Below are 66,341 nucleotides of genomic sequence, written 5' to 3'. Positions count from 1 at the left end.
TATTTATCTGTTAAACTGTTTGTTTGTTTTGTTGTGAACTTGAATGTCATCTTCTGTGAAGAAGACTGCAGTTACAAAAGAGAAACTAGATCGCAGGTTATTTGCTTAAGTTTCCAATTGACTGAAGATATAAGTTATTGTTACATTATGTTCTTAATAAATGTTTGAAATTTGACAATGTAGTGTGGTACACTGCGAACAAAGGTCAGATATTATGCATAAAAGTTTGGTCTAAAAATGGCATAACCTGTGCTAAAAAAAAAAAAAAAAGTAAAAACCGAGAATCGAATCGAACTGTGACCTTAGAATCGAAAATTTAATCGAATCGAGGATTTGGAGATTCGTGACACCCCTATTAATTACGAAACGTTGATGTGGTTGAACAGGAACACAGTCACAAATTCCTCTGGAACTCAAGCATTAAACTTCAAAACAAAGTTCGTGCAGTTGCACAACTATTTACACAAATATATCCTTCTCAGTCAGTCGGCTACGAGTTATGAATGAAGAGAACAGCATCGAGAGTTGATGTTTCAGCGCGTCCTCTGATTGAAGTGTTGTGACTGAAATAGCGCGCGCGGGAGCACATGCGCAAAACAGTTTTGTAAAATGATATATGATCAAATAAAAATGATTGATATATAATTTTACAAAACTGTTTTGTGCATGTGCTCCCGTGCGCTATTCTGTCTATACTTTCTGTCGTGCCCTGGAGAATATGTCTGCTGCATTACTCCAAAACCAATCACTTAATGTATGGATCTCAACCCAGCCATGGCTATGGTTCTCAATTGTTTGACGGGCGTAGTAACAATAACTAAGGGGCGTGGCTTTTGCGAACGGTCAATTGAAACAAATTGAAAATTTTATATGGCTTTGTGCCCTTATCAAAAAGCAAAAGACTGCAATAAATAAGTAAGGCTGACCCCTAATAGTTTACTAAACGTTAGTCGACAAGGAAGAGGCTTATGGCGCTTTTCCACTGCATGGTACAGTACGGCTCTCTTGTGGCACGTTTCCACTGCATGGTACGGTACGGCTCGCTTTAAATGGTACCACCTCTGTTGAGGTTCCAAGCGTACCGTACCGATACTTAAATGTGACGTGAAAACACTGCAGATCGCTGATTGGTCAGACAGAATCGTCACTACCAGCGTCATTGTATTTGCACGACACGAGACACCAAACCTGCTAGATTTAAATATAGCCAGTAACAGCCACCGCTGTAGCACCTGTTTTTAAACTACTTGCTTGACTTGCTTGAAGAAAAAAAGAAAAAACCTTCCAAAAAAAATGGCTGAATCAGTGGACGAAGTGCAGACGTTCCACTCGTTGGTTGCAGAGGAGTGGATAAACTATAACGATCAGTCTATAATCCCACCCACTTTGAAGCGGTACTAACTGCAGTGGAAAAGCAAACCGAGCTAAAGTGAACCAAGCCGTGCCGAGTCGTACCACGTAGTAGAAAAGCGAAGTGAAGCTTTTATTTGTCGGTTAGTCACAGAAGAAAAAAATCTCCACAATGATCCATCAACATCTAATATGGCTTATTTGAAACATGTAAGTAGTGGCAACTTTACATGGCTGCTCGTGCTAACGTTAACCTACATAAATGTACAATATTGTTAGCTGCATATCCAAGTGTTTATGAGGAGTGTGGAAGCTAAAGTATAGCGCGCTTCTGCAAGACATGGAGGCGCCGGCGCATCACTTGCATTTTTTCCTAATAACAACGGAATCAACTTAAAATACTCTGTCGTTTGTCGGTCTTAAAGACAAGAGTAATACATCATTTGAAACAATTTAAAGGGTTTAATTGTAAAGTGTAAACTCATAATAACAACAAAACGTAATTTGGTAACAAAGAAAACAAACAAAATGTGCTTTCTGCCGTCTCGGTCTCCGTGAACTGGAGCGTGTCACAAAAATTATCCAAACTCAGCGTATAGGCTGCTTACCTCATAGAAATTGGAAATATAGAAAGCTTGAAATGTCTTCTTTTGGACAAACCAATTCAAATCGCAAACAAATACTTTCTGATTACGTGATCTATATTAAAGGTGCATTTCTCTCTATAGCGCGTTCACTAGGCTACTGCAGAGAAGGCGAGTCAACATCGTCAACGTCATCTTTGCAGCGACACTGTATCAGAAAACACTAGTTTATTAATGAATAAATTTGTGTCCTTGCTATTTTTTTCCGACACATTCATAATCATTACTTTTCCCAGGTGCGTTATGCGTGAGCTTAAAGGGATAGTTCACTTTGAAATTAAATTTTGGTATGTTTTAGCTTACCTGAAGTGCATCCAAGATGTAGGTGTCTTTGTCTCCGCAGTAGTTTCAATTTTGATATTTTTAGGTCAAACCGTTCTTGTCTGTCAGTCATATAATGCAGGTATATAGGTACTGTCTCCAAAAGCATGCAGAGATGTCTCTAATAGCATGCAGAGAAAAGTCCAAATAAAAAAAAATTCCCCATCGCAAGTGCACATTGATGGCCTAAGACACGAAACAAGCGGTTTGTGTGATAAAACGAGCAGTATTTATATAGTTTTTATCTCTTTTACACAACCACGTCCATCTGATCTGTTTACGTCGCTTGCGCAAGCGCCGTAGAGCGCAGCAAGGCTCCGGAAGTGATCTCTCGCGCGTGTACGTCACTCATTGTTTACACCAGAACCTATGCACAGAACAGAGATTGTAGGTAGGACGGCTAATAGAAATGGTACTAGTTTGCGCTTATCCGGGATGTTTACACCGATGTAAAAAAATACATTTACGTAAGCTCGCGCAAACTCATCCGGGAGACCACTTCCGGGGCATTCTGCCGCTTTATGTCTGCGCAAGCGACGTAAACAGATCAGATGGACGTGGTTGTGTAAAAGAGATAAAAACTATATAAATACTGCTCGTTTTATCACACAAACCGCTTGTTTCGTGTCTTAGGCCATCAATGTGCACTTACGATGGGGAATTTTTTTATTTGGACTTTTCTCTGCATGCTATTAGAGACATCTCTGCATGCTTTTGGAGACAGTGCCTATATACCTGCATTATATGACTGACAGACAAGAATGGTTTGACCTAACAATATCAAAATTGAAACTACTGCGGAGACAAAGACACCTACATCTTGGATGCACTTCAGGTAAGCTAAAACATACCAAAATTTAATTTCAAAGTGAACTATCCCTTTAAGGCTGAAATTGGATATATATTATGCCTATATTAAAGGCTCATTGCAGATTAGTTCACAGTGAAAGAATTGAATGTGCTGCGAGTTTAGCATGCATTGAGGAACGTAGTTGGCCCCAGTTGTGCTTTATTTTCACATCTGCATAATTAAAAAAACAAATCTAGGAAGATACAGCATTTCACTAGATTTGTAACAAGACATGTTTGTAAACCCAGTTTCATGTTTTATCTCTTGCAAGTGTGGAAATTAGGACAAAAGTATTGTAATTTTCCACTGTAGGTAAAATTATATACTTATGAAATATTCATTTTTGTTTATTTTACAATATATGGCTATTTCTGTCCAACGCATTCTCATCCTAGTGCGTCATATACTGACACTTGTGAAAAATCGTCTACATCCAACGCACATGGCACCCTTTAGCGTCAATATGACACGCACAGTTATGGTTGGGTTTAGGTCTGGGGTAGGGTTAGGGTTAGACCGCTAGGAGGCGCCTTCTGGCCCATTTCTATCTGCGTCTCATATTAACGCTAAAGGGTGCCATGTGCGTTGGATGTAGACAATTTGTCAAAGTGTCAGTATATGACGCCTTGGGATGAGATCGGGCTGTACTGTCTGTGGCAAGGGGGTGTGGTTCAGCGAGGTCTGTGACGGGAGAGAGGCATAAGTGGATCAAGTGCAAATGACAAACACCTGTGTCTTGTTTCAGTAATTGGTGAAAGAGAACGTATAAAGCAACCTGGGAGATGAGAAGCGGCAGAGAGGGGCAGACTAAGGCTATGTGTACATGGAAATGATCTGAAGAGAAAACGCAAAAGTGGCGTTGGTTGCGTTATCACTTTTTATTCTGTGTTCAGACAAGCGTTATGGGGGGTAAATCTGCGTGCATATGGAGACGCAAAAGTGTGTGAAATTCGATATAGTATGCACTCCAGGCGGCTAGGTGGCAATGTGAAGCACTGCCACACAACAACACAAAATCCGCGCGCCTGCGTACAAACTTCCTTCTACTTCTCTCCCTAGTAGACTTTTGCGTTTTTACCCTTTAGACGGGAACGCGACGGTGGAGCGTTTTTAAGATTTCCACTCTGGAGGGTGGTTTCACTTTTTTGCGTTTATAAGCCCCAAAAACACCATCACCGTGTAAACGAAAGGCACATCTGATAAAATATTTGTACGTTTTCACCAGCGATCATTCTCGTGTAAACAGGGCCTGAGACTCGTGAGCAGCCAGGACTGAGAAAGCTCTTGAGAGCACTGGTGGACTGAGTTATTGGAAGCGCCCGCAGCGCAGATTTGTTTTTGTGTGAACTCCTAATTTGTGAAATAAAGACACAAGTCTCAATCAAGCCGACCTAATCTTCTTCCTTCCAACATTATTTTTAACGCGTTACACTGTCATAGGAATAATAATGAACATTTATTATTATATTCTAATAGTTTGGCTTCCTAAAACACCAGTGTGACTAATGTAGACTGAAGCTCATAAAAACACTGTTCAAAACAGTAAAATGGTAAACTTATAATAATTTTAATGATTCAGTTTCATGACATTCATCTTTGCATGATGGCGTCACGTCCATAAACACAAAGCTTTTCAGAGATGGCAACAACTCAGAGATTTAAATTGTAATAGATACAATATACAGCAATTGTTATATCAAATGTCACCATTGATTTTTGGAAGATTATTTATTTTAAATTTGTTTTCAATGAGTCAAAAAAAAAAAACACACATAGAAAAACAACATTATGTCTTGTCTGTTTTGGAGGAGCAAGTTCCACAGGAGCAAACTTACACCTAAAACCATCATAGGTTTTCACACTAAATACCTGAGCCTCAACTCAATCACAAAAACAATGTTCCACTGTAACTTGCAACTTCATGCTATTTCTGTACTGTAGCTATATGTGGTTTTAAATCAAATACATATCCGATATCTGGACATCCGACCTACGTCAAAACGCGCATACCCGATTCCCCTTTGAATTCCAAGCCACCACAAGGCAAGGACAACACGTTTATTCACAAATATATTTTTTTAATGTTGTATTATGAGGCAGACGTATGCGCTCGCTCACAGCTTCTTATTGAGGTGGGAACTTTATATTTGTCTTTGTAAAAAAAAGAAATTGCACGAACACAGAAACATTCAGGACCTGGTTTTTAACCACCGACTGTGACTTTTATAAATAAAACAGCTTCACTTGTGAAAGCTACATTATATTTCTCAGCAATGAGGTGATAACTTTGCTTTAAGTAATTAAACCAACAAGCTTCACTATTGGGTCACTCACTCGCGCGCACTCTCTCACTCAAACACTCTCTCTCTCTCTCTTTCTGGCTCTCGTTAATTCATGAAAAAACTAACTTTATTTCACTTCAGAATTCTAGATCTGAGCTGTAGATAAACTAAAATTATTTCCGGACTATATATCTGGTCCGTCAGATTTTGCGCTGCAAAACATTCATGAGTCATGACAGCTGTTATCTTATAATAATAAGATCTAATAATCATGACCACCCGACATGAATTATAAAAAATAATTTTAATAGCACGGCCATTCAAAACCAGGGGCTACCATGTGCATGTATATATAATTATAGTGAATATAAACAGGCGGGCCAAAAAATTGGATATGGTCAAAAGATCGGATCTGTGCAGTAAGTCATGCAGTGTAAATGCAGCCTAGATGACTTGAATAGCTCTATTTGGAACAAAAATTATAATTTTAGAATGATTGAGGTGATTTTGTAGGGGAGTGAATCTGTAGAGCAAATAATAAACAAGCATAGATAAATACAATAGAACAAAGATACAAATGAAATAAACAGTGCTTTATGTTTTTCAGGTAATTCTAACAGTATTCAGATACAGAATGAATAATCAATTGTGAAATAGGCTAGCACTGCATAGTCTTTACTGTATAAATTAAATATAATGAATCTTTGTTAAAGCTAAAAAAGTGATTTTCTCTTTGTTTTTGTTTTTTTTGTTTGATTAACATTAATGAAACAGACAGCAGCAATATTATGGTTGCTGTCACTTTAAGACAGAATGCACGGATTCAATATAATGACACGCCTCCGTTTTTTTTTCTCCATTATTAAAGTTCACGTAAGCCATTGTGCTTACGAGGATACTCACAGGGCATTTTTTTGTGCATGTGTCCGTTCAAACACAGATAGCGGAATATAATGGAATTTGGTGTCCGCGTGCAGTCTGTGCTGCTCTGAGTGTGTGCATCTTCTTTTGCGTCTTCTTGTGCTCGAATAGTTGAAAATTGCTTGAATGTTTTAACTGACAGGACCTAAAACACGTGCAAGTGCTAAACTTTCGCTCTATGATCGTTAAACTTAGCAATTATTACGAAAATCATGTGCGAACTTTGATGCCTGGTCCATACAGATCATACAATGCCATCCCAAATGAAATGGCAGATCCTGTGATCGCGACTAATCCCACATCGCAACATCAATGCTAAAAATCCTTACTAAATTTGCTTGTATATATGGAACAGTCTGCCAAAGATGATGATGTTTGAACAAAGAACCAAATACCATGTTAACCTATGAACCTGTAGAACTGACGTCAACCGATTACCCATCGACCTATACGTACTTGTGTTTCTGTATTTTAAGTGAGTTCTCCTTTTACTCATTTTCTACGGCCAATGGAAGTGTGGAGAACTTTGTCTTCTGTAAACTGTTCACTTATTGAACTACAACTTTGAATAATGGTCTTCATTGAGCAGATAGGTCTCTTTATGGGGTATGACTGTGAATTCCCTAACACTAAGTTATTATAACTATGCAGTGCGAAAGCCCCTTTAACTATGATATTTCACCGCTCTTATGACTTTTCTAACTGCACTAAATCTTTTTAAAACTAGTGGGGACCAGTCATTCCACGCAGTCGCTCCCAGGCTGTGGAATGCTTTGCCTCTTGTTTTACGTTGCGCAAACTCAGCTGATTCTTTTAAAAAACAACTGAAGACTGCTCTTCAAGCAGGCTTTTGGTTAGTCGAGGGGTTGTTATGGTTGTTTGTTGTATTTGTTGTTTGTTTTTTGGGGAATGTATTTAAATTGTTCTTGTATTACATTTTACTGTGAAGCACTTTGTGATGTTTATCTGTGAAAAGTGCTGTATAAATAAATTTTACTTACTTACTAAATCTGATGAACTGCTTGAGGTTTTATAACCTTATTGAAGAACCAAGAATAAACACCAACCTATTTGTTCGTCTGTGTATTCCTGCTTTATTCTGCAGGGTTCTGGATCACCTCTTCGTTCTTCTGTATCTTCCCATTTTATTCTGCAGGGTTCTGGGTCACCTCTTCGTTCTTCTGTATCTTCCCATTTTATTCTGCAGGGTTCTGGATCACCTCTTCGTTCTTCTGTATCTTCCCATTTTATTCTGCAGGGTTCTGGGTCACCTCTTCGTTCTTCTGTATCTTCCCATTTTATTCTGCAGGGTTCTGGATCACCTCTTCGTTCTTCTGTATCTTCCCATTTTATTCTGCAGGGTTCTGGGTCACCTCTTCGTTCTTCTGTATCTTCCCGCTTTATTCTGCAGGGTTCTGGGTCACCTCTTTGTTCTTCTGTATCTTCCCATTTTATTCTGCAGGGTTCAGGATCACCTCTTTGTTCTTCTGTATCTTCCCATTTTATTCTGCAGGGTTCTGGGTCACCTCTTCGTTCTTCTGTATCTTCCCGCTTTATTCTGCAGGGTTCTGGATCACCTCTTCGTTCTTCTGTATCTTCCCATTTTATTCTGCAGGGTTCTGGATCACCTCTTCGTTCTTCTGTATCTTCCCATTTTATTCTGCAGGGTTCTGGATCACCTCTTTGTTCTTCTGTATCTTCCTGCTTTATTCTGCAGGGTTCTGGATCACCTCTTCGTTCTTCTGTATCTTCCCGCTTTATTCTGCAGGGTTCTGGATCACCTCTTTGTTCGTCTGTATCTTCCCGCTTTATTCTGCAGGGTTCTGGATCACCTCTTTGTTCTTCTGTATCTTCCCGTTTTATTCTGCAGGGTTCTGGATCACCTCTTTGTTCTTCTGTATCTTCCCGTTTTATTCTGCAGGGTTCTGGATCACCTCTTTGTTCTTCTGTATCTTCCCGTTTTATTCTGCAGGGTTCTGGATCACCTCTTTGATCTTCGGTATCTTCCAGCTTTATTCTGCAGGGTTCTGGATCATTCATGTTTTCAATGTTCATTTGCAAACTCTATCTTTCTTTAAAGAAGATAACCAGCATTTACTGGTTTAATCGCTGTGGACAAAGCTGCACTGAAGGTGAGGAGCAGAACTGCCAAAAACAAACATAAATTAGTTATCAAATTAATGTTTTCATTCAATCACAAACTTTAAACATGTTGTTTGTCTTTATTTATCCAACTATCAAAATGTAAAGTTATTTAATTTGTTTGTAAAACAAATTCACATATTCTACATATACATTTTGTCTGTTGGTCGATCTATTATTATTATTTACAAGAAGAGGCAATTGTTTATTGTGACACTCTCACTTATTTAAGTCTTATCAGTGAGATTATTTAATTAACCACAGTTATAATAACTACCATACAGCATCATATGTAATGTCCATATGAACCTAAATATAGTTCAATTTAAAACACATTTTTACATTTACAGTCATGTAAAATGTGATAATAAACTTGTTGCTGTAAACTGTAAAAGCATACTCGACCAAACAATATTTCAATGTTTACATGACCAAATTATTTGTCAGCTTATTAATATTTATGCACCTCTTGTGATGGATTTAAAAGGTCCTGAGTGGTGAATATCGTCATTCTCGATATCGATTCTCATTAATTACCAACACAGGTAACGTTATACTTTTAACTTTTTTTCTTTCGTTTTCTTTTTTTGGGGATCAAGTAACAGGAGTGACAAAACCCTCACTGCTCCAAACATCGACATAAATACAGACTAACATAATAAAAAAACAGATTAATGAAAGTATTTAACTTTAGTTCCTCATTTCCTGCTAGGCTAACTTAACGTTACATGTTTATTTAAGTCAGCAGACGCAAGAGGAAAAAAACGCAGAAATAGCTCTGTACCAGATGAAAACAATACAGAAATTACGCTGTAAAATGTTGCGTTGACATACTTTTTTTATAATTGTATAAATATACGAAGAACTGTGAACTGCTTACCTCACATCAGAAGAGAATCGGCGCAGTGATGGCGTTAGCGGTGACGTCATCAATGCGAGGCGAAAATCATGAAAACACGACTAATGGCTGTGCCTGGAATGGCACACTAACTTACTGCTTACTACATGATACACAGTGCATACTGCCTACTATTCTTAAGAATAGTGTGTGAAATAGTATTTACATACAGTCACATGACATGACAATCATTGAACACTCAGCATATCCGTTCAGGTTAGCCTACCTTACGAATAAATGTGGTAACTATTCTTTTTTTTTTTTTTTTATGTGCAAACCTGAGTGAAACCTTTCGACTCCTCACCAACGGGCTTGATCTAACCCATTACAATTATGTTTGTTGCTGTAAAGTCAAGTTGATTATGTGAAATTAAATGTTTTTCACTTAAAATCAATTGAGTTGATTAAGCCCAACATTAAATTCTTTACAATAAAAATGTGCTTAATATGATAACATAAATGAACTGGTTTGACGAGATAATAAAAAAAATTAAAAATAAAAAAAATTATAATTTTATATATATAGGCCTATATATATATATATATATATATATATATATATATATATATATATATATATATATATATATCATGTTTGAATTAAATTGACTATTAGGCTGGATTATTTTAAGGATGCAGGTATCAATATTACTGCAGGCATAGCTACTACTTTTTTACAATTACAAAATAACTAATTACAGCTAGGTTTTACAAAACATCACAAATAATTATTTTAGGATTATGGTAGATTATGCCCTACATATTAGGTAAATAGACTATATTTTGTCAGCATGCAAAAGTTATTGGTATAAATTGATCATTTCCTAATTGGTTAAATTTGCAGTTATTGAACCGATTTGAATCAACACTAAATGGACTTTGAACAATGACACTATGTTCTTGTTCTGTTGAAAACATTGAACTCTGTTTGCATCACAGAATCAATTTTTTCAAGAAACATGCCATAGAGATTAAAGTACAATTTATCTAATGATAGTGTTGTCAGAAACACAGCTAGTGTGTACTGTACAGTAATGTGTACTTCTAAAAGAGTTTTAGGCAACATTTATAATTATTCCCACCTCAGTTCACTCACACTGCACTCTTCACGAAGATGAAATGTCACGTGGAGTGTGTTGCCTTGTGGGAAACAGACCCGTGCAGTGTCTTCAGATGCAAACATCAGATTTCAGCAAGTGTAGGTAATCCGGAAACTCCATGCGTACAGAAAACTCACATACTATTCACAATATACACATTGTAAAATAATAGTTGTATGGTAGTACGCCATTCCGAACAACAATTTTAGTGTTTTTGAGTTGCATTTAGCAGATACTGACAAATACAGAAAATGGGCATATTACACATATACATACTGGATACTGCAGAAATAGTAAAGAATAGTATAATAATGTGCCATTTCACACACAGCCATCATCTCACTGATCTAATTGATTGGATTGATCATGAAGTCATAAAAAGTGACGTCACGCGCCGACATATTGGTATTCCCTCAAATTCTATTGAATTAATATGAAATCGCATGAGTTTTATGAGAAAACATTACCTAACGAGTCAGTGTTATATCTGAAGTCTGTACATTCTTATAACGCAAATGTTTGAAACATTTAAATCATTATTTGTTTAAAGTCTGGAATATCTTGTGCTTAATAAAATTTACGTTCATCTTCATTACAGTAGCGAATATCAGATCAGATGATGGACGAGAGACACCTCAGCATTTGTATCACAATGAAGACACAGAATTTGAGCTGACTTTTGGCGTTCTTGTTCTGATTCCACGTAATGTTCATGGTCCACATTACCTGACTATGCTTTAAAATTAATTTTGTTTTTTTTATGAAGGGAAAACAGTGAATGCGTTTTGAAAAATAGGTGAAGTATAATTTATTAGGCGTTCAGAAGCTCTATTGGGAAATTAAAACATTAAAATACCCAAAAATATTCATAACACTTCAATCTGCATTTCATAATTAGAAACTACATATTGTCAAATTGCATGACATTAATTGGTGTACAGGTACATAGTGTAATAAAGCACTCAGCCTAATAAAATGCAGAAATCAGATCACAATCAAAACTAATCTTTATTTCTAAAAAATATTAAACCTAGGCCCTATACCATGAAGCCGGTTTAGGTGGCTAGCCAGGTATGTTTCAGTTTATATTGCACCAACCCTGGGTTTTAGGCACCATGAAAGTGGTAACTCACGCTCCACGGCTAACCTGGTCCGGGACAGGTTATGTTCCAGGTAAGAGGGTGCAGACCGAACTTGGACCAATCAGCTGTGAGCAAAGTGACACATATGATGCGATAATCTCACTCCACCTGTTTCTACTCCAAATTAAAGGTCACTACATATCGAATGATTTTTAAAGACAAAAATCGTCTGGCTTTCAGTATTGCTTATTTAGAATAATAATTTTGTATGATTTAGATCATATGTAATTATCATACCCTTAATCGATTACAATTTTAGTTTATCAATTATTATTATGTATAAAGGTAATATATATATATATATATATATATATAAATCTCGCGAGAAATTAATCGCAGATTAACTTTTTCTCAGCATGTGATTGGCTGTTCAAAACTGATGTCACACCTGAACTCCTAAATTCAGGATCAAAGCCTGAGCTGACAGAGAAAGTTGATGATCAGCATCATGGTACCAACAAAGCCTGGTTGGATTTGTTTGGTTGTCAACTCGAAACTAATCCTGTAATCCTGAGTTTGTTCAACTACCATCATGGTACATGCCCCAGGGTGAATCGTGTGAAAAACATACAGGAATCTTCTGATTTCTATCTTCTGATTTCTGCACATGCTTCTCCAAAACACCCTTTCTCCTGTCTTAGAAAGTAACATTCTCAAGTAATTTAAAAATTAATGGTCATTTGTTTTTGTTTTTTAATTGCTCTTTTAGGAGAAACTTCATCTTTTGAGTTGATCTGAAACACATTTGAAACTGATGGAACCTTGTTCACTTTAATGATGTTAATGATGATAATGTTTTTTTGTTCCGTCTCTTGTAGCAGCTGGTTACAGCAGACTTATATTGAAGATACTGCTTGATGCATTATCACATTTGGTGCGGACGCAGTGTTGCTGGATCTGAAGGTGAACTGCTTACTCCGATTTTAGACATTTGTTTTTTGTATGATTGCGTAGAGAATGCAACCAAGTGAATCTTTCTCCACACTGAAGGCAGTGATACGGCTTCTCTCCAGTGTGGATTTTCATGTGACTCTTACAGTGTCCTTTTCGTGCGAAACTCTTCCCACACTGATCACATGTGAAAGGTTTCTCTCCAGTGTGGATCCTCTCGTGTGTTTTCAGGTGTTCTGACTGACGGAATCTCTTGTCGCAGTGTGAACACTTGTAAGGTTTTTCTCCAGTGTGGATCCTCTGGTGCTGCTTCAGTTCAGCATCCTCAAAAAAGGTCTTCCCACAATCAAAGCACATATAATTCTTCACACCACTGTGTCTTTTCTGGTGTAGTTTTAAAGCACTCGGCTTACAAAAACTCTTTCCACACAAAGAACACACATGAGGCTTCTCCTTTGTGTGAACTTTCAAGTGGCTCTTCAGGTTTTTTGGACTAACAAAGTTTTTACCACACCGATCACAGATAAATGGTCTTTCTCCAGAATGAGAACGCTGATGTAATTTAAAAGTGCATGCTCTTCTAAAACTCTTCCCGCACTGATCACATGTGTGTGGTTTCTCTCCAGTGTGGATCTTCATGTGTGCATTAAGGTGTCCCTTTTGTGCGAAACTCTTCCCACACTGATCACATGTGTACGGCTTTTCTCCAGTGTGAGTTCTCTGGTGCCGTTTCAGTTCAGCATCCTCAAAAAAGGTCTTCCCACAATCAAAGCACACATGATTCTTCACACCACTGTGTCTTTTCTGGTGTATTTTTAAAGTAGCCAGCTCACTAAAACTCTTTCCACACAAAGAACACACATGAGGCTTCTTCTTTGTGTGAACTTTCAAGTGGCTCTTCAGGTTTTTTGGACTAACAAAGTTTTTACCACACCGATCACAGATAAATGGTCTTTCTCCAGAATGAGAACGCTGATGTAATTTAAAAGTGCATGCTCTTCTAAAACTCTTCCCGCACTGATCACATGTGTGTGGCTTCTCTCCAGTGTGGATCTTCATGTGTACATCAAGGTGTCCTTTTCGTGCGAAACTCTTCCCACACTGATCACATGTGTACGGCTTTTCTCCCGTGTGGATTTTCATGTGTTCCTTAAGGCCTGCTTTCTTTGTGAAACTCTTCCCACACTGATCACATGTGTGCAGATTCTCTCCAGTGTGGATTTTCATGTGAAGTTCAAAACTTTGTTTGTATGGGAAACTCTTTCTACACTGAGGGCAGGTAAAATATTTTTTGGCTCTTTTTTTCAATAAAAAATTACTTTTACTCCACGAGCAACTCAAAGATTTTCTTCCAGTTTTGAAATCATGATGTTTCTCTTCCGCTTCACTCAGTTCTTCACTCTCCTCGTTCTCTTCAATCAGGTCTAAGATGAAAGAAAGAAAGGTTTCATTTTCTGGAAATCATAAAACATGTATCCTGATGTACTGTAATAGCAGACAGCAGAAAACTAAATATTACACAACTATTATTTTGAAGCATTTGTATTAGAGATTGACCGTTAATTTAATTTACCTATATTTTTTTCTGATATTTAAGCATTTGATCTGATTTTTTTCTTTAAATCAGATATCCATCCAGTTTCCAAACTGTTTGTCCTATGTAGGGTCTCAGGCGGCAAACAGGGAAAATCCTTTGATAGATTCACACAGTATTCACAGGTAAAGTAACTTTCTTTGCTTTAATTACTAAAAATTTTGCTGTCAGCATGTATTTCATAATCTAGATTATGATTATGAAAATTATACAAATAAAAAAACATTATTAATAATTATAACATGCAATTCGAGATGGACACTAATGCAATTATTAATGGGTAGGTTAAGGTTATAGGTTATTATGGGTAGGTGATATACTTGTAGACAGGTAAACCAGTTGCAGTGAAAGTTGATCTATTTCATGTGTTTTTAAGCCTTGCCAGTTCAAACTTTCTAACGATTTAAACCGTTCAACTTATTATTCATGCCATTAAGACAAATTTTTTAATAGTTTATAAAAATCTGAATTGGATTTTTCGGTACAATTCAGTTAAACGGACTGAATTGTACACTGCATGGGTGGGAAGAAGATAATATGTTGATTAATGTGAGGGGAGGAGAGCATAGTTACAACCCGAACTAAATACAATATCTAATTGGTCAGAACCCCTTTGAGGTTTGGTCAGACAACAAGAGTTTAAAACTTGACGACACAAACAAATCATCAGAGTTTTGTCTGATCTACCAGCAAGAAGAAACAAGCAGCTATCCCGTCTAGTCTCACTTCTTTTTTTGCACCACTCCATGCATTCAGGAAATCCCCCCAAAATCCGAGATGGGTCTGTCTGCGGACTGCAAGAGAGGGGCGTAACAGGAAGTGGGCGTAACTTGAAGTTGTCCAAATCACACAGAACCACGCGATATGTCAAACTCAAAACGAGATGTTGTCGCTGTCGGCAATATGCCAGCTCGTATAGAGTCAACGGTAATAATAGTTTCCAGAGGTATAACCGTGTAAATCGAAGTGTATAAGTAATATTGCTGCCTTTAACATTGCAGCAAGGGCAGAGCAAACCGTTTGGAACTTTGAGCTTGTCAATCTGTCTCGCTGAGTGTCACACAGATGCCGTCATTCTACAGAAACGTCCACTTCTATGGCAAGATGTCTTAAAATGTATATATTTTTCTAACGTTTAAACGACCATACACCATTTTTTGTCACTGGTGTTACCTTACTTATTTGGCAATATTAACGTTTTTTTATTTTTTCAGTGATTTTAAAAAGTGAATCAAGTTTTAAAAAATTATATTTCATTTATAATTGCTTTTTGAACTTTCTTATTCACAAAATATAAAGCAGAACGACTGTTAATATTAAAATAGACCACGGCCATTGTATTACATTTATGCATTTGGCAGACGAAAAGTGTGCTTGAATGAGGTTAGTTCATTTGCGCAACCATGTATTTGCTATAATGATGAACATATATGAACACCAGTTAAAATCAAGTAATGATGCAATGCAATCCTTTAAATCTTAATTTTTGAGCGTAGCAGAATTAAATGGATGTAAAATTAAAAATAATTGTACAATATGTAATTTTACAAATAACATTGTTTTGTTTTCAAATGTAAAGAAACTGTAACCCTAAAGTGTCTTTTAAGTGTAATATTTATGTAAAGGCTAGGGACAGAAAAATTGATATTTCCATAGAATGACCCAGTAGATCGCCCTGGAGTGGTCGCTTTCCATTTAATATTATATTATAATAATTATAATGTAAATGCATGGGTAAGATGTCACCTAATAGATGTAGCCTACATGCATAGAGGTCGCCTAATTTATTGTTTTCTATATCAGTTTACAACTGTTTCCTCTTTATTTTTTGTGCAGCTGTGGTGCTTTTGAGGTGACAATTCTTAATTTGCCCTTTAACCCTCATTGTGTTGCCTTTCAATTAAAATATTTTGTTATGGGTGTGCAGTGTGCTTGTTGTTCATTTGTCTCAAAAGTATCATAAGATTTGTTTGTCAGCAGCGCATTTAGCTGTTCATTAGTGCTGTTGATATCAGTCAACATTTTGAATCATCTGCAAATCAGGAATACAATAAGACATCAAAAGATGTTTAAAATTATTTATTTAAAAAAAGAAAAGGAAAAAAAAATTAGAGTTTCCAATTCCAAAACAATATATTAGAGCTTGCTCCACACTTTAGTTGAGGTGGGAAGAATAATTGATAGAACGATTGCAATATTGTTTTCTTGCAATACATTATCAGTATCTGGCACTAATGCAGATTACAGCTTGCTTTACTGTATACCAAAACAAGTATTTCGGATCTTGAACAGCTAAGAGTCAGTTTAATCAACTCTACGCGAGAGCGATTCAAAAGCATACGGAACTGTCTGTTCTCAAATCGCTCTCGCGGTACTTTGATATCCGACCGGTCTGTGCAGCGCTGCTTTAAGGCCCTGTCCCAAATGGCACACTCCGGACTTGTGGACTTCCTCAGAGTCCACACTTTGCTGACGTCATGTAGTGCAGACCTAAAGGGCCCTTGGCGCGAGTCCACGAGGGCGCATTGAGAGGTATTTTTGGGACAGACTCGATCGTCACGCCGGAAATAGGAAGACGGTCCGGTTGTTGTTTAAATATTATATTTCTACATTTATTTATGACTCAGTAAAGCCCTGCCATTCGGTTCTATTTATTTAATGAATCATAATGCGATCGTAGCCTATTATTCAGCAAGCTATTTATGTTTATAAAATATAAATATATATTTATATTTATGTTTGAGATATCAACCACTGGTTGATGACCATAATGTTTGTATAAACTGTAGGTAATAACTGGTAAAATGTACACATAGGTCATAAAAACCATAATGATATTTACACTTAAATATTTTCTTCTCATCCATGTTAACGTGAGCGAAAGCTCCTCCCATTCGTTGTCTGATTGGCCTTTCGCAAATTCGCAAGGATTCCTGGGTAGTTAAAGTGCGTGAAGCCTGCATCTATGCGGGCTTCGCGGAAGACCGCTTCAAGGGTACAAAGGGGGCGCTGCTGAGCACACTTCAGAGCGTTAAAGTGATGAATGGGACGGCCTACGGACTCGTAGACTCAGCGAGCACGCGCAATTTAAGTCCACGAGACCGAAAGTCCACATCAAGTGCGCCATTTGGGACAGGGCCTCAGTGGAAAAAACAGTGAGCAACTTGAAGTGGACGTAACTTGAATGGACGTAACTTAAATTGACGTAACTTGAAGGGGCGTAACTTGAAGTGGGGCGTAACTTGAAGTGGGGCGTGACTTGAAGGGGCGTAACTTGAAGTCTGGCAGGATGCAGATAGATACTATTGCAAAATCCAGTAAAAAACAAACAAAAAACTCTGCTTTAAAGAGTTGAGTTTCAGGCTCCATTTTGTTCCCAGTTCATGGAACGTGTCCCATATATTGTTTGCTACTTTAACTGTGTTATTTCACAGCTCTTATGATTGTTCTAAGTACAACAAAAACACATTCACCATTACCACTGATGAACTGATGAAGTTTATAACTTTAATGACCTTCAGCATCATTAATGAAGAATCAAGTATAAACACCAACCTTGTTCTTCAGCATCTTCAGGTTCCATTCTACAGGATTCTGGATCACTCATGTTCTCGCTGTTCAACTCTAGGCTTGTTTGAGATGAGCAAAATCTGCGCAGAACCGATCACCGGTGATCAGCGCGAGATGCATGCCGGTTAGAAATGTGTCCGACTGCGTTCCGCCTGGCTCTGATGTCATGCAGACGTATGTCAAAAATCTCTCGCGAGCGCAAGGCACACCTGTCGGATTCTGCAGTTGCGCGCAGTTCAGTTGCTCTCCACCGACTGCGCGGATCAAAAGCATGATGGGAAACGACTTGCTGACGACACAGCTTAATGCTCATTGGTTTAAACAACCATGTTCTCTTTTAAAATGTTTGATATTAAAACTCTGATATCATGTTTTATGTGTATAAATGATCTGTGAATATTCCCAAACTCTCTGACAGTGCGATCTCTATATGGATTATGTGATTATGTAATTAAAATATATATAGGCTATATATATATATAAACACATGTATTAAAGAAAAAAAAAGATTGATAAACACGTATTTGGAATGGGATTATATAGCCTAACAAGTGATTTGGGTGTCTTGTTCATTATATTTATTTTCATATTTAAGCAACAGAACTCAAATAACATCCAGTTTATTAGCAACACTGTGCACGAGCGTGAATCCCGTGAATCCCGCGATATCCATCTTTGATCTCACAGGTGTCAGATCCACTGTGAGAAGAGAGAACTGTCCGTCTTGCCTGCACTTTTTTCACTCCTCCCCTCACTGCAGCCGCCTACTCTCGACTACACTTCAGGCGAGGCAAGGCGCATCTCAAACAAGCCTTCTGTCTTCAACATATGCTTCTGCGTCAACTCCACGCCGTAGCTACGCCGTCAGGCCAACACCCGTGTGCGTGAGTGTGAATCTCGCGATATCCACCTTTGATTCCGTAGGTGTCTGAAGACGGAACTGTCCTGCTTGCCTGCATTTTTTTTCCCTCCTCCCCTCACTCCAACTTTCGACTACATTTTAGGAGAGGCGCTTTTTACAGTTTAGGTTAAAAGCTATTATGAAACAAACACACAAGCAAATGTTTAGTGATGGAGCACGAGAACATGAAAGATATGACTGAGAAGAGCTGCCCTTTATTAACGTTACAGAAGAAACCGACCAAGCGGCAGAACAGGTATATACGCCATTAACATTCCGGTTTCAGACTGTTGTTGAGAAAAGGGGACAGTGTTAGGTACAATGATGTGTGTAAACCGGCTTGAAATGTCATTATATCCCCAATATGAAACAATGAACGCATTTAAAATATTAAAATATAATGAAAGTGATTGTGTAGGCTAGTTATGGCAATAATGTACGGAGCCCCTATGGGGACGTGGTGATGTAATTGTTACTTATTTATTGATGGGAGAATATATATATATATATATATATATATATATATATATATATATATATATATATATATATATATATATATATATATATATATATAGAGGCCTATATATATGTATATATATATTTATTTTTTCAAATATTTTGCGTTCCCACGCAAAACTTCAGCGTTCCCTCGCAAAGTTTATTTTTGCGTTCCCTCACAAAGATATTTGCGATCGCAAAACCTGTTGTGAGCTCGGACAGACACTTGTTTAATGTCCCTCTGGCAGTGCTTCAGAGCTCCGTACGTTAATGGAGCGTTTCATAGTGTTTGAACTTGGACTCAAATATAAAGAAATGTTCAGTGAAGTTGGCAATAGCTACTATTCGAACTTCCCGGATCAATATTCTTGAGCTAAACCTGGTTAAAACACAAACGACACCTATTTACAATCACGGTAACCTAGACAACGACTTACATCCCAATTTTCCTCAAAACGAGCTTTATAATATAAATTTGTCTCTAAACAGACGATTAAGAGACCAGTCCGAATAAGGGGCCGTCTGCAAAGTGCAAATCCCCAAACCCTTCTGCATTTTATATTATTAAACATTCAATAGCTTCACTGTGACACACTGCACGTTTGTACTCAGTATGTTAACAGTTTCTGTGTGAGTGCTGCGCTCATTTGTTTAGATTTCTCCTCGAGAGGAGAGGCGGTATTAACACTAAAGGACAATTCCGGAGAAAATGAACCTAGGGGTAATTAACACATGGTTACATACAGAGTAGCTAGATCGTTCTCTGGGATGCGTTTTCATGATAATCGAATGTAAAGAGTTTTATCTCTAAAAACAGATTATAACTTATAATAGCTTATAACGCTATATGGGGCATATAAGTAGTAAAAGTAAATCGCTATTAATACCACTAACAAGGCTCAAAATAGCCTCACACTAACACATTAGCATAATGAGGGTCCCTACATGCAAACCGAAGCATTGAGAACTTTGTAAGTACAGACAGTTTAATAAGAAGATACTTTATAAAGACAGTACATTACGCGTATACAGGCAGGAGCCATCTTGGAAAACAGTCTCGACCAGTCGAGCCACATATACTAGCGTTATAAGCTAATCTGTTTTTAGAGATAAAACTCTTTACATTCGATTATCATGAAAACACATCCCAGAGAACGATCGACTCGGTAACCATGTGTTAATTACCCCTAGGTTAATTTTTCACCGGAATTGTCCTTTAAGTGACATATCATCTGACGCACAGAAGCCAATGGCACGTCACTATGTGTATTGGCACATCCGGTCTTCATTGGCATGTGCCAGTGGATAGTGACTTGTGTCACTGACATTATCACGAGACCAGATGTGCCATTACGCATAGTGACATGCCATTGGCTTCTGTGCGTCAGATGCCATGTCACTTAATGTTAATACTGCTACTGCTCGAGAGGCAGCGCGAGCCTCAACAGTGCAAACAAGCGTCAGTAAATTATATTATGATTAGTGCTGGGCGGTATGATGCTATTGAGAAACACAGCCTTGTTGAAGCTCTCCTTCTGAAAAGCCTGATGTGCTCTGATTGGTCGGCCAGTGTGTTGTGATATGTCAACAAACATGTTACCAAGCATTTTAAAACTTGAAATGTTAAGCATCTAATAACTGAGATTTCTAATATGCTGATTTGTTGCTCAATTTACATTTATTATTATTAAACTGTTGTAAATTTTTTTGCTGCCTAATATTTTTGTGCACTACCATTAAGATTTGGGGAAAGTAAGAATGAATACTTTTATTCAGCAAAGACGCATTCAATCGAAATGTGACTGTAAATATATTTATGATGTTATAAACTATTTCTATTTCAAGTAAATGCTGTTCTTTTGAACCTTCCATGCATTAAAGAATCCTGAAAATGTGTCCATAAAAATATTTATAATTAGTGGTTTTTTATCAATGCAGCTTTGGTGAGCATAAGAAACTTCTTTCAAAAACATTAATAAATCTTAAAGATTCCAAACTTTTGAATAGTAGTGTATGTATTTGCTGTCAAATGTAAACATTAATAATAATACATAAGAATTGATCATAAACTGTTTATCTTACTGCAGCGGAACTACAGGGAGGTTGGAGGACCCTATGCAGGAAAATGAATGTGGAAAGAAAAAAGTATTAAAAATGGAAGAGAGTCGCATCAAAAGTAGGAAAAAAATTCTCAATTACAAAATTACAGAGCCCTGAACAGCAACGTAAAAAATAAAAAAACGTTAAAAAAATAAAACATTAAGAGAATAAAGTCTTCGGTAGAAGTTTTTCTATGTGTGTGTGTAAAGAAATGCGCTCGTGAAGTCGAACTTCCTCGGACATGGATCTAAAAAAAATAATAGCTTTTTACTTTTATCTGGGCTTTCAATAAAAGAAAATTCTACAGGTGCTAATCTACCAACATGGCATTAGCTTCCATTTGTTATAGGACGTTACAAAATATATAACTGAGGAAATCATGGGATCCGGCCAAATGATTGGATACAGAATGATGCACTTAAAATGTATCCAGAAAGGATTTACAGTGAAGAGGGGGGGCAGTACGGTTACTATTGTGTTCTCGACCCAGATGGCATTGCCAGACGAGCACGAAGAGCGTCGTGTTAGTGGCTCAAAAGTTAATGACTAATGATCTAAGCAACTTCACTGTTTTTCTATTATCACTGTAAAGCTGATTTGAAACAATCCATACTGTTAAAAGCGCTATGTAAATGAAGGTGACTTGACGAAGACACTACTCCGGCGTAGTCTTCGTGTTCGTCTATAGGCAACGCCATGGTAATGCCATGTTGGTAGATTGGCACCTGTATAATTTCCTTTTGTTGAAAGCCCAGATAAAAGCAAAAAGCTACTATTATATTTAGATCCATGTCAAAAGCAGTTCGATTTCACGAGCGCATTTCTTTACAAAAATAAAAATAAAAAAAACTAGCCTACTATACGGAAGACTGTATTCTCGTAATTTTGACTTTATTCTCAAAAAATTTCGACTTTAATCTCCAAGAACAAAAAACAGATTTTTTTTTTTTACTTTGCGGTCCAGGGCTTCCGTACAAAATTATTAATCATCAATAATATCAATAATAATAACAACAGTTTTACATCACTATGACAACCATTAATTCAAAATTCAGATCAGTGTTTTCAGGATCAGGACTTCGGAATTACGCAGAGGAATGGTGGCATAATAAATGCTCCAAAAATACTAGGATGCAACATAGGTGGTGGTGTTAACATAACCCTACAAGTGGTGAGTGTCTGATCATTATTACACTGTAATTTTGTACATTGTACAGAGTTGCTCATAAATACTGTATATTTATGTGTATATGTTGTTGTTGTTTTTTCAGCCACAGGTGTCTCCCTCTACCTCAATAAACAAAAATGGTAAGGGCCAGAAAGACATTTCAAAACTGTTGCTGCATAAAACTGTTCATTCATAAGTGCAATGCTCCTGTTAATAATATAACTTTCCAACATTTTTAGACACTCTTCAGAGCATAAAGAATAAGATGAAATTAAGAATGAAGCAGGATTCTGAGAGGATTTTGGAGGGAAGTGCACAACAGTCAGTCACTCTAAATAAGATCTACACACAACTCTTTATCATCAATGACGAGTCGGACCCAATCAATAGAGAACATGAGATATGGCAGATCGAGACGAAAGATTTAAACCCATCAGCGCAGACAGTCATTAACTACAATGAAATTCTTAAACCACCCTTGGATGACAATGGACCCATGAAGATTGTTTTAACGAAAGGAATCGCCGGAATCGGAAAAACGGTCACTGTGCAGAAGTTTGTCCACGACTGGGCAAGCGGAGAAGCCAATCAGGATCTAGAGCTTGTTTTTCTGCTCCCGTTCCGAGAGCTGAACTTGCATAAGGGAGAAAACCAGAGTCTTTTTGACCTGCTTTGTGTCTTTTACCCAGAGTTCAAAGATGCGAGACAGATCTCTGACTGGATCTGTGATAGAGAAGTCCTGTTCATCTTAGATGGTCTGGATGAATATAAAAATGATTTAAGCTTTCAAGCTGACAGCATTTTGTCAGATGTTACAGAAAAAAACACACTGGATGTCCTTCTAGTAAACCTTCTGCGAGGAAAACTGCTCCCATCTGCACACCTGTGGATCACCAGCCGGCCTGTGGCAGCTGGACAGCTTCCATCTGAGATCTTCAGACGGGGATGCATCACACAGATCAGAGGATTCACATGTGAACAAAAGGAGGAGTACTTCACGAGGCAGTTTGAGGATCCAGCTCTAACCCAAAAAGTCATCTGTCACCTGAAGTCTCATAAGAGCCTTTGGATATTGTGCCACATACCACTCTTTTGTTGGATTTCGTCGGTTGTTCTCAAAAACATAATGAAGAGTCAAAATAAAGAGAGGGACATGCCCTCAAATCAAACAGAAATGTTTATACACTATCTGCACAATCAGACCAGCTTAAGCCACAACAAATATCAAGGGAAAGAACTGCCATCACAAGATGCTCTTATAGAGCACAAACCATTGCTTAAGAACCTGGCAGCGCTGGCATACTGGGAGCTGAAGGAAAAAAATGCTATCTTCAGTAAAGAAGACTTGAGGAAATATTATATCACTCCTGAGAAAGCTCTCCAGTATCCTGGCATCATAACCTGTGTCTCTGAGGACAAGATTGGATATAGAAGGACTAAACTTTACAGCTTTGTCCATCTCAGTGTCCAGGAATTCTTTGCAGCCTTGTTTGTTTTTCATGAATTTCTATCAGGAAATCTGATGGGATTGATTAACCTGGGATTGATTAAAGTTAAAGAGGGGCAGCAGTCTAATTTGTTTGATTTTCTCAAAGGCGTGATCGATGTGGTCGTGCAAAGCCAAAATGAACACCTGGATCTTTTTAACTGTTTTCTCTTCGGAATTTCTTGTGATTCCAGCAGAGAAATACTTGAAGGATTCCTGCCTCCGTTGCAAGGCAGTAGTTCAGAAGATCACAAAAAAGTGACAAAGTACATAAAGTCTTTGAGGAGGAAAGATCTGACCCCTGAGAGATGCTTCAGTCTTGTTCGTTGCCTTGTGGAGCTCAAAGACATTTCTTTTTTGCAGATGAAAAATCTCGAACGCTCACGGACTAAAAAGCCCCTTACACTGTTCCAGTGCACGTTTCTGGCTTTCCGGTTTGTGATGTCAGAGACAGACCATGAAGAGTTTGTCCTCAGGAAATACAACATAACTTTAGAAGGATTTCAGAGATTCTCTCCAGCCATCAAGTGCTTCAGAAAGGCTCGGTAAGTATTATGACGCTGTGAAAATCTTCAGAATGTATCATTAAATATTCCCAGTCAAAGTTAGGCTGGAGACACACTTGAAGATTTTAAGCCAGATTTTGAGCCCGATTTGCATATTCAAGGCTTGTCTCAAACAACTTTTTGTCGGAAAATTCCTCAATTGTGTGGTGTCATTACGATAATTTCACTGCTCCTGATCACGTTGGAGCCTGCACGATCCCAACCCTTGATCGGGCTGCCTCTGACGTTATACCCACAATAGCCAATGAGATCGAACAAGCTTCTCCAACCGGATGGTGCGTGCTTCTATAGCTGAAACTTGGCAGCCACAAACATACCATGATAGAGTAGTATTGAGAAAGATCACCCATATTCTTTTTTTTCTCCTTAGTTTTTCTCCCCGTAAAACAAAACTCACGTAAGGAGAACTAGCTGACCACACTGATCGTCCTCCATTTGTTTTGTCTTCTCAAGTCAAGTTTGATCTCGCGAGTCTCTGTGAGATCTCGTCTTACTGTGAAAATTTCGAGAGGTGTGCGTGGTCCGGACGAGTCGTCTAGTGTGTGCATTCAGAGGATTATAATCAGTTGAAACTGCCCTTATGTCTGTGGTCTCCCATAGTTTTAAATTTGGTTAAGATTTGAAAATCATCTACTGTGTCCTAGGCCTTAGTGTAACTGTTTAAATGGACAATTGTTACCGTAACAGGGTATAAATGCAAGTTTGCAACAGGGTTTAAATGCAAAACTAACCGTTTAAATTCAATATTGACAGACTCGAAGGAAGCGGCTTTACAGAGAAACACTGTGATATCCTGGTGTCTTTCCTGACCTCTCCAAACTCTCACCTGACTCATCTTGATCTGAGCCACAATAGTCTGGGACTGTCTGCAGTGAAGCAGCTTTCTAAGGCCCTCTGTGATCCCAAATGCCAGATTCAGATGCTAAACCTCAGCCACAACAACCTCCATAGTCAGGACATGGAGCTGATCAAGGATGTGCTTTCAGGACCAAATGTGAATCTGAAAATCCTGGACCTCAGCGACAATAATGTAGGAGATCTAGGAGTGGAGATTCTCTCAGCTGGGCTGCGGAGTGCCAAGTGTCATCTTGAGGTTTTGAAGTAAGTAAAACTAACTACACACATCAGGGATGGGTAAAATAAACCGTTAAATAAGATTATGTAAGGGTGGCCAAGGACCGCCCAAGAGGACATTTGACCAACATGTAAAGCAACGTGAAAATGTAAAGTCGATGTCCCTAAGATAACAGACCGGCATACATCGAATAAGTTATTCTGCAGCTGGCGTGTTTTTTCAATGGGAGCGACGCGTTTTTAGAACGCCAGGAGCGTAACGAGGCGCTGAGCGAGTATTTAACGCTCAAGCGCTGAGCGTTCGCCTTTTTTTACAGGTCGCCGAGAGTTGAAGAATGTTCAACTTTGTGTAAAACGCCACACTCATCACTGTCACTTTTTACCCAACCTTCCAATCACAGTGGAGGAGGGGCGGGACTAATACCACACCGACCAACGGATATTCTGTATCATAGCAACGAAGCGTCTCAACTGAAAAAAAACTGCGCTCCCAAAGCGCTCTCAAGCGCACATTGCTCGCCGTTTTCAGCAGAGCGCCTAGCGTTTTCAGACCCTAGGCACACGGCCTAACTAAAAGCAACTTGTACTGACAAATCTTAAATTATGTCAGTGCCATTGTTTTGTCAAGATACATACCAGTAGTATATTTTTTTCTAAGGCACATTATTAAAATAGTTTATGGACATATGGACCCACGAAATTCATAAACTTTTTGAAAATCCAGCGTTTGGCTGGTCCTGATAAGCGCTCATTGTCATAGTTACATTGATGTAACTATGACATAGTAAACACAATGGCATTCTTCTTCCATGAGGGGATTTGGCATCCCAGCGGCTTTGCTTCCAGGCGGACCGTTAAAGAACATGACACGCACATCTCCTGGAAATCCTGTAGAATTCAACCAATCAGATAACGATTTTGAAACTCCTGAAGTGTTTCCCATTTTGTGTGCCTTATGCATCAGACACTTAGGGTGCTTTGACACCTGCCTCATTTAGTTCGGTTGAATCGCACTAGAGTTCGTTTTCCCCCTTGGTGCGGTTCGTTTGGGCAGGTGTGAATGCAGCAAACGCACTCGGGTGCGCACCAAAAGCGGACCACGCTTTCAAACAGACTCTGGAGCGGTTCGTTTTTGGTGAGAACGTGATCCGACCTCGAACAGACCCAACTGCCAAAGAACTGCACATTTTTGGACTAAACCAGCTGCCGTAGTCAGCCACGCTGTGCATTATGTCACTGTTTAGCAACATTAATGCACGCATCGCCTCCTCGTGAAGTGACTCGCCGCGTGCATTGCATAAAACATTATTTTCAAGCCGCATCCTCGCTTCATTCTCAAATGTTATTGTTTGCCTAAAATGGCGTAGACAAACTATATAATAAACTATGACTAGGGATACAATCAGCCCACGCAGTCGTCTCTCCATAGTAAAAAGCGGTGTGTTGTCTGTCGGATTTTCCTCTTCTATGTTTACTTGTGGGATTTCTGTTGGATTTTTCCCCCACGTCAATTCTGACATGTAAAAATACGTTCAAGACCCATCTGGCCAACGAGTGATGTGGATGTTGTCACATGACTGCATTTTGGTTCGTTTCATCAACTGATTCGGACCAGAGCAATCAGTGTGGTGTGAAAAGGAACCAAAACGCCTGAAAAATGCCTACAAAGTATAATTTTTCTCCCTTGACCAAATTAACCGAACTACAGATGTGAAAGCACCCTTAGCCAACGATCCGTGGGCGTAAAATCTAAGGCTGAGACTAAGATTTGGCTGACAAAAATGTCTCATAAGAGACAAAATGTTTGGGAATCCTTGATGTACTCTAACTGGTAGAGTATGACACTAGCCATACCAAGGTCATAGGTTTGATTCTCAGGGATCACTCTGATCAAACAATGTGTAGAGTGAATGCAAAATCATTTGCTAAATGCATAAATATCAAAATGTAAGGAAACCATCAGAACCAAAGCTGGTTGGTCCTTGAAATAGGCAAACAAATGCATATCATGAATGTTATTAATTGACCAGTTGATCTAAACATAAAATCTTGTTTTGCTCTATAGACTATCAGGCTGTCAAATTAAACAAGGAGTTTCTAGGTTGCTGTCGTCTTTGAAAGCCAAATCCTCTTTGAGAGAGCTGGACCTGCAGTATAATGACCTTGGAAACATCATGGAACAGAAAATTCATCTACTGGAGGCAAAGCTGCCCTCACTGAGGTACTGTAGCATCTATCTTGTGTGTTCATGTGGAAGTTTGGTATAACATCCACTGGATCCATTGATTTGTCCTAGTTATTCAGTGAATTATTCACTGTTATATTCAGGTATACTTCCTGTTGGCTGCTTTGTTTACACAAGTACTGTAGGTGATGATCAGCAAGCGTCTCTGCACAATTAACAGGCTTCAATGATGGGAAAACACAAATCAGTGTAGGAACTTGAATGAGACTATCGTTTACTTAAAGGAGCATTGTGTAATATTTAGGAGGATTTGTTGACAAATGCAATATCATATACATAACTTTGTTTGCAGTGGTGTACAAAGACCTTACATATGAACCGTTATGTTATTACCTTAGAATGAGCCATTTCTATCTACACACACCACGGGTCCCCTTACATTGAAATAGCCATTTTTGCACCGCCATGTTTCTACAGTAGCCCTAAACGGAAAAAGTACTACAGACATGTTTTGTCACTATGTTGTTCTTCGTGCAAAGAAGCTAGCTAAAGTCAGCGAATACAACACTGACACAATGATGAACAAGTAACAATAGTATTCGCAATAACATCTTTTTACTAAATAAATAAGTAAATATAATTTCTTTATCTTTGTAAAGAAACCTCATTGCTTAACTGGCTACTCTCTGCTGTCTCAGACGATGACATCTTCGGTCGGCCACCGTAACTTCTGTTGGTATCAATTCGCAACCTCGCCACTAGATGTCGCTATAATTTACACACTGCATCTTCAAAAGATTTGTTCAAAAACACTTTTTGAAGAACTTTTCATGAGACCCAAAATTAATTTAGGAATCCTTATTATATGCTGTTGATTTGACAATTATGAAATGTAAAGGTAAAAATGTAAATGTGTTGTGGAATGAGAAACTATCCATTCATGTTTAAAATGTGTTTCAATTATTGTGTAAAAGTCTTAAAGGAACACTCCACTTTTTTTGGAAATAGGCTCATTTTCCAACTCCCCTAGAGTTAAACAGTTGAGTTTTACCATTTTTTTTTATCTATTCAGCCGATCTCCGGGTCTGGCGGTAGCACTTTTAGCATAGCTTAGCATAGATCGTTGAATCTGATTAGACCATTAGCATCTCTCAAAAATGACCAAAGAGTTTTGCTATTTTTCCTATTTAAAACTTGACTCTTCTGTAGTAACGTTGTGTACTAAGACTGCTGGAAAATTAAAAGTTGCGATTTTCTAGGCTGATATGGCTAGGAACTGTGCTGCCGTACCGTGGGTGCAGCAGGCACAATGATATTACGCATAACTTGCTAAAAGTGCTACCGCCAGACCGGAGATTGGCTGAATGGATTCGAAAACTGTAAAACTCAACTGTTTAACTCTGGGGGAGTTGGAAAATGAGCCTATTTCTGAAAAAAGTGGAGTGTTCCTTTAACATATTACCCATACTAACCCTACTTCTGACTCTAATCAGAATTTCCTTTGGAGGAGTCTGCCAGGACCAACCAGGACTGTACAAATGTGAGTTTAAACATACACATGACATGGATCAACACAAATGTATATGAATATAAGTGAAGGCATATTTGTAGATGCTGTAACTGCTTCAGTATTTTTAATACCTTTTCCATTTCATTATAAAATGTCATGCGGTCTGACAGATGAATTTATACAAATACTTAAGGTAACGCTTTATTTTAAGGTGATGTAGTTACATATTACTACATGTACTTATAGTAATAACTGTAACTATAGTAAGAACATTGGTACTTAGTACCGGTTTAGTCCCAAGTACTTAGTACCCAAGTCTAGTCCCAGACTAAAATGCATATTTGAGTTGTTTTAACTGAAAGCTACTTACACTGACATATCTTAAATTATGTCAGTGCCATTGTTTTGTCAAGATGCACACCAGTAATGTTTTTTTTTTTTTTCTAAGGCACGTTAATAAAAGCTGCACACCAGTAAAAAAAAAAATGTATAACGGTCTACTTAAATGTCCTAATTTAACTATGGTCTAATCCTGGCTTAATCTAAGCCCTGTATGTGAAACCAGACCACGGTGTTTCTTTAAATTAACCTGCCTGCATTCAAATTATGAAAGAATTACTGAAATTCTGTTTAAAATAGCTTTAGATGGAAATGGCATGTTTCTTCCCAAATGTATTTCACATCTACGCACATGTGCTGCGCTGCTGGAGACAAAATTGATGTTGATGTTTAAGCTGACGTTTTCTGATCAATCTCACTTTGTTTTAGATGCCGTCGCACTCACCTTTGACCCTCAGACGGCTAATGAAAACCTCTATCTGAGCAAGAACAACACCGTAGCTGTTTGTAAGAGAGAGAAACAACAGCTTCCTGCTAATGACAAAAGATTTGACAAGATCAACCAGGTCCTGTGCTGCCAGCCGCTGTCAGGACGCTGCTTCTTTACGGTGGACGTGATCGGGCCAGGTGTGCACATGGGCGTGGCCTGTGAGGGAATCAAGAGAAAGGGTGCGAGTGACGCAGTACGTCTGGGACGCAATGAGATGTCGTGGAGTTTATGTTGCTCAAAAAATGTATGTGTGGCTCATAACAAAAAAACGGACTCATTAACTAAACCACTTCAAACAGAGGCCAACAAAAAACTCGGTGTGTTCGTGGACCAAAAGGCTGGTTCTGTTTTCTTCTATAGGTTGAGCCCAGAGCCTGAACTCTTGTACATGTATGCAGATTTGCCTGAGGACCGGAAACTTTATGCTGCGTTCAGTATTCAGGAACCAGACAGCTCAGTCTGTTTAAGGCAAGCATCACTGTAAGCGGACCCGCGGTGTATGTAGATAGAAATGGTTCATTCTAAGGTAATAAAAACATAACGCTTTATTAAGTAAGGTTTTTATACACCACTGAAAACATTGTTATGGAGAAAGCGCAGGAGGAAACGGAAAGCTCACCTGCGGGCTGGATGGGAATTCAGCCTTCCAGTTCCGGCTTGGAAGTCGCGCGCGACGCGTCTGTTGCCTGGTGTTCGCCCTATTCTTTCTTTCTGCTCGTCTCCAAGCCCACAGTTTGGTACTGCCCGCATCGGCTTTTAGCGCTCGACGAGAGCGTCATCACTCCATCGAAAATGGCCTTGATTTAAGATTTAAGTCCCTTTTCTGATCTGGTTCTAAATGACTGCTCGTTTTTGAATTCTCCCCGTCAAAGCGGTCGAGGGGGTGGGTTAGGAACTGTTTTAAAACTTTCCTCACTTGCTGTCAAATGGTTTCTATAAAGGCTTCTTCTATTTTTGAAGTTCAATTACTCAGTTTTGAGTGGAAGGGACATATAAAGGGCATAAAGGAAGAAAAAGACGGGGGAGCAAATGATGATGAACAAAAACTTTATTTTATTCACTCTATGAATGCAATAGCCTCCATCAATTCTTATTCAATAAAAGTGATTCACTTTTTAAAAATTCTCTTTTTTATTTAGTTTTTTAATTCACATTAAAGTAGCAATGAAACAGAAGTGGCAACATTGAGTGAATTGAGTTTTTGAAGGTAGTTTTTTTTTAATCATGTAGAGATGATCAGTTGAACTGAGGCGCTACAACGATCTGTCACGCATTTACAAGCGCCAAAAGTGGTATTTATTGTTTGAATTTCATAATAAAATTGACTGAATCTTTTAGCTGAGATTTTCTTTATCATAAATTACCTTCTCTGTATTGTCTGTCGGTGTCAGTTTGATGATGTTCTGCATGGCTCCTCACAGGCTCAATTTGAAGTATTTAGCAGTAACACTAACTACATGGTCTTCTAAATCGCTAGGCTGCATATCTTCTGGGCTGTCCCGTTAACAAGCGCCGTCTTGTTATAATTCGAATGACGTCTTAATTCGAATGACAAATCATATAGAAAATATAAATGTAGATTTATGTATTAAGGATGCATCATTTTGAGTCACCCACAATGCTTATTAGTCCATAATAAATTGCATAAAAAGTTTACAAGTTATAAAGTCTCTTTAACTGAAGTCACATGTAAACCCACACACACCACAGATCCTCAAAAACATTTGACAATAAAAAGAGACTGACAGGAAAAAGAACAGGGTGGATTTTTTTTTTTTTTTTCAGAGAATGTTTATTGCACATGTCTTTTGATAATTATATGGTAGTTATACAAATACAACATACAATCAATAATACTAATGTATTTGTTGCAAGATACTGAGCCGGGAAGAGGTCACGTGACAAAAGAGGTGAGCACATTTTTTTTAGTGAACAAACAAAATAAATACATTTCTGTTTCCGGTAACCCTAAAAAGGATGCAGAGAAAAAATGCAACAAAAAATATAATAGAAGAATATGATATAAGATATGGAAACCCTAGCTCTTTATTTTAGTTTAATTTATTATTTTTAGTGGGGGGGGGACAGAAAAATCTGTTTCTGGTACAGACTATTTTTTTTACAGTCTATGTACAGACTGCATTGCCAAAACATGTGGCTGTCACGTGATGAACGAACGACTCGAACTCTAAGACTCGAACTCTAAGAATTTTTCACAATTGCGAGTAAAAAAGTCAGAATTGCGAGATATGAAGGCAAATTTGTGAGTTAGAGTTATAAAGTCAGAATTGTGAGGTATAAACTCAATTCTGAGACCAAAGTTGTCAGTAAAGTCATACTTTTCTTTCCTCAGAATTGGACTTTACACAATTCTGAGAAAAAAAAGTCAGAATTGCGAGATATAAACTTGCATATGTCAGAAAAAATTTAGGATTGCGAGTTATAAAGTCAAAATTGTATAATATATCACAATATATATAGTAAATATATGACACAATTATGACTCTATAACTTGCAATTCTGAGACAAAAAGACAGAATTGTGAGATAAAAAGTCTCAATTATCTTTTTAATTATTTTATTCCGTGGCGGAAACAAGCTTACATAGAAATGAGATCATGTTTGCTAACTAGATGTCGTGGGGAATTTGGCTATTAACATGTCAAGATTTTAATTATTCTGCTGAAATGAAATGACTTGGAAAAAAGATTTGTCAATTTTTCTGAATGAGATTCAAAGATCCCAGTCAGTAAAAGTATATAAAGACAAACGTCCCATCACTAAAATGAAGATTTCCACATGAAAGAAGGAGGAGCCTTTTAGAGTCACACCTACCTATTACTTAATCGCTACGGACCAATGGCAGTATGAAGGTGTTTTCCAGCCAGAGCGAATTTATCCAAAGTTCACTTTGGCATGCTGTTTCGACCTCCCGGAACACAAAACAAACTTTGTTTTAGCCCGATTTTGTTCGAAATTACATCACATCAGTTTGTTATAACTCTGTCTTAATGTAAGACAGACACCAGAGGGAGTTGCCGTAATTGAGATTGTGAAGCACTGTGAACAACTCACCTGCCCTCAGAAGACTTGAAGCTGACTAAATCTTTAAACAAGGACTTCCCACACTCAAAGCACATCACACCACTATCTCTTTTCTGGTGTACTTTAAAACCATCCACGTCGTGATAAACTCTTTCCACACAAAGAACACACATGAGACTTTTTCTTTGAATGAACTTTCAGGTGCTTCCTCAGGGAATCTGCCAAAAAAAAGTTTTTACCACACTGATCACAGTTAAACGGTCTTTCTCCAGATGTAAATTAAAAGCACTTACATGTGTGCGGCTTCTGTCTAGCGTGGATTTTCATGTGGTTTTTAAGTTTCCTTTTAGTGTGAAAGTCCTCCCGCACTGATCACATGTGAAAGGAATTTGAAGTTTAATACTTTTTTTGTATGGGAAACTGTTTCCAAGATGTGAGCAGGGTTTTTTTCTACTCTTTGTTTTAGTAAAAAAATTACTTCCAGTCTGAGCAACTCAATGATCTTTCTCCAGTATTGACGTGAATTTTCCCGTCCGCTTCACTCAGTTCTTCACTTTCCATCAGGTCTAAAAGGAAAGTAAAATGCTTTAATTTTCAGTAAATCATGAAAAAAAACAGAGAGAAATGTGAAGGGAAAGGGCATGATGTAATAATAGAAAGTAGACAACTGCTCAACTGCTGAAAAAGCACACGGTTTTGTTTTGTTTTTTTAATGCCAATCTTTTCATTTTAACCAACAAAGTGTAAACACAATGTAAATAAAATATTCATTGTACAATTAAGAATTAATGGGAGTTTTCGCGGAGTACAGAATTTAGTGAGCTTGCCCTTTAGAGATTGAAAGCCTTGGTTATTTAAAAGGGAGGCTCTTCTCTTTTTTTCTGTTTAATACCCATTCACAATTTGAAAGTTTAGTTATTCATGCTGCATATACGTTAAGTTTTTAGATTGAGTCAGGTTCACTGCGCTAATGCCACCAAATTATCTCAAATACACTATGCATTTGTAGCTATAGACATGTGACCCTAAGCTTATGTTATTGGCCAGCCCATTTATCAGGGTTCCCACTCTTTCTGATCAAAGATGCCTGGAAATTAATACACTCCCAAAAAAGAGTGAGAAAATTCCTCATTTGGAGTGAAAGGGCATGCATTACATTTTGGGCTTTTTCCCAAACGTACATAATCAATTAATTTTAGTTTTTATGTGCTATCAGTTGTCAATTTGTATTGTACTATATGTGATAAATGTTTTTCCATGAAAATATTTGTAGTTTCATTTTGATCAAGGTTGCAGCCAAACATGCACCTCACTTTGATCAAATGATGATCTCAGCCACTATATCTAGTGAGCCTTCAGCATTATTACCAAGAAATCAAGAATAAACACCAACCTCTTTGTTTTTCAGTATCATGAAGAACTTTCCACTCCTCAACGTCATCTTCTTCCAGAGTAACTGTGATCTCTGTCATTGTTCTGCAAAAACAGTTTACAAAAAAATTTACGCAAGATAGATATTGAACATTTCAGATTCTGCACTCTTTCTTAGTGACTAATCACATGTACTTGCATTGATCATGTGACTCAAGATTAGTAATGCTGGATAACTTGGATCATAATTTTTTTGTTAAAGCCACAGCAACACATTTATTTTCATAACTTGTCAAATCTAAATAATTTTGCTGTTTCACTTTGATATCCATTTTTGAGTTTATCTGAATCTCACATCATGTCCCAACCGTACTGTATGTGACATGACAATATTACTGTGATTCCAGTCATAATGCTGCACGATGTGGCACAATAACAACCGACCGAAGCATATCTGATGTTGAACAATGTTATGTGGAGAGGGATTTATGACCAATGAATTTTCCCGGAAGGCGGGGCTACCTATCATAACGATGTATAATATGTATAATAGAAACTAAGCATTTAAAAATATGTCCTTCCATACACTGCAGCAGTTAGACAAACTCAGATTTATACAGGAGATGTTTTCCTCTTATCGCATATTTGAAGAGGATGCAGTGTCACACCTGAAAGTGCAGATTCTGAAAGAAATGAAGTACTTACCTTGACTTTGGACAACTGTTTTTTGTATGGGTGAGTAGAGTAGCTAACTGAGTGAAACTCTTCCGACATGCATGGCAGTGATACGGCTTCTCTCCGGTGTGGATCCTCTCGTGTGCTTTCAGATGCTGTGACTGATTGAATCTCATGTCACAGTGTGAACACTTGTAAGGTTTTTCTCCCGTGTGAATTCTCTGATGACGTTTCAATTTGTTAGGTGTAGCAAATGTCCTCAAACACTCAACGCATGCATGAGCTTTAAAACCAGTATGTATTTTCTGGTGTATTTTAAAAGCGCCCAGCCATTTAAAACTCTTTCCACATGAAGAACACACGTAAGGCTTCTCCTTTGCATGAACTCTCAGGTGCTTCTTCAGGGTATCTGCCCCAAAAAAGTTTTTACCACACTGATCACAGAAAAATGTTCTTTCTCCAGAATGAGAATACAGATGCGATTTAAAAGCGCTTACATGTTTGAAACTCATCCCACACTGCTCACATATGTACGGCTTCTCTCCAGTGTGGATGTTCATGTGATCATTAAGGGTTCCTTTTTGTGTGAAGCTCTTCCCACACTGATCACATGTGTACGGTTTCTCTCCAGTGTGGGTCTTCTCGTGAGTTTTCATGTTACCCAACTGACTGAATCTCTTGTCGCAGTGTGAACACTTGTAAGGTTTTTCTCCAGTGTGAGTTCTCTGGTGCTTTTTCAATTCAACATTTTTAAAAAAGGTCTTCCCACAATCAAAGCACAAATAATTCTTCACACCACTGTGTCTTTTCAGGTGTAATTTTAAACCAACCAGCTGACTGAAGTTTTTTCCACACAAAGGACACACATGAGGCTTCTCTTTTGAATGAACGTTCAAGTGGATCTTCAGTGCATCTTCCTCACTAAAGTTTTTACCACACTGATCACATGTGTACGGCTTCTCTCCATTGTGGATTTTCATGTGTTCTTTAAGGTTTCCTTTTCGTGAGAAACTCTTCCCACACTGATCACATGTGTGCGGCTTCTCTCCAGTGTGGATTGCTGTGTGTTTCTTAAGGTTTCCTCTTAGTGTGAAGCTCTTCCCGCACTGATCACATGTGAAAGGCTTCTCTCCACTATGAATTCTTATGTGAAGTTTAAGACTTTTCTTGTATGGGAAACTCTTTCCACAAGGAGGGCAGGTGAACAAATTTTTGGCTTCTTTTTTCAGTTCAAAATTACTTTCAGTCTGTGAGCAACTTTCTGTAGTTTTGACACATTTTTCTTCCGCTTCACTAATTTCTTCACTCTCCTTGTTCTCTTCCATAATGTCTTGGATGAAAGTAAAAAAATCTTTATTTTTTAAACATGAAATACTCAAAAAGAGAACATGACATTACTAGTACCCTGCTTATGGAAAGTGTTTGGTATATTATTTGCAACTTCAATGTAATTTCACATGTTATATGACTTATCTAACTAAAACGACTAAATCTGATGAACTTGAAGTTTTATAATCTTAATGATCTTCAGCATCATTAATAAAGAATCAGGAATAAACACCAACCTCTTTGTTCTTCAGTATCTTCATGTTTTATTCTGCAGGGTTCTGGATCACTCATGTTCTTTCATAACCTCATAAAATCTTCACTAGATAGGAATATTCCAGCATTTATTGGTAAATTGTGATCCTAAGAGAAAATCTATAAAAAACAAAATGAAAAAGAAATCAGTTATTAAATCAACGGTTTCATTAATACACACATTTGAAATGTTTATAAATGTGAAATTACTGAATGTTTTTGAAACAAATTCATTTGTATCCACTTTTTTTTATTCTTACCTTTATCTGCAATATGGGCATACTGACAAAGAAATATAGAAAAAAATATTCGAATATTTTTTTTTTTTTAAACTGAAACTGAAAGAGTGAAAATTGCTATGTTAACTCGCTCTTGGAAAATCCTTGTGATAAAGTGGAAAGAACATGGTATATACCAGTTTCAAATTTTGTTTACCAATTGCTGAGTTCAAGATTCAAAAATATTAGTTTTACAAATATTAGTAACCACTTTTGAAAAGGCAGGGCAACTATCACTGGAGTGGTCCAAGATAGAGGAGATTCTGGTGAATTCAACAACATTAAAAGGGGAAATCTCTATATTTGCTCTTTTATTTAGACCATCATAAATCTTTCCAGGCCTCACTTAAAAATGTAACCTTGGGTTAACTTTGATGAAGACCACTGGGGGACTATATGTAAGAATGTTTTCACCTCATTATCCTGTAACAAAATAACAAATCTATGCACAGGATGTACCTAATCCCACTTTGTCTGTGTAAAATGTATCCTAATGTATCATCAAGATATCGCCGATGCAAAACATATACAGGATGTATCTATAGAAAAAAAAAAATTGAAAATGTTTTAGTAAACATAAAAAAATTTGGAAAGAGGGCACGATTTGATGACCAAATTTTGGAAACCCCATTGGACATTACGTCTAAACGATATCTCTTTGGGATGGAACTGGACAGTACACTCGACCCTATCTGTAAAAAGGATTGGCATATATTCATACATTTAAAAAAACTGCATCTTGCTAAATTGGAATCAGCAAAGGTCTCCAAAAATGTATCTGTTTAAACAACTTTTGAATTATACATTATGACTGGAACAGCGCACCTACTTAAGAAGCAGGGCTGATGTCTTCCGGAGAATGGACGCCTCTCATAGACCTCTGACCCTCTGGCCACCTTTGGTGGATACGCATTAAAAACTCACAGATCATATCTTTTTTTCTTTCTTTTTTGTAACCAGTTGGAACTGGACTGTCCCTCTTTAATGACCATATTTATTCTACTACATATTTCTAATTGTATCTATTGTTATTTTTGACCATTTTTTCCCATTTTTTGAAGAAACTCAAAAGAAAGAAAAATAATTATATGTACAGATAAGCAAAAATAAAAATAACTACATTTTTTGGTTTTGTTCATTGATTTTTATTGTTTTATTTTTGCATGAAAAATGGTTTCATCAGACTAAATGGAATAAATGCTGTTCATAGATTTATTGATTATATTTTGTATCAAAAGTGATAATCATGTAGGTTGACTCAATCTGTTGACACCAATAAATTGAGCTTTAAGTAGCAGTTTACAGGTGATCTGAAGACATCGGCATAATGAATGAGGTGAAAGAATTGACTTGCAAATAAGAGGTTAACATAGACAGTCCTACAACAAGCCTTACATAATCATCAGAAGAAATCTGATGACCTTATTTTTTCGTTCGTCTTGCAAATAAAATTATATATTTGGTGGTATATCACTAGTAAATGTACAGTACTGCAATGTTTGTGGAGGGTGTTTTAATGAGTGGAAAAAAAGTGTGAATTGCTCTATTAGCTGCAAATTACTGGCCAATGCAGTGCGCATAAAACCACATTTAAGATCAGATTTGAATCTGTTCAGTTAAAAAAAAAGCTTTATTGGGCATACATAGCAGTGATACTAGTCACTAAAATGTTTACTGTAATTTAATTGTAGAAATCTTGCCATAAAATATTTTTTTTGTATTTATTATCATTTAGATATTTCTGGTCACCTTTATTCATTAAAATATCACTACTAGGCATATGGCAGTCATAAATCATTACAATTCAAGTCTAATTTATCTGTTGAAAAGTAGTAGCCATAGAGAGAACACGTTTTATTTTCATTAAACAGCATACAATATATTATAATATTTATAATTAAATTAATCAGTTTCTCTTTATTCATAAAAATGCATTACATCAGCATTATAGGCACACATGGCATTCATAATCATTACAATTCAAGTCGAAAGCCAAAGAAAGATATGTTTTATTTTCTTCAGGCAATATAACTCAATATTAGCCTACACAACGCCTATTATTAAATACTGCTACACATTTGCTGGTGGTAATGCCATAAATGAGTCCTATTCTGCTCTAATAAAATTATATCTTCCTTATAGTAAAATCTGCATAGGCTAGGTCCCAACAAAGGTATTGTTTACCGTAAAACATGTCAGAGATTAGGACAGGCAGTCGAATCATTACAATTTCCTTAGAAAAGCGGTTTATTCAGCAATTGTGAAGCCTCTCCATCATCCATTAAACAAAAACGGCCTCGACCCTGCATGTGCATCAGGTTAGCCTTTAGGTTTTTTCGGCTAAGACTGCAGGTTTGCCTTCAAGTGTCTGTTGCAGCACTGATGAATATCGACATTATAACGTCAAAACATTGAAACTATCATTCACACTATACAAAAACACACACAATCGCTGAGGTCTCAATTAACATAGCGCTAAGCTAAATGTTTATTTCAGTCAACACAACCCAGAGAAGACACACAAATAGCGGCAATTAAAACAATACAGAAGTGATCCAGAATAAAATGTTAAATTCGTTTATGATTCAGTAAATATACGAAACGCCGTGAACTCACCTCAGATGTGACTGCTCGCTCGCTGTAGAGCGAGGGCTCTAGAGACTAGAAGTGACGTCATCAGAGTGAGGCGAAAGTGTAATACAGAAACATAGACATGTATAAACTGAACTGTTCAATCGTGCAGTTATCTTTTATGGAACTGTGATTTTCCTGCAAAGGGATTCATAAACTTTCTTTTGTGCACATACCTGAACTTTTTTTGGACCCATGAACTCAAAAGTGGACAGAGTATAACTTCATTTCTTTCCCTGGATTTTTGAACTGAATCTTTGGATTTTTGAGCCGAATTAAAGTGAACTTTAGCCTATTTGAAAGGTTGAGTTAACTGGAGTGAACTGTGAAACTTTCAGTCTACTTACAATAAGTGACACTGATTGCTATTTTGTTAAGTTTGAACTGAAACTGACACAAATTTGTTTATTTTCTCTCTTTATTATTTTCAACATTTTTATTTCACTTTGATTTGTCTGCACTTGAAATTGTTTTTTTACACTTCCTGTGAAAACAAAGAAAAGAGAATAATTTCAATTCATGCAGTAGAAATAAATGTTAATTTTGTTAGTTAAGCTAAAACTGTTTTTCTAATTTTTAGTCACTTATACTAAGGAGTGGGGGCGTCTTACCTATCCTGTTAGATCCCCGGGGAGGGCGGGTTTTGCAGTCAGCTTGGTTTAACCTGAGTTTTCGATTTGCACACACACACCTGAAGCCCACCTCACCGCCTCTCGAGCATTGACACTTTGCAACAACCTGCGTGAAGTTGGCCCCCCACCCAACGAAAAACGTCGTCAAAATAGGCTCAATCGTTTGTGCTCCGTTTGTGCTGGTTTGTGCTGTAAAAAGTTTTGTTTGTGCTGCTTCGGTTTTTTAGATATTAAAAATTATATTTTTAGGTCATTCTGAGGTCACTCAGCCCCCCACATGGTCCAAATTCACTTAAAATAGTCTCGTTCGTTTGTGCTTCGTTTGTGCTGGTTTGTGCCGGTACAATTTTCGTTTGTGCTGCATCGGGTTTTAAAATATCAGACATTGAATTATAGACGATGACGTCACCAGCCCCCCACATGATCCAAATTCACCCAAAATAGACGCAATCGTTTGTGCTCCGTTTGTGCTGTTTTGTGCTGTTAAATGTTTATTTTGTGCTGCGTCGGGTTTTGAAATATTAATAATTGAATTATATGTCGATGACGTCACTCAGCCCCCCCACATGCTCCAAATTCACCCAAAATAGCCTCGGTCGTTTGTGCTCCGTTTGTGCTGGTTTGTGCAGTAAAACGTTTCGTTTGAGCTGCTTCGGTTTTTGAGATATTAAAATAATATTTTTAGGTCATTCTGAGTTCACTCAGCCCCCCACATGCTCCAAATTCACCCAAAATGGTCTCGTTCGTTTGTGCTCCGTTTGTGCTGGTTTGTGCCGGTAAAAGTTGCGTTTGTGCTGCATGCATCGGGTTTTTAAATATCAGACGCTACAGTTGAAGTAACAAGAAAGACCACGGCAAACCAAATCATGTTCACTTAACTGGACACTGCGGGTCACAGGATGTGTGGATGTAACAAACTCCAAGGTAAGTGTTTTTACTCACTGTATGTTGTGTTTTGTTAATAAAATAATATAAAAATTGTCGCACCATAGGCCTATCTGTTTGCTGTGTTTACATAGCATATTTGCTGTGTGTGTGTCTGGGTCAAAATTTTTGATTCTTCTTTCTTTCTTTTTATGTCTCTTAAGCTCACCAAGGCTGATTTTTTTTTTATCAAACATACACTGATATTGTGAAATATTATTACACTTTTTAAAATAGCTATTTTCTGTTTTAATATAATTACAATGTCATTTATTCCTGTGATGTCAAAGCTGGATTTTCTGTATCATTACTCCAGTATTCAGTGTCACATGATTCTTTAGAAATCATAGTAAAATGTTGATTGTGTGCTCAATTATTATTGGTGCTCAGTTAATAAAGGTTCTTATTTTTTTTATCAATGTTGAATACCCATTGCGTGGGTTTTGGATGCTTAATATTTTTGTGGAAACCATGATACTTTTTTCACTTTTGATTAATTTAAACGTCATTGCTAAATAAAAGTATATATTTTTTTATATAGCCTATACATTACTTAACCAAAACCTTTGAATTGTTGTATATCTTGGTTTCCAGAAGGGGGAAAAAATAACAATATTAAGCAGCACAACTATTTTCAACATTGATAATGTTTCTTAAGCATCAAATTCATAACATCAACATATTATAGCCTACTGATTTCTGAAGAATCATGTGACACAGAAGACTGGAGTAATGATGCTGAAAATTCAGCTTTGATTACAGGAATAAATTACACTTCACTGTATATTCACATATTAAACAGCAGTATTACATTGAAATAATATTTCACAATATCACTATTTTTGATCAAATAAATACAGCCTTGGTGAACAGAAGGGATGTCTTTGAGAAACATTAAAAAAAGTCTAACTTTTGTGTGTGTGTGTGTGTGTGTGTGTGTGTGTGTGTGTGTGTGTGTGTGTGTGTGTGTGTGTGTGTGTGTGGAAACTCATGACTCAATTAAGTCAAAATGATTTAACTTTTGAAATTTAATTATGTACTATCGAACATCCATTAACAAAAAAAAAGACCTTTAAAAACTTAAAAACACTTAATACTGACAAGTTACTATTCGTCTTCAAACCAAAAATACCACACAAAATAATAGACTTGAGTGCAAACTTCCATAAAATGGCACACTACTTCTCCTAACAGGAGTAGGAAAACAAGGGTGTATGGCATACAAACATTTCAACAAAAATAATTTAACTTGTGAAATTAAATTAAAATAGTGCAATCAGTCTTTTGTGTAAAATACAGCATGTGGGCATATTTTGTTTTTATCTGACACTCCTGTCACTCCACTTCTCAGGTCGTCATACATCTCCCAGACACATGGAGACCTCCTGCAGTAGGCCACATAATGTCCAAGAGCATCCTGGGTTAAGCCTCCCCTAAAAGCAATGACTGCCCTTAAAGTAAATCTCTTTCCTTGGAGCATCAGATTGGAGGGAAATTCATGTAAAGGAAATTCGGTGGAGTTGCTTCCCAGGTCAGTATCAATCCACATAAGTTCTCCCAGACTGTAACTGTGCGAAACTTTCCCTGCACAGAGCGCTTTTCCTGAGGCATCTGTCTTGATTGCAGAGGGACACTGTGACGGACTTTGGATCGGCCTGAGGCAGGGGGACTCAGGAAGGTCAAGGCCTTCTTCCACCGCGGTCTGAAGATGAGCCATGCCAGAAGCCTGCAGTACAGCAACAGAAGTACAAACAAATGCAATTTCCCTAGTGACTTGTTTGCTGAGACCACAATACTGTGAGGAGCACTGTTTTGTTAATGAAACACAAGCGCGTTTTGTCATTGACTTTTCAATGATAGTGGAGATGTGGCATTGTGCATCGATTTGGAGAGCACCAGACTTCAGTCGGACAGCTTTGAATATTTCACTCAGCAGCTCTGCCCTCTGTATGTAGGCCTGTGCATTCAGACCCTTTGTGGTGATGGATTTTACTAGCTGGAGGAGGTTGTTGGAATCCTCATTGCGAACAATATTTTCAAAAGTGACACTATCGCAGAAAGCACAACATAAACATTGACAAAAAGCATCAAATGCACATGTGTTCAGCACAGAGGTTCTTGATTTCCTGAGTTTAACAGGCTGTTGATTGTTTCCATTTTTCAACAGGTCCACTTTGAGTCTCTTCCCCCTCACAGATGGATCTGCATGGAGCCATTCAGGACAAGGAGAGAGGTATGAACTCCTCTTTCTCTTTTTTGGTGGAACCGCTAAGCCTCTCCAGTTTTCAACAGCTTCTTCATCTGTTGGATGGATGTTTGTGACAGTGTCAGACTTCCCAGAGCAGGAAGCATCTATTTCTGGCCTTCCATCTACACTGCAGGTTGTGGTGGGTAGTGGATTGACTCCTGTGTTGATCACTGTTGCAACAGCTTCATCCTCTTCACCTTTTTCCACACTCTTTCGTTTTGCAGAAAAAATACGCATGTTGCCTTCAATGAAGGAGAGATGTCGAGCAATGAATCGATCCACTCGAATAGGCAGGTTTTCATGCTTGAAAAGGCCGCGTTTGATGTTTTTGAACTCGGCTTCGACGTTGGCTGAACTTGCGGTGATGTTGGAGCTCCGGAAGTGAGGGATCATTACCCCTGTCCAGAGTGGTAAGTAATTTGCAAGCCAAATTATATTGGGAATAATCTCAGGAAGGAAGTGCATATTGTCATGATCACCATTAGATACAGCAAGTGACCTGCTCTCCTCACATATGTCTGTTACCCACTGCCGCAGGTCTGTCTGTGTTTGGTCACATGGATCTACTTCTTCCAGGTCCTCAACCTCTACATCTGGAATGATGACACACTCTTCTGCAATTCGGGCTTTCAGGTATTTCTTGCACCTTTCTGAAATGAGGGGGGCTCCAGAGCTGTCACTGCCCTCTGTTTCGCTGAGAGCCACAATAGTAATACATCTTAGTAGCTCTCTTGCATCATCCATAGATTGTGACATGAGAAGCTGAGCTATTGACCTAACAAAGAAATCTTTAATGCGATGTGGTTTTTTTCTCAAGCAGTCCCACCGGCAGATCATCTTGATGCAGTGTGCAACATCAACTCGAACAAAACAAGGTGGGACTTTTGCTGACTGTTTACAGAGTAAGACTCCACAACACTCATTGATGTAGGTCTTAAGATCAGGATGAGAAGTAAAAGCCTTAACCAAAGCTCCGAGCAAAGCCAGAGAAAAGTCACTCACAACCTCTTTTGGAGTAGGTGCACCTGCGCGTATCCATTCTGTCAGCCAATTTGTTATGGCATTAACATCATGTCTCTCTGACAGCATTTGCACCACTGGGACACTTGAGCTCTCACCCCCTGCCACAACACCCTGATATAGGAATATATGGCCAGACTTTCCATTTGGTCTCTGTAGTTTCCTCACCACTGAGCCAGTTGCATCAAAACTCACAGTGGGGTTAGTAGATGTCTTGGATAATGTCTTGTACATATACATTTGTGTTTGACTCCAATAGTGACAGAAAAACTTATCTAGTCCAATGTCTTTAATGCTACCACTGTGAGGTGCACTGTATTTTAACATCTGCAGTGACACAATAGGATCCTTGTCGCCTAATTCTAAATCATTTCTCTCTTGCTTTGCTTTGCGCAGGGTGGCCAAATTAGGCAGATGACTTGGCTCAGGATCTCCAAAATCCATCAGCTTTGTTGCCTCTGATGCCCTCCAAACATGGGGTTCCATTCTACCCTCACATAGTTCTTTTGATATCTGCACACGCAAGTCACCAGACATTGCACGCTTGGAACAGCCAGTGTGCAGGGAGTCATCAGTGTTTTTGAGTAAACACTTGAACATCATTGTGCTGTTTATTTCAGGCTTTTTGTCACATTTTATGTGAATGTGGCCACGACACTCCTTACAGTTGCCTCGGATGACAATATATTTGTCTGTGGCTGATGGATAGACCTTAGCTCTTTTAAAGGCAAATGTGCAGGGGCATTTCACTTCTTCCCAAATGTGATGATTTATCACATGCGTCCAGATACCAGGCTTCAAAATTGTGTATTCCCTTTTTTTTGTTTTAGAGAACTTGTTTTTGTATGTAACCGTTTCAGGCATAAATTCAATCCATTTCTGAAATGGAACTTCAAAATCAAAAGTCCAGCAATCTTTTGGACTGGAGGAAAGGGACCCTGGCTCAAAATCAGTATCATCACTACTGCCACTTGTTTCATGATCACTTTCTTGAGTAAACCCTAAAGCAGTCCAGATGTTGTGTCTGTTTAATTTAACAAAAGTGTATAGTGCCTTTGCAGTGATCTTGTTGTCTAGCTGTTTACTAAGCTCTTTCCAGATGCTCTGATTAGGAGTAGCTATGTTGCCATTTTGGACTATGGCCTCTTTTGATGAACACAGGACTGTGAAAATGGAATCCCTGTCGACTGCTGGTTTCTTGGGCATCTGGCATAAGCAAAACACAATTACCCTCCTCAATAATCCAAAAAATGTCATGTACAGCATAAATTTTTTTTCATCTATTACTGTATTGGTCTGAATATAAGGATAATATAATATAGTAAGGATAATGAAGATGGATAGTATATATTATATTAGGACCAATATGGTAGGTTAATGTTGACCCCTAGATTGTCAGTGTTTATTGAACAGAAAACTCATTGCTAATACTAATATCACTAATTTAGCTATGAAATGTTAACTACAGTTGCACATGTGACCCATGGTCGTTTTTATAATACTAAAAGGCAACTTGTGCAACTGTAATCAGCATTTCATAGCTAAATTAGTAATATAAGTGTTATTAATGAGTTTTCTGTTCAATAAGCATTGACAATCTTAGCTCTCTTGAATGTTGTACAATTATTGTTGAAACTACTAATATTGTAACTGACAGGTTTAAAACAATGTATACTTACATTGGCCAGAAATTTGGATTAGTAACGACTTTTGTAGTTTGATTTATATCGACCCTTTTCTCCACTAACTCTCCACTATTTTATACAAGAGCATTCTTGAACATAAGTGTCACTTGTCCCTAGTGGTGGTGGCAGTGAAGTGTAGCAGATGAGACTCATTGTAAATAAATAAAAAATACAAATTAGACCAGTGAATGAAGGAAAGATAATTGTTTATTGAACAAATTATGTGATGACAGAAAGATGACAAAACTAGATAGACTGGACTTAGAAATAGCCTAGTCAATTACTAACTATTTTTTATCTTGATAAACCCGATGCAGCACAAACGCAACTTTTACCGGCACAAACCAGCACAAACGGAGCACAAACGAACGAGACCATTTTGGGTGAATTTGGAGCATGTGGGGGGCTGAGTGAACTCAGAATGACCTAAAAATATTATTTTAATATCTCAAAAACCGAAGCAGCTCAAACGAAACGTTTTACTGCACAAACCAGCACAAACGGAGCACAAACGACCGAGGCTATTTTGGGTGAATTTGGAGCATGTGGGGGGGCTGAGTGACGTCATCGACATATAATTCAATTATTAATATTTCAAAACCCGACGCAGCACAAAATAAACATTTAACAGCACAAAACAGCACAAACGGAGCACAAACGATTGCGTCTATTTTGGGTGAATTTGGATCATGTGGGGGGCTGGTGACGTCATCGTCTATAATTCAATGTCTGATATTTTAAAACCCGATGCAGCACAAACGAAAATTGTACCGGCACAAACCAGCACAAACGAAGCACAAACGAACGAGACTATTTTAAGTGAATTTGGACCATGTGGGGGGCTGAGTGACCTCAGAATGACCTAAAAATATAATTTTTAATATCTAAAAAACCGAAGCAGCACAAACAAAACTTTTTACAGCACAAACCAGCACAAACGGAGCACAAACGATTGAGCCTATTTTGACGACGTTTTTCGTTGGGTGGGGGGCCAACTTCACGCAGGTTTTGCACCACAATAGAAACCACATACAACTAGGCTAACAGTTGTACTAAAGACTAAAAGCATTGGGTGGGGGGGGACTAGGATCCTGTTGCTCACTCAGTCTTCCTTAGTAAATTGCTGAACATTTCCCCCACAAGGCGGTGGCATATTTCCCTCCGCCACATTTATAACGTCTTAAAGGGATAGTTCACTTTAAAATTAAAATTCTGTCATCATTTATATATGTAATACGGGTAAGATATTTTGAAGAATGTCAGTAACCTAACAGTAGTCTGTACCCATTGACTTCCATAGTATTTATTTTTTCCTACTATGGAAGTCAATGGGTACAGACTACTGTTTGGTTACTGACATTCTTCAAAATATCTTTGTGTTCAGCAGAAGAAATAAATTAATACATGTTTGAAACAACTTGAGGGTGAGTAAATGATGACAGAATTTAAATTTTAAAGTGAACTATCCCTTTAAGATATGAAACTTGCATCTTATATGCCACCTTTCATGTTTGTTATTTTAGTATAAGAAAAGTATACGTTCAAATGTTTCGCCACCTGCTTGAGCAAATTAATATACATATAGTAGGCTGCATTGAATAATAAGTTGTTTACATTTAGTGTGTTTAAACATGAATAAGTCTATGAAAGACTGTATAATTGTACTGTGCACAAAGGGAAGCGCAATTCTGACAACAAAATATTGTGACAACTTTTTGGATTTGAAATAAAACAAAATGAAATATAGCTGCAACTGCAAGCATCCTGTTTTACCCTAACACATGAGCGCGTGCTGCTCTTGCATTAAGTGCAACACACCGCCTACACAATGAGTATGTGTGAACGTGTGAAACATGCATGTGTTAAGCTTTTAAAGGTTATAGCCTAGTCATTCATTTCACCTAACAGTTGTCATGAAATGGTCCTTTTTCCGAGCACAGCGAACGGTTCCACGTGGAGGTCAGTTACCAGAAATGGTATAGGAATATTTGACAGGTATTTATTTTATTCAAATTGCTTACACACAATTTTGCGTTCACTAGATTTTTCACTCATCTAAAAGCCTACCGTCCACTATCAGCCAGGATCATTTAGATGCAGCCTTGGCACTTTACCAGGCGAGGTCACTGTTACTGAAGCTTCGAGTAATGGACCCATTTTCAAAACAATTCTTCTAAGTGGTTCAGTGTTTCACCAAAGCTTCATTTGCCCATCACACACTGGAGGAATCGTTGGAGAAGACACAGGAGATCACGCAGGTAGACATGGGAGGCATTGGTCCAAACGTTCCACACACTCGGAATAAACGTTAATGTTAATAAAAAGTTAATGAGGGAGATGTCTGAAAGGTGCAGGTGATTGTGAAGGAGGTGCAGGTGTGGGCCAAGGAGGATGCTGGGAAATGTGAAGGAGGTCGTGACTATAGGTGACCGTGACAATTGGCTTGTTAGAGCTGCTTCTCAGGCGATTTTGAGTTTGTTACTATTGTGAAGCTGCTGTGAAACTATCTTTATTGTAGCTTGTATGTATATCTACATTATATATATATATATATATATATATATATATATATATATATATATATATATATTCATCCACCAGGCTGTTAGGATGCTGAACTCTCTTCCCTCAGTCACCAGGCCGTCAAGAAGCCCCCCCCCCCCCCCCCCCCCCCCCATGACTGAACTGTTTTTGCACTAAAATTCCATTTGCACACTTCTGATGTTTGCTATGACCGAAACTGTCTTTGCACTATCATGTCACTTGCAGACTTAATTTAAATGTCTATTTTATCGATGCCTATATAGCCTAGCGATAGTTATATAGCCTAGTTTTTAGCTATGTCAGTCTAGTTTTAACTAGCCTACATGTTTTTGTCTTTACCGTGGGATGGAGGGAAACGTAATTTCGATTGCTTTGTATGTCTGGAACATGTGAAGAATCGACAATAAAGCTGACTTTGACTTTGATATTAGTATACACACACTGAATATTGTGAGACTGTGTGTCTCTATATGTTATGTATGTATGTAGCCTATGTAGTATACACATTTGTATGTATTGTATATATTGTATATACATACGTAAATATTTCCACATATAGCCTTATGGTGCGTTCACACCGGACGCGAATAGCGCGTCAGGCGCGAGTGATTTCAATTTTAAGTCAATGCAAAGACGCGTTTACGCGTGTAACGCGTCTTTGCATTGACTTAAAATTGAAATCACTCGCGCCTGACGCGCTATTCGCGTCCGGTGTGAACGCACCATTACACTAAACAGAAATTCAAGGGGGTAAAAATGATTTCTTTCTCAAAACTGAGTTTTGATTTCTAGCCTATAGGTGATCAATTTACGGTAAGTGTTTTCACACATGATCGTGGTGTCAATACACGAGTGAATGGTTTCACTGAGTCTCAAGTTTCACTTTTAGTTTCTAAGCAGTTTGAAAAAACTGTAAAAGAACATGGGTCACAACTCTTTTTCAGTCGTTTTGTGTTTACTTGTAACAAATGGTAAGTAGTTTTTTTGTATCATTTGGGACAGTTTTCATTAAAAGTTTCAGTAAAGCAGGTTTTGCACTTGTAAATATTAGCCTATCTGGTGTTTATTTTCATATAGCCTACAAATGTTTAATACTTTTTTCAACCCTCAAGTTTTCATCTTAGAGATATGCTTCAGTAGGCTAGTAATGATATTTCGATTTATTAGGGTTTCGTTATATTAATATATTTTATTAAATTGCAGCCTTTGTTTTTTTTAACATGCCACCAAATGCATAAATTTAGTACATTTATATTTATGCACCTGATAGACACTTTTATAAAAATTACAAAGCATTCGGGGTCCTTTTATAAGTTCAATGCAGTAGACATTTTTTAAAGGTAATTTAAATCGTTTAAATAAGGTTTTGTTGTAGCCTATCGTGATGTGAAGATTTACTTTCCATGGATAATGTCTTTGTTATGAATGGAGATTCTTACACCGTGTCCTAACTACACGCGACGCGACGCCGCGACACGCGATAAAAGGTATCTTTTCCATGTTAATCAGAGTTTTTGTCCTAACCAGACGCGACGGCGACACGCAAAGTTTCTAATTTAGAAACGGTTCCTATTTCTGCGACGTCGCGGCTGACAGATCCGCCCACACAGAGATCTCAATTAAATAAACTGATTGTCATATGAAGAAATTACACTGGTTATGAGTACACATTATTTATTTTTAGTTAAAAATAGGTCACTGTGCCACAAGCGATAATGGATAATTTACCTCAGATTTTGAAAGCATATAATATAGCGTTCAAACTGAATTCTATGCAAACATACAACTGTACTTCATAACAAAATTAGCCAATAAGTATATTTTGTTAATGTTTTGATTTTTAATAATGTTATTTCTTGATTTGATTATGTCCTTACCCATTTCCAATGTGAGTGCGGGCCAGCAGTGCGCTTTCACAGAGAGACTCCGCCCACACGCTGTTCTGAATGGCTGTGATTTTTTGATTGACGTGTGCTGTCTCACAGTCGCGTCGCGTCTAGTGTGGACAGACACACTTGCTGTCGCTGGAATTTTATCGCGTCGCGTGTAGTTAGGACACGGTGTTAGGCTATAATTATCAGAGACTGGATCGTCAATGCGCATGTGCATAATGCAGTTTTGCAGTTATTATAGACATGACATTTTTCTTTATTGCTTTTATTATTGAGCTCCTGAAATATAATCGCTAATATTGCAATACAATATTGTGAGTCCTATATATTGTTGGTTATTAACTGTCAACGTTTTCTCTTAAAGCTCCACCACTAACACCAGGTATCATACACGTTTTTATTGAGACATTTAATCGTTTTGATAGACCATAGCACATATACCACATCACATACTTCAATGTGCACACTACTTTTTGTATTTCAATTTGTCTGTTCCTCTGTCTTTAAGGTGTATTTGATGCTGTGACTGATGAAGTGAAGTCAGTGTCAGTGATGGAGGGAGATTCTGTCATTCTAAACACTGATGTTAAAATACAGAAAGATGATCTGATCCTGTGGATGTTTAACGTTAACCATTCAGACACTTGTATTGCTGAAATCCACAAACTCATCATCTCTATATTTGATAATGATGATCGATTCAGAGAGAGACTCCAGATGGACAGTCAAACTGGATCTCTGACCATCAGAAACATCAGATCTGAAAACACTGGACTTTATAAACTACAGGTCAGAGTCAGAGGAGGGTTCACTTACAAGAGTTTTACTGTTAGTGTTCATGGTGAGTAAAAACTGAGTATGCCATTTTACTCTCATCAGTCTGTGATTGAAAATCTTCACAGACTGAGATCTTTATCCAAAAATCATTCTTTTAGGATTTTCTCTCTTTTTTGGGTCTCTTTTCTCAGCTTATCTATCGATTCCTATCATCAATAGTGATTCTTCTGAATGTCCTTCTTCATCATCATCATCATCATCATCAAGCCAGTATTGTTCACTGGTGTGTTCAGTGTTGAATGTGAGTGATGTGACTCTCTCCTGGTACGCAGGAATCAGTGTATTGTCCAGCATCAGTGTGTCTGATCTCAGCATCAGTCTCTCTCTACCTCTGGAGGTGGAATATCAGGATAAAAACACTTACAGCTGTGTGATCAACAATCCCATCACACACCAGACCACACATCTGGACATCAGTCGACTCTGTCACACATGTGAAGGTATGTGATATTAGAGTTTATGCACTGATATGGACTGCGTTTCCAAAAATAATCATAAGCCTATTAGATTGTAGAGACCATGGAGCCAATGGTTTCTACAGTCTACTTTGGATCACGATGTGTAAGGCCTGCCCAGTCGGCCCAACAACAGTTTCTGATAAGTGGGTGATGGTTTCCTGCGCGTTCTGTCTTTTCAGTCTGGCAAAGTAATTGAATTCCAATGAAACTTTTATCTGACTCCATTTTATTAAGAAAATTGACAAATTGAAATTACACCCGTTCAACCGAATTCCTATAAAACTTTGAGTCTCGCACCGGCCAGGTATACGATCTCATAAACACAAACTTGTCAGTCTTGCAGCCATATCACCCTGTAGCCCAAGACTGGTTGCCCACTGAAGCTAAGCAGGGCTGGGCCTCTTCTGGAAAAACCAGGTTGCTGTTGGAAGAGGTGTTAGTGAGGCCAGCAGGGGGCGCTCATCCTGTGGTCTGAGTGGGTCCTAACGCCCCAGTGTAGTGATGGGGACAATACTGTCAAAGAGCACCGTCATTCGAATGAGACGTTAAACCGAGGTCCTGACTCTCAAAAATAATCCCAGGATGTCTTTCGAAACGAGTAGGGGTGTAACCCTGGCATCCTGGCCAAATTTGCCCAGTGGCCTCTGTCCATCATGGCCTCCTAATCATCTCCATATATATATACACAATTGGCTTCATCATCCTGTCTCCTCTCCACCAGTAAGCTGGTGTGTGGTGGGCGTTCTTGCGCACTATGGCTGGCGTCCCATCATCCAGGTGGATGCTGCACATTGGTGGTGGTTGAGGAGATTCCCCCTTCCATGTAAAGTGCTTTGAAGAGGGAGTTGACATATTCTTGATGACCATACTCTACTTACTCATTCTAGAATATATTATTTAGTCCATATAGATCTGAACACACTTAATTAAGGTAAGATTATATCTAAACAGAGGTCATGACCATTACCATAGAACCAAGTTCACCAACTTAACTTCATCTTCATCTCATGGCTTTCCATGTACACTTTCCACGTAGAATTACGATAATCAGAGGTTGAGGCTCACCCCTATTTAGATTGGTCTAAAAACAATAACCAGAAAACCCATTTTTAGCCTCTACAGTCCAAGTATACATGAGTAATGGCAATGTGTTAGTCGGAGCTCTAAAACATCAGTCAGGTGCCCCTCTGGACAAGAGGGAAAGAAGCTTTCCCCACAACTTCAACTCTGCGGGGTGTGGAGACAAATGGCTATTATAGAGAATATCTCAGGAGATCAAAGTATCTGAGGTTCTGTTTGTCTTACAGATGCTTTTGTTAAATGCATCCCTAATCTTTTGTCTGAACAATCTTATACATTTTATATGCGTGTGCGTTTGCAGATCAGTAAAATGGGTCATCTGGAATCTGTCATTAATCAGGCGGTAGTCATTATCACGAATATGGTAGTTCACAAGAAACAAACAAACTCTCAAATGCACACCCCAGAATAAACAGCCTTACTAATACACTAAGTAGCAAAGTCAGGCAAGACAAGAGTAGCGAGTGAGCACAAAGCTAATGAAGCAATAACGAAGGAGGCTTTTATACACGTCCAGGTGTCAGCTGATCAATCAGGGCGTGGCACCAATCAGACTGCAGGAACCAATCCGGTCTTCTTCCTGGACCAAAAGGGAAGTAACAATATTTGGTTGTGCCCCCCTTTAAACCTTAAAAAAAATCTGGCAACAAGTCAACGGTCTGAAGATGATTCAGTGGAATTGGCGTTTGGTGTCACTTTATAAAGACAGAGCGCCAAGCAATTCATATACTTTGAGAACCACTCATATAAAGAATAAGGTAAATGAGTAGTCTCACCTCTCAGATGACAGATACAGCTTTTGAAATTCAGATCTCCCTGAAATCTTCCACAGTCAATTACAACCAATGTTTTCTGTCTTTTACAGAAACGCATCATTCATATATCACAATATCAGTTTTTGTCGCTGTGATTCTGGCTGGAGCTGTAGCTGTAGGTCTGAAATGCTGTTACAACAAGCCCATACAAGCTGGACACGAAGGCAAGTAACTAATATAAAAAAAACTGCATTCAAGATATTTTATATATAACTTTGAAATTGAGGTTTTACTGCTTTGAACAAGAAAGAAATTATTTTTTAAGCAGTTCGGACTGAGGAGGAAGAGATTCATTATGCAGAAACAACATTTTGTGTTCACATGGTAAGACACCACTTCTGTGTACAGTAACAAAATAAATCTGTCTGTGGAAACCTTCAGCTGTTACCACAAGAGTCTGTTTGCTTACAAATGTGATTGAGCTGGAGAATTTTCTCGTGTTTTTTCCAGAAAACACGCAATGTTGCAATAAGACACTGTATTTCTTATAGTTTCTGTTTTATGTTTGGATCGAGAGGTTTCATTTATTATTTCAATTAAATATATCGTTCCATTTCCTTTTTGAACATTCCGTTTTCTTTTCTCTGAACTCAACACTTTTTCTCTGTTTAGTTCATGTCTGTTTTCTTACAGATGCCTGATGGAGAAGATCATGTGCTCAAATAATAATAATGTACATATAATGGTGTACAATGTAAGCATGATTGGTTTTGAAAATAAACATTTTTATTTTCCTAAATGCTGTCTGATGCCAATTTAGATTTTTTGGGGGGGTTTTCCTGGACTTTACTAAAACTATAACAATGCTCAGGTACCCACAGCAGTCAGTACTGTGTTCAGGTGCTGAACACTGAACATATAATAGACTGAAATTTGATCCAGAATGATTTCACTGAACCTTTCCAACATGCTTTTAACTGTATGCATTTCCCGTTGGGGAGGACATGTTTCCACAAGTGATTCAAGGTTGAAATCTTCCAGTCTGTAGCATTTAATCTATGTTCACTATGTTTTCATCCAAAGCTGTGAATTTAACTTATGCGCAAAATTGTAATATCGCATGAAACATTTGTGGATAAACCACCGTTTCCATTCAGTTAGCCGAAAAGAACAAAATCAGATTTTTAGTCACTTTTTTTTAATCACCATTTATGTTTGCACAAGTGGAGAAACATTATTTTGGCTTGCTTGCCTTAGGTTTAGTTTTATTATGTGGTATCATTTACATTTACATTAACATTTAGGCTACATTAATTTTCATCCAAAGCGACTTCTTTTAAACTAAAAATAAGAAAGCATAATTTCAGTCTTTTTTTATGTACTTCTCAGATATATATTTCAAATTACACTTCGGATCAAAACACATGTGAAGGAAAAAGAAGAAACAATAGAAGCACTGCTAATGCATTTTGTAAAATAATGCGTTCATCAAACATTGAACAGAATATACTGTAAATAAAAACTAGCATTACAGTGTAGAGAAAACATTGAATGTAAGTTTCACTTAGACTCTGCCGATTTTAACATAGCTCAATTGCATCCCAATTTCTCCCAATCATTGTGATACCAGTGGTCCATCTCTCCATCATTGTCTGACTCCGGTTTGAACATAAAAGGCTAAAAGTTTTTTACATTTTCAGTGCATGTCTGTGTGGACCCCATAGGACCCCTTTAACATTCTATACTATTTAGGGGGTGTAGCAAGTTTGGTTGTTATGGGAAGAAGGAGGCGGGAACCGTCGAACGTTCAAACATTTTAATTAATAAATAAACAAATATACAAATGAAAGTATAAGCCAGCAGCCCCTCGCGGACGACTGCTGGCGACACAAAACAGGAATAAAACAAAACCACAAACACATGCCTGTCCTCTCTCGATCTTCTCTGTCGTTGCTCCTCCTTTATTCTTCCGCTCCTCCGTGAGAGATACGAGACCGGTGCGTACGCGCAGCTGTCGCTCATTATTAATCACGCCACGCGGTCTCGCGCCATCCTCTCACGTCCCTCGACCTCGTCATGCTCGCCACAGGGGGTAAAAGGTGTAGTTGCGTGAATGTAAGAATTGAGTCGCAATAATACATTAATTTACAGGGGGCATGGTTTAACCATATCTGAAAGTTTAAAAAAAGTTACAAAACTTAATGTAAATAACATGTTCATTAAGGCTGATTTATACTTCTGCGTTGGGGTACGCGGTAGTGTAGCCTACGTCGTAGGCTACGCACGTAGGCGACGCCGTCGTGAGCATTTATACTTCTGCGTTTATGTCTGCGTTGCTCTGCAGTTACATCGGCGAAACGCTAGTTGGCGGGGGCGGGTTGTAATGTTCCACTACTGTGTATAGATTCCTCGTGGCTGTTTTGATTTGGCTACTACAAGCAATGGCGACTGAAAGAGAGCGGATCATGTTGGAGCTGGAGCTTATCGAGTTGGAAAAACAGTAAATTTTAGTGAAATTTCTGAATTTACAGAACTTCTGAATTTAAAAATGGCGGGCGGTGCAGAAGAACACGCCGGAAACGCGTAGGAGGAAACGCAATGCTACTGTACCAAGCCAACCAATCACAGATCTTGCGGTCCGCGTCGTCGCGACGTGTAGTTACATTTTTGAGGAGGTGCGCGTCAGGGTACGGCGTATGGTACACGTCTATGCGTATGCTACGCCGTACCTACTGCGCACACCCGACGCAGAAGTATAAATTGGCCTATACACAATACTACGAATACAATACAATAATACAATACAATATACAATATACTTTATTATCCCCTTAGGGAAATTTGTCTTGGGCTCAGTGTATGCTGCATTTTCAGAATAAAGAATAAATAAATAGATAAGAGTTTATAAATAAATTCACAAATCACAAAATAAATCAATCACATGTATATCACCTAAACAATCAGTGGAGCAAAACATGAACATGTAGACGGTTGTCATATTGCACACCTAAAAAGGTCACTGTTATTGCACACATAACGGACGCATAAACCTTAAGAACAGCAATAAAATAACAATAATCAACTATAAATAAGAATTATAATATAAAGCAAATACATAATGTTAAATAATCAGTGCTAACCAGAGACAATAATAGGCCTTTGTCCTTGCCACCTGTATTAAAAGCAGAACTAAAATCTACGAAGAGCAGGCGTGCATAAGCTTTGCTGTCTAGATGTTTTAAAATGGTTCGTAATTCTGTTGACAGCATCATCTGTACCTTTCCTGTGCCTGAAAGCAAACTGTAGAGGATCCTGCAGCGGATCAGTATCAGCTCTGAGCAGAGATACCAGAATTCTTTTCAGACTTTTCATTACAACAGATGTTAACGCAATTGGTCTGTAATCATTATTGTCCATTGGGCTTGATTTCTTTGGGACAGATATGATAACAGATTTTTTCCACAGGTTGGAAACAGTGTGACTGCCAACAGATTGTTGGAAAACGGGCCACCAAGCTGGGGCCTGATCAATTCCTTTGCAAAAGTCTTTAACAAAAATGCTGAGATGCCATTCGGGCCTGTGTGGACTTTTTGGCACACACCTGTTTAAAGACAGACAGTACCACATGTTTGTCCACAAAACCAGGAAGCAAAGGTTCCAATTTACAGTGGTTAAAGTCACCCAAAATAAAAACGGGGGCACCAGGGGTTCGTTGCAGCTGGCGGTGGACACAGTCCGCAATGAAGGGAGCTATCGCTGCATTCCCACTTGGTGGAACATAACAAATAACAACATTCCCTAACTCCCTAGGGAGGTAAGATGGTCTTAGGCTAACACACAGGAGTTCAACATTTGGGTTACGACTGTCTCTCTCAGTGTATATTGTGTGCACCATCGGTTACTCACAAACATGCACAATCTGCCTCCTCTGTTTTTCCCCGATGATCCAGTCCTGTCAGCCCGGATGAGGGAAAACCCCTCTATTTCAACCGCCGAGTCGGGAATGTCCTTGTGGAGCCAAGTTTCTGTGAACACAATTAGACTTGAATCCTGAAACTCAAAGCAGCCTCTGATGTTAATCTGAAGCTCCTCCATTTTATTCCGAAGTGACCTGGCGTTGCACAATATCATGGAGTCTGCCTCTCCTCCGCTGCATTCTGCGCCTCTCTGGCCGAAGTTTGATAGCATCGGTGAAGGTCAACGGTAAATGGAAATCCTGAATAGCGGAGTGACAGAAGCATTTCTCTGGTATAGGTTTGGTATAGAGTTTCAGGGGGTTTTGTTTGTTTTGTAATTTACCACATTTCACCATTGATTATTTCCTAAGTGCTGCACTTAATCCATATAAAAGCTTGCAACAGATAAAAACAAGTTTTATTCTTTCATCTGGTTTGCACACATTAACCTGTAATTTAGTTTGATCCAGCTTGTTTTCCAGATAACAGACACTTCTCAATTTCCCTGCATGTTTCTACAGGTTGAGCTCTTATTCAAAGGGGGAATTCTGGAAGGAGTGTGCAGTTATACAGTATTCTATGGATCATGACATGCTGGGAACCGTAGAGCGTATTATTTATATGAAACTTGCATAAAGCATTATGAACTGGTATCTATCTCAGACAGGTTTGATAAGTTTGCCAGGTTCAAGCGGAAAACCTATTTAACTTTATTGTGTGTATGTGTTGTCTTATGTTACATGCTTGTATGCTGCAACCAAATTGCCTTCGAGAAATTAATAAAGATGAACTGAACTGCTACAATGTATATATTTATATATTTATCAAATCAAACAGCAAATACACAGAAACACATATATACACACCCATGCAAACACTTTTTTTATATATATATATGTTAAAATATGATGAATTTTATGTTGATTCAGTCCTGGTGGGAAAAAAAAAAAGATTGGAGAAGAGCAAATATGGGTACTTTTTTTTATCAGTGATAAAAAAAACGTAAAAAAAAACAAGTCTGAAGGTGTTAAGAATACAAGGAGAGTGAAACGAAAGGGAGGGGCTCTGATGGGACCGTTGATTTAAGGTGTGTACCGTGGGACGCATTCAGACACACTTGGACTTTTTGGCAAGAATATGGATCGCTCATGTCTGCTGCTCTGTCTTTTCTTTTTGCTCTTCAATGGTAATTGTAGACTTATGTTCATGATTTGATCTTTTGCATTACAATTAAAAATGATTAAAAAATGTTTTCTGTTTTATAATACCAAAGATAGCATCAGTCTGTCTCTGTTAATCTTTCATTACTGACTGTGTTTCAGGTGTTGATGCAAATGAAATGAAGTCAGTACCCGTAAACGAGGGAGAATCTGTCACTCTAAACACTAACTCTATAATAAAGGAACGTCAACATATAATGTGGACATTTGGATCAAAACATACCTCAATTGCTGACATTTATTCTGCCAGTGCCACTAATGCTCAAAATAATTATGTTAATTCTGAGATTTTCAAAGACAGACTACAGGTGGACTATAAAACTGGATCTCTGACCATCAGGAACATCAGAATCACAGACTCTGGACTTTATTATCTAAATAAAATCACTCCTACAAGAAGAACGGAGTCAACAACATTTAACGTGACTGTTTATGGTGAGTGTTGGTTGGTATTCTGGATGTGTTTTAATATGAAATAATATGAAGGGTTTATACAGGTGAAACCCGAAAAATTAGAATATGGTGCAAAAGTTAATTTATTTCAGTAATTTAACTTAAAAGGTGAAGCTAATATATTATATAGACTCAGTACATGCAAAGTGAGATATTGCAAGCCTTTATTGTTATAATTTTGATAATTATGGCTTACAGCTTTATGAAAACCCCAAATTCAAAATTAGTATATTGTGAAAAGTTATCATAAGCTGTAAGCCACAATAATCAAAATGATTACAAAGGCTTGAAATATCTCACTTTGCATGTAATGAGTCTATATAATATATTAGTTTCACCTTTTATTATTATAATTATTATAACTTTTGCACCATATTCAAATTTTTCGAGTTTCACCTGTATATATGATTATATGATATATATATATAATCATGATGGTTGTAGAATTTTAGTTTTGTTTACTTGCTCTATGGCCACAAGTTAATTGTTCTGCCTTTAGCACCATTGTGTTTTGGACATGAAAATAGGTTTTACATTTTTTATACAATTGTGGTTTGCAGGTTTTTCTTACGCCGCTCTCAAGAGCAAGTCCAGAATCTGTTCATCAGAAAGATCCTCCGTGACATATTATTTTTTTCTTTTTCTTTTTTTTTCTTTGGTAACTTGGGACATGCAACAACAATGAACAAATCTTTGCAGCTGATGTCTTGTCTGAACTTGTCTACTACTTCTGATAAAATCGCTATTCATAAACCGTTTTTTAGGGGCGGGGGGGGTGGGGGTGGGGGTTTGCTAATTGCTTAAAGATTTGGTGTTGTCAGTATTTCATTCTGTATAGTACTTTTAGCTCTTTTTTTTCTTTTTTTTTTGCTTCCTGTTTAGTTCGATTTTCTGCAACAATAAAGACATTTTTAAAACTGTACACATTTTATAAAAAAATAGCCTATATACTTAACCAGCACTACATACAGAATTGGTAAATAGCTAAAAAAATTTAGATAATAATTGTTAGACTGTTCCTAAGTCAAACTAATATCAGCAGTTTGCTGAAATGGACCAAGCATCGGCTATAAGGAATTGAAGAAGCAAATTACACTACACACTATGATTAAGCAGAAACACACTCACAGAAGTGCTGATTGATTGATTGATTGATTGATTGATTGATTGATTGATTGATTGATTGATTGATTGATTACTTTATTGAACAACAACAATCAACACGAAGTGTTCAAAAGGATAAAAACATAAACAGCCCAAAGGCTTCTTTCCATTGTGATCCTTAAGATGGAAGATGACAGTACAGATGTTGCACTGATAAGGACACTCACAGTCATGCTGATCACCATGAACAACTTTACCATGTTTACCACATGAGATACAGTAACAGCCAATGTGGGTGTGGTGTTTCTTCTATACAAGTTATTATTAAGTAACTTACATTTTACAGAATTGTTGGCCATTTCAAGGCCATCTTATTTTTTTGTGTAGTGTATGTGAGTGAGTGGAGCTACAGCCATTTCCCCTCACTACCTCCACTTCAAGTTTTCTGTTTCGCGCTCCAAAAAATAGAAAGATAGTTCATAATGCAAACCATTACTAATGTAAGGTTGGAAATAATCCAAGATTATTTCAAAGCAACAAAGACATTTGCTTTTCACTAAGACATTTTCAGCACAGAAGTGATCTGGGCCTGTAGGCCAGATGTTTGGAACAATAGAGAAGTTGTGATCATCTGATTGGTCAGTTTGAATGTCTCACACCTGGGTGTTAGTCACATGGTCGGGGGAAATGACAAAACAAGATTGGAATTGTTCTTCTGTCTCTTTGCTTTCGATGCTGAGCTGGTCTTGAGACAGAGGCTCTGCCTTTGTCTCTCTCTTTCTCTCTCTCTCTCTCTTTCTCCCTCTCTCTTTCTCTCTCTCTCTCCCTCTCTCTCTCTCCCTCTCTCTCTCTCAGGTAACATTTTACATTTATGCTGGGTACAAATGGTTTAAATTATCATTACATTACATCCATGTTGGAACTATTTTAAGTGTAAACATAACCTTATTGCACATTGAACCTTTTTAATTCATGGAGTCAGATTAAAACGAGATAATTGCATATGAGAACATGCGTCTTATTTAACCAAAATTCCTTTGAGACGCTGGAAAGAATTGAACACGCGCGTCCTTCCCCGGCTGTTCAAAAAAACGGAAGTTAGGCCAAATAGCAGGCTTACACGAAGAATAAGCTAACCATGTTTTGTTTTTTTATATATATTATTATTTATTTTTATTTATTTATTTTTTAGCAAAAATGTTTAGGGCTAATTAGGGAGTAATCATACAAAAAATATTCAATTCATTAATAAATGCAAATATATAGGCTATGTATATATATAGTATATATTTACATATGCTATATTTACTTTATTCTAATCAGCTGCAGTTACCGTTAAAGATCTTTAAAGGGGTGGTTGATTTAACTTTTTTTTACTTATGTGTAATGTTGCTGTTTGAGCATAAACAACATCTGCAAAGTTACGACGCTCAAAGTTCAAAGCAAAGGGAGATCTTCTTTTACATTAATAACTTTTTAAGGACTACAACAAACGGCTGGTATGGACTAGCTTCTTTATGGGTTAGTGACATCACTAACCCTAAAATGTACATAAACCCCGCCCCCGGGAACGCGATTTATAGATTGTCATGACAGAATATGCTAATCAATGACTAAAAGAGGGGCGTCTGGCCAATAGAGGGTCATTTGTTTTGCGCCTAGAGCACGCCCATCAGACAGCAGGCTAATGATAAAGGGAAGCCATAAGTGCCAGGCTTCTCTCATAGCTGGTACACTAGAAAAGCGGTAATGCCTTATTGTGCTTTCAGTGATTACTTTTTAAGACAACGGGGACAGATCCAGCATGGACAGTTGCCGGAGTGAGAGATATGAAGCACCTGTCTGAGAAAGTAACAAAACAGTTTGAGTTAAATTTCAAATGAAAATGGAAAGTTTGTGCAATATGTTTGTTTTTGTGCAAGAATGCCTCAACCTTTTAATATTGGCATTAAATAATGACTGACTTTTTCACAGATCACTGGTATCCTGCAGTTTGTGTTAACTTGTGGTTATTAATAATAATAATAATTTTTATTTATGTAACGCCTTTCCAACACTAAGGTCGCTTTACAAAGATAGGTTAAAGATACAAGCAAAGAGGGATTCAAACAAATAACAAATCCATAACAATGTAGATTTTACTGACTGTGCTGAAGAGTAATATTCAGAGAATATCATACACACAAAAAAAGAGGTTTTAAGAGGTTTTTGAAGGAGAGAAGTGGATGCTTGACGGATTTCTTGAGGAAGAGCATTCCACAATCTGGGATCCACAACGCTAAAGACCTGCATCCTATATATTTTCTAGCTTGTTCAGACATGTATATACTCAGGAAGTCGCTTTTCTTTTGTCATGATGTCCATCCTCTCATCTCCTCCTGTTTTTTCTGAACAGTGAGAAACTCTAAATACTTTTTAATCAGTAAATGTGGAGCAAGTACTACATGTTTTTGGGAAATATACCTTAATTTATGCATTAAATTGGCTAAGGCATTGTTCATGGTGGGGGAGGGGGTGCAATGGTTGAAATGTGAACCGTTTAACGGGTCCCAGGGCATGCTCCATCCTGCGTTTATTTATTTTTGTTTATTTGGTTGTTTGTTGGTTTGTTTTATTTTTGCAGAATGGTCTTTTGTATCATCCACACATGCAAAGTTGGTTGATAACATAACGGCAGTAACCTTAGGCTTTACCTAATATCTGTCATTATTAGCAGCATTACATGGGGGAAACCAAATGTTTAGTCAATAATTCAAGAGGGTCCAGACTTTAAAGTTCTTTCTAACTTGCATTTGGCCTTATGATAAAGTAACATTTATTGTAGTCGTTTAACTATAGCATTTGTTACAATAAGGACCATTGATGGTTCCTCATTGTGATGGAGAGTCTGAGACATTCGGATCCATTTGCAGTAATTTTATTGAAACACACAATGAAGCAAGAGACAAGGCAGACTAGGAACAGGCAAGGGAGATCCAGGAATCAGAGTGGTTACCAGGCGTGGGTCAGGGCAGGCAGAGAACGTTCGTGAAGGATCCTTGGAAACACAGGCTGGGGTCGGAGAACCAGGAATACTAGGGTAGATACAGAGATCGCTTGGAAATGAACGCCGTGGCAGAATCAAGACTTCGCAATGAAGGTGAGTTGGGAGTGTGCATATAAAGGGAGCTGAGAGAGTCAGAGTGAGAACAGGTGCGCTGATAATGGGATGGGACAGGGCTGGTAGATAATGAGTGTGAGGAGGTGGAAGATGGGAAGTGCAGTCCTAGTACTCAGGGGAAAGTGATCTGATGCCGCCAGAGGGAGGCGATAGAGGTCGTTCTGTGACAGAGCCCCCCCCCCCTGCGAGCGGCTCCGGAAGCGAGGGCCTGGACGACGACGGGGTCTCCCTCGGGGCCTAGGAGCTGGACGGTCAGGGTGGTCTTGATGGAAAGTGGTCAGAAGCGCAGGGTCCAAGATGTTCTGGGACCTCACCCACGAGCGCTCCTCAGGACCGCACCCCTCCCAGTCGATGAGGTACTGAAGAACCACGCCGCGCCGCCTGGAGTCCAGAACCTCCCGAACCTGGTAGATCTCCTCGCTCCCGACGTCGATGGGAGGAGTACTCCTGGTAGCGTCCTCTGGGTTGCTCTCACTCCTGGGTGTAGTAGCGGGTCTGAGAAGAGAGACATGGAAAGTGGGTGAGATGCGGTATGAGGCAGGGAGTGCTAACCTGTACGAAACGGGAGTGATTCGTCTCAGGATACGGAAAGGTCCAATGAAGCGGGGAGATAGTTTTTTGCAAGGAAGTCGGAGACGAAGGTTCTGAGTGGACAACCATGCCCACTGGCCCGGCCTGAAGAGAGGACCGCCTCTTCTGCGTCGATCTGCCTGTCTTCTGAACTGACGCACAGCACGCTGAAGATGGACGTGGGCAGTGTTCCAAGTCTCCTCACTCCTCCTTAACCAAGTGTCCACCGCAGGGAGATCTGTGGGTTCACCGGACCAGGGAAACAAGGGAGGTTGGAACCCCAGCACGCACTGGAATGGAGTGAGACCGGTCGAGGGCTTGCGGAGGGAGTTCTGGGCGTATTCAGCCCAGACGAGGAACCTGCTCCAATCCTGTTGATTCTGATGGCAGTAGGTGCGGAGGAAACGTGTGAGGTCCTGGTTAAGTCTCTCCACCTGTCCGTTGGCCTGCGGGTGATAACCAGAGGTGAGACTAACGTTAATGTTTAGTTTGCTGCAGAGTGCTCTCCATACCCGAGATGTGAACTGGGTCCCCCTGTCGGACACCACGTCCTCGGGTAGGCCATATAAACGGAAAACGTGTTGAAGGAGTGACTCAGCGGTTTGGAGGGCTGTAGGCAGGCCGGCCATGGGTATGAAGCGGCATGCTTTGGAGAAACGGTCCACCACGGAGAGGACGGTGGTGAAGCCCTGGGAAGCTGGCAGGTCGGTGACGAAATCCACTGCAATGTGGGACCAGGGTCGCCGGGGGATCGGAAGTGGTTGTAGTAGACCTGCTGGCTTCAGGTGAGAGGCCTTCACCATGTTACAAGTGGTACACTGATGAATAAACTTTACGGTGTCAGCATGGACTGAGGGCCACCAGAAACGGTTGGTTACCAGCTGGATGGTAGCAGAAATCCCTGGATGACCAGCACTGGGTGTGCAATGTACCCATTGAAGGACACGGGTGCGGAGATCCAGAGGTACAAACACCCGGTCAGGAGGACATTCTGAAGGAGCAGGGAGATTGTTCTGTGCCGCCGAAATTTCTGACATGATATCCCAAAGGACTGGGGCTACGATGAGGGTCGGAGGCAGGATGGGCTCTGGCTGTGAGATATCAGTGGCTCCGTCAAACTGACGAGACAGAGCGTCGGCTTTCCCATTCTTGGATCCTGGGCGATACGTGATCTTGAAGTTAAATCTTGAAAAGAATAGTGACCACCTAGCCTGCCGGGAATTCAGTCGCTTCGCTGACTTGATGTATTCGAGGTTGCGATGATCAGTGAGGACCGTGAAGGGTAGACGTGCGCCCTCTAGCCAATGTCTCCACTCCTCAAAGGCAGCCTTCATGGCCAGAAGTTCTCTGTCCCCAACATCGTAGTTGCGCTCAGCAGAGGTGAGTTTGCGAGAGTGGAAGGCGCAAGGAAACATTTTGGCAGGATTCCCGTGACGCTGCGAGAGGATGGCACCTACTCCTGAGTTTGATGCGTCCACCTCCACAATGAACTCGCTCTCGGGATCTGGGTGATGGAGAATGGGAGCTGTGGTAAATCTCTCCTTGAGCTTCTCGAAGGCGGACGTACATTCAGGAGACCACCTTAAACGTTGCCCCCCCCCCCCCTGAAGGAGGGACGTGAGAGGAGCTGTCGTCATGCTGAAGTTCCGGATGAACCTCCGGTAGAAGTTTGCAAAGCCCAAGAAACGCTGAAGCTCCTTCACAGTGGTGGGTCGAGGCCAGTCGACCACAGCCTTTACTTTGTGATCATCCATCATGACGCCCTCGGAACTAATGACGTACCCCAGGAATGAAATACGGGTCTGGTGGAACTCACACTTCTGGACCTTGGCGTATAGTTGATTGTCAATAAGACGCTGGAGCACGGCGCGCACATCCCTGACGTGTTCTGCAAGAGTCTCGGAATAAATCATGATGTCGTCAATGTAGACTATGACCTTGTGATTCAACATGTCCCGGAAGATGTCATTGACGAAGGCCTGGAAGACAGAGGGACTGTTGGACAGCCCGAACGGCATAACCCGGTACTCGTAGTGCCCAGTCGTCGTGGAGAAGGCCGTCTTCCACTCATCCCCCTCTCGAATGCGGATAAGATTGTAGGCATTTCTCAGGTCTAGTTTGGTGAAAAACTTGGCGGTGCGGAGCATCTCCAGGGCGGCTGGGACCAGCGGCAGGGGATAACAATATTTGACTGTCAC

The 66,341-nt window shown here is 38.6% G+C and overlaps 5 protein-coding genes and 1 long non-coding RNA gene across 11 annotated transcripts in view; 3 read left to right on the top strand and 3 right to left on the bottom strand.

Moving 5' to 3' along the window:
* Positions 1 to 9,476, bottom strand: part of LOC306988387 (uncharacterized protein) — a 13,335-nt gene extending 3,859 nt beyond the window's left edge. Inside the window, exons 1-3 of one of the 2 annotated variants that reach the window (XM_079593332.1) lie at positions 9,391 to 9,476; positions 8,048 to 8,513; positions 7,436 to 7,945 (exon numbers count right to left, since the gene is read on the bottom strand). In XM_079593332.1, coding sequence (XP_079449458.1) covers positions 7,436 to 7,945; positions 8,048 to 8,423 — 886 coding nt within the window. In that variant the 5' untranslated portion in view covers positions 8,424 to 8,513; positions 9,391 to 9,476. Of the gene's footprint in view, positions 1 to 7,435; positions 8,514 to 9,390 lie in introns of both variants that reach the window. The other variant, XM_079593331.1, reaches the window with a different exon arrangement.
* A 2,869-nt stretch (positions 9,477 to 12,345) lies between these two features.
* Positions 12,346 to 18,566, bottom strand: LOC306988395 (uncharacterized protein). Its single transcript, XM_079593355.1, has 3 exons — positions 18,523 to 18,566; positions 17,691 to 17,761; positions 12,346 to 13,965 (listed from the first exon to the last, which is right to left on the bottom strand). Exons 1-3 carry the CDS (start codon positions 18,531 to 18,533, stop codon positions 12,563 to 12,565), a joined length of 1,485 nt encoding a protein of 494 aa, XP_079449481.1. The 5' UTR covers positions 18,534 to 18,566; the 3' UTR covers positions 12,346 to 12,562.
* Positions 18,567 to 18,597: 31 nt separating this feature from the next.
* LOC306988385 (NLR family CARD domain-containing protein 3-like) lies at positions 18,598 to 31,774 on the top strand. 2 transcript variants are annotated; one of them, XM_079593328.1, is made up of 9 exons: positions 18,598 to 18,862; positions 21,195 to 21,283; positions 22,263 to 22,378; positions 22,479 to 22,515; positions 22,615 to 24,406; positions 25,181 to 25,528; positions 27,567 to 27,722; positions 29,180 to 29,226; positions 29,965 to 31,774. In XM_079593328.1, exons 1-9 carry the CDS (start codon positions 18,777 to 18,779, stop codon positions 30,507 to 30,509), a joined length of 3,216 nt encoding a protein of 1,071 aa, XP_079449454.1. In that variant the 5' UTR covers positions 18,598 to 18,776; the 3' UTR covers positions 30,510 to 31,774. The 2 variants fall into 2 exon arrangements, with proteins under 2 accessions (XP_079449454.1, XP_079449455.1); XM_079593329.1 differs by having other exon boundaries at positions 29,194 to 29,226; positions 29,965 to 30,133.
* A 33-nt stretch (positions 31,775 to 31,807) lies between these two features.
* Positions 31,808 to 39,662, bottom strand: LOC306988393 (uncharacterized protein). Of its 2 annotated transcripts, XR_013795390.1 has the most exons (6): positions 39,591 to 39,662; positions 36,681 to 36,816; positions 35,146 to 36,445; positions 34,463 to 34,545; positions 33,363 to 33,635; positions 31,808 to 33,287 (listed from the first exon to the last, which is right to left on the bottom strand). XR_013795390.1 is itself a non-coding variant. In XM_079593351.1 (5 exons), exons 2-5 carry the CDS (start codon positions 36,733 to 36,735, stop codon positions 33,544 to 33,546), a joined length of 1,530 nt encoding a protein of 509 aa, XP_079449477.1. In that variant the 5' UTR covers positions 36,736 to 36,816; positions 39,591 to 39,662; the 3' UTR covers positions 31,808 to 33,543. The 2 variants fall into 2 exon arrangements, 1 of the variants encoding a protein (XP_079449477.1); XM_079593351.1 differs by having other exon boundaries at positions 31,808 to 33,635.
* Positions 39,663 to 49,358: 9,696 nt separating this feature from the next.
* LOC306988428 (uncharacterized protein) lies at positions 49,359 to 54,476 on the top strand. Of its 3 annotated transcripts, none has more exons than XM_079593425.1 (6): positions 49,359 to 49,471; positions 51,059 to 51,391; positions 51,519 to 51,827; positions 53,791 to 53,904; positions 54,009 to 54,064; positions 54,374 to 54,476. In XM_079593425.1, exons 2-6 carry the CDS (start codon positions 51,103 to 51,105, stop codon positions 54,404 to 54,406), a joined length of 801 nt encoding a protein of 266 aa, XP_079449551.1. In that variant the 5' UTR covers positions 49,359 to 49,471; positions 51,059 to 51,102; the 3' UTR covers positions 54,407 to 54,476. The 3 variants fall into 3 exon arrangements, with proteins under 3 accessions (XP_079449551.1, XP_079449552.1, XP_079449550.1); XM_079593426.1 differs by having other exon boundaries at positions 49,448 to 49,629; positions 51,660 to 51,827; XM_079593424.1 differs by having other exon boundaries at positions 49,448 to 49,629.
* A 4,269-nt stretch (positions 54,477 to 58,745) lies between these two features.
* On the top strand, positions 58,746 to 60,229 carry LOC306988442. Its single transcript, XR_013795400.1, has 3 exons — positions 58,746 to 58,822; positions 58,959 to 59,291; positions 59,870 to 60,229. It is a non-coding gene; the product is annotated as an uncharacterized lncRNA (long non-coding RNA).
* The last annotated feature ends 6,112 nt before the right edge of the window (positions 60,230 to 66,341 follow it).

This window comes from Phoxinus phoxinus (assembly GCF_949152265.1).
Source record: "Phoxinus phoxinus genome assembly, chromosome: 20".
In the NCBI taxonomy this organism is placed as follows: Eukaryota; Metazoa; Chordata; class Actinopteri; order Cypriniformes; family Leuciscidae; genus Phoxinus; species Phoxinus phoxinus.
This window is presented reverse-complemented; position numbering and strand designations above follow the sequence as displayed.

Coding starts and splice junctions, on each gene's coding strand:
- LOC306988395 (XM_079593355.1), bottom strand. Junction 13,966..17,690: donor TGAAGATGCTGAAGAACAAG/GTTGGTGTTTAT, acceptor CTTTCATCTTAG/ACCTGATTGAAGAGAACGAG.
- LOC306988385 (XM_079593328.1), top strand. CDS start 18,777: ATGGAGCACGAGAACATGAAAGATATGACTGAGAAGAGCTGCCCTTTA. Junction 22,516..22,614: donor TACCTCAATAAACAAAAATG/GTAAGGGCCAGA, acceptor CAACATTTTTAG/ACACTCTTCAGAGCATAAAG. Junction 25,529..27,566: donor TGTCATCTTGAGGTTTTGAA/GTAAGTAAAACT, acceptor TTTGCTCTATAG/ACTATCAGGCTGTCAAATTA.
- LOC306988393 (XM_079593351.1), bottom strand. CDS start 36,735: ATGAGTGATCCAGAACCCTGCAGAATAAAACATGAAGATACTGAAGAA. Junction 36,446..36,680: donor AGATACTGAAGAACAAAGAG/GTTGGTGTTTAT, acceptor CTTTCATCCAAG/ACATTATGGAAGAGAACAAG. Junction 33,636..34,462: donor TGATACTGAAAAACAAAGAG/GTTGGTGTTTAT, acceptor CTTTCCTTTTAG/ACCTGATGGAAAGTGAAGAA.
- LOC306988428 (XM_079593424.1), top strand. CDS start 49,581: ATGGGTCACAACTCTTTTTCAGTCGTTTTGTGTTTACTTGTAACAAAT. Junction 49,630..51,058: donor GTGTTTACTTGTAACAAATG/GTAAGTAGTTTT, acceptor TCTGTCTTTAAG/GTGTATTTGATGCTGTGACT. Junction 51,828..53,790: donor ACTCTGTCACACATGTGAAG/GTATGTGATATT, acceptor TGTCTTTTACAG/AAACGCATCATTCATATATC.